The 72089-nt window shown below is 47.1% G+C and overlaps 2 protein-coding genes and 1 pseudogene across 2 annotated transcripts; 2 read left to right on the forward strand and 1 right to left on the reverse strand.

The window, feature by feature from the left end:
- Positions 1-921: 921 nt before the first annotated feature.
- On the reverse strand, positions 922-31209 carry LOC146187387 (uncharacterized; annotated as a pseudogene).
- Positions 31210-38632: 7423 nt separating this feature from the next.
- On the forward strand, positions 38633-51871 carry LOC146187388 (uncharacterized). The gene is made up of 2 exons (XM_084608199.1): positions 38633-38651; positions 51222-51871. Exons 1-2 carry the CDS (start codon positions 38633-38635, stop codon positions 51869-51871), a joined length of 669 nt encoding a protein of 222 aa, XP_084464325.1.
- Positions 51872-51958: 87 nt separating this feature from the next.
- LOC146187389 (uncharacterized) lies at positions 51959-55315 on the forward strand. The gene is made up of 2 exons (XM_084608200.1): positions 51959-52579; positions 53671-55315. Exons 1-2 carry the CDS (start codon positions 51959-51961, stop codon positions 55129-55131), a joined length of 2082 nt encoding a protein of 693 aa, XP_084464326.1. The 3' UTR covers positions 55132-55315.
- Positions 55316-72089: the final 16774 nt, after the last annotated feature.

Raw genomic sequence — 72089 nt, forward strand, 5'->3', positions numbered from 1 at the left:
TAATGTCTCTATTAATCCAAGGATGCTTCCTTTTTGTTATTTTCGTGATTTTAGCAATGAACATTTCAATTGCTTTCGCTGTCATGTTTGCAAAAAAATCCCACAACTTATCCTTGCCAAGTCCATCTTGATATAAACACATGAATTCATCAAATGAGATTTCAAGGTAGTCCAGTAATCCGACATCATCAGCAGCCGCAAAATTCAAAACAGTCTTTCTGCAAGATTTGTGACATATTTCATGAGTCATATTGAGCGACATAATCACCATTTTATGGTCAGACAATCCTTCTTCAACATCACAAATCAGCAAAAACTCTAGTAGACCAGATGACAAAAAGACAAGGTCTAGTGTCGAGGATGTTGTCATACATACTCTCGTACTCTTTTCAACAATCTGAGTCAAACCATAGCAGTAGGCGAGTTCGATCAGATGTTCACTGCTAGCTGTATCAACTCTGCCTGGAGAAAGCGACATCCAATCAATTCCTGGCAAATTAAAATCATCTGTCAGAATAATATTGTCACCAAAGTGTACATTTAGGTCCAGTAACCTTTTTAGGTTATCAAGCCCGTCTATGGTTGAATTGGGAGCTCTGTAGAAAGCACCCACTAAGACAGTACGACCATTCAGTCTGGTTTTAATCCATGCAGTTTCTAAAACATCAAACCCTTCTATAACTGAGAATACTATATTACTCTTAACAAGTATTGCAACACCGCCACCCCTCCTTTCACGGTCTTTTCGTACTATGGAGTAGTTTGGGGGAGCAACTTCACAGTCTCTAATATCTTTATGTAGCCATGTCTCTATGATTACCATAATATCGGGTTCATGTTCAAGGCATATACTTTCTATGGCGTCAACCTTGTTAAGCGTGCTCCCAGCGTTCACATTTATAATTTTAAGGCAGACCGTCTTATGATTGTTTAGTCACTCATTGCTAGTGCTAGTGGCAACCTGGCATTTGAACCGCTGCTTGGTCTCCTCGTTCCATGCGTATAAGGTATTCTTGACTTTTAACTTATCAAAAATTAACTTAGCTTTCACGCCGTTGTTTCGTTCATCGGCACAGGAGTTCCAAAGGTTTTTTTCGTATTTCCACAAGCCTTTTAGAAAAATCTTCATTTACACTAAATTGAGTGCCTTTTAGGTTGAAACAGCTACTCATATTTTTCATCTTATCCCTAAAGTCAGTAAGTTTAATAATAATCGGACGGTCTCTACCTGGTTCCCTCCTTCCAAGTCGGTGAATTCTTTCAATAGTGTCCACCCTTTGTTTCAGAATTTTATCAAAGATGTCATTGTTTACTTTCTGTAGTAGGTCCTCTTCACTCTCTGATTCCTCCTCCTTAACTCCGCGTACAATCAAGTTATTGCGCCGCGAGCGGTTTTCCAACTCATGAAGTTTTCTCGAAACTGTAGTCATTTCTATTTCACATCTTTCAGCAAAAGTTTCTAGTTTCGAAAGCCTATCCCGAGACTCGTCAAAGGTTTGTAGCTTTTGTTCTATAGCAGACAGCCTGGATTGCATGTCCAGAATTCTTGCTTCAGACGATGTTTGGTTTTCCTGTATTTCGCTTAATTTGCTGAGGATTTCAGTTTGAGAAGCAATTACTTGTTGAATCATTTCCATTGTATCCGGGCCAGGATTTTCCTCAACATCACCGGATAACTTCAGCAACAGGTCTACAATTGAGATACAGTCACTAAAGCAAACCAGCAATGTGCGTGGACACGGCAACACGATCAAAAAAAGGCAGTTGCTACGGCAGCAATATTTTCGTCCACCAACCTGCACAAATAGTGGCACATCAGTTGACAATGTCACGACGGGGTTGCCGTGTCCACTGCTGATGGAAGGCGCAGGCGTCCCTTTTATAGGCAAAATCCGGGCTGGAAGTGTGGATGACGTCGCTGTGCTCGAAGAGGGTGAGCAGAAGGCAGTATCCACGTACCACGACAGCAGCTCGCAGTGTGAAAAATGTACGCCCCCCGCGCACGGCAGTCGATAGGCATCGGTAGAAGCTGGGTGACGATTGAAGCCGCTGTCTGCGCTTACTGCACAGCCCAAGGCGATGGATAAGAATCCGGTAAGTACCTGCACAAATAGTGGCACATCAGTTGACATTGTCACGACGGGGTTGCCGTGTACACGTCCGCTGACGTACAGGAGAAGAAAGGAGCATGAGGATTGCGGCCATTAGAGGATTTCCCGTGAATGCTGGAAAGAGTTGCAATTGCCGGAAAGGGACAATGCTGGGAGCAGTATTCGTGGCGCGCACGTACACTTGGGTTTCTGAGAAGGAAATCCACTTGCTGGAACCAACATAGCGGATCTTTGCAGAAGAATCGAAATTTACCTCCTCGCCGTTCCCAAGCTCTACCCGACAACAAGTGATCACGCCCTACGAAACAATACTGGACCAGTCAGTGCATCAGACCATCAGTGCAGTGATGTGTTCGATTGGTTGCCGATATCTGAGGGGTGTGCACTGGAACTGATTGGTCAGCATCTTCAGAGAGGGGCTGGACATAGGGGATTTAAGGACGTTGCAGAGCACGAAATGACGCTCTGAGCCCTGGGTAAACGGCTCATCGAGATGCTTCTCGCTATGAACTCGTAACGCTTGCCATTTTGCTGGTATACCCTTTTTTCATGTAAATACGTTTTCTCAAAGTGCCATTAAATCTGCTTGTATATATTTTACCAACTTCGAAGATTCAATCCTTCATCAACCCGGAGTCTCTGCACACTACCAAGTGAAGGCCGGGTCGACTTAGTCCCAGCGTCACGACACAGCAGTGTTCATCATGATGTACATATGCCAAGGTAGAAAAAAAATCTTAATTTTCTAGTGCGTGGTTTTGTTGCCAGAGGCGTATTGTAGTACCACGCAGGCATCATCATGCAGTCACGTTATCTGCCCGAGAAACGTGCAACGTTCGCGGCCGCGAATCGCACATTGCTTGCCACATAGCGCTAAACAGACAGGGACCCAGCGAGACACACAGGACGGGCGCTAACTTACGCCCGTCCCGTGTGTCTCGCTGTGTCCCTGTCTGCTTTGTGCTATGTGGCAAGAAAACCGTTACCAACTCGCCCTCCTCGCACATTGCGTTTTGTGTGCAGCAACACTTACTTCAGTGGTTGGCAGAAACAACGTCGGCAGGGCTGTCGGCTTCAACCACAGCTTCATCAAGGCCGCACCTGACCCCCGCACGAACTTGGGGTTGTAGTTATAATCTTGCGGCGAGAAATGCCGGCCACAGACGCGGGGGCTCCGTCGCTTGCTGGACTTGGGCAGTCCGATGCTTTGGCGCCACGCAGCTCGCACACCTTATTTGTTCGACAGCGAATGGCGAAGGGTAATACCTTGCCGGTCCCTGGCTTTACAGCCGACGACACAACACGGTGTATTCATTGCAAATCACTTCAAGGGTAGCTCCGCTCCTAAAGCTCCGTATTTGATGGCGGGAAGCTACGGATTCAACGGCGGCGCCGGCAGAGTAACACGTGAGGTACGCGCAGACGACAGGACAGAAAATCGGAAGTGCTGCACTCATTTTTGATACCGCACGCCCCATGCACAGTAAACCTACACGCAAATGACTTAATTTCTATCTGAAATAAGAAATTATTCCGAAAAAGTAAAAATGTATTCTATCTAGCGCATTTATTTTTGTAAATGCAGGCTGGGGTGACGTTGGCATGGAGAACCAATGATAGCCCTCGAGCAGGTGACGCAATATGCCAAATGTGACGTAATATGCAAGAATTCGCGCCAAAGACCGGCGCTGCTGGTCGCCGCGAAGCGTAGAGGTGGTAATTTTAAAATATATTGTAATTTATCGGCTCGCTTTTGAGGTTTTGTATGCGGCATGAATGCCCATGTGGCCTGTACTCTACATAACGCAACCATTATCTAACTAACCTCAGAACCCCCGTTCTGGAATCATTTAAACGCGTACAGGCGCTGTAAAACATATTGGAATGATCGGGTATTGGATGTACAGCGCTGTGCTCAGCCTTAAGTTCCGCATGTTCTATTATCATTGGGCAAAGCTAGGACATGTAACTTGTGCTTTAGAAACACGTCACCCATCATGACCTTCTTTCTTCTCTCCTTCCCCTTCCCCAGTGCAGAGTAGCAGGCCAGATTTGAATTATTCCGGCCAACCTCTCTGCCTTTTGCTTTCAATAAATCCATCTATCTATCTAGAAACACGAATATATTGTTTTTCAGATCATTCACTGCGCCAGGGACTTATATTCAGCGCTCTCATAGAGTTTTGTAACTTTTGTTTGGGGCTCTTCCGTGGTATCCGACCTGTCAGCGCCGCAGGGCTAGGTTCAGCCTATCTTTATGTGCATCAGATTGTTGGCAGCATTATGTTTTTTGTCGCGATATGTCCCACTCAATACTTCTAGTTATCCTGCTGAAAAATTTAGTTAATTCTTTACCCATATTGCTTTCTTCTGCTAGTATTGCTGATCGTCCTTCTTTGAGGGTGCTTATGTATGAGGTATATATTGCTGTGCGTTTTCTGACAGTTCGTTTTTTAACAGAGTTATTTTTTTTAGTATCGCGAAAACGCTTGTGCAAGACTTGGTTTCGATGGCTTTCCCTCCTTCTCCTTATCGCTCGATGTATAGCGGATTGCCAGGATATGACGCCCTTACGCGGGTACGAGAAAAGTTAAGTTCACCTTGCACTAAGACTTCCTTTTACAAGTTACACGCGGAAACATTGCCTGTGAAGACTTGGCTTCAGAAAAAGGGTATTTTTGTGTCATCTGTAAACTTCCGCCTTGTTGTATTTCTGAAACAATAGCACATTACTTCATCACTTGTAATGGCGCTGTTCTGTTCTTGGATGTCCTGAAAATGAATTTTGAAACAACAATTTCTAAGGCGTCATCCATGGAGTGCTCTGAAGCAAAACGTTTTCAGCCCATAAATCGCTCACCAGCCCTACACTTGATTTGCGTCATTCGTTTATGGCTCTGATGAACGCTGTCCTAAGGATACAAATTATGACCTGTAAAGGTTGTGTAACTGCCGCATGCCTTGCCTCCAGACACGCATCACGCGCATGTATCCAATTAGGGCGCCGTCACTGTCTTCTTAATTTTACGCCGTGTGCATATATCGCTGCAATAAGCCTCGTTCTAGTTTTTAGTTTTTTCATTTGCCTAGTATTATCCCGTTGGAGTCACCTTTTGCACGCAGTGCAAGCATCACATGCCTGTCATTATTTATTAGCGCCAAGGCGAAGCCGACTTCTCTGCAAAACGAAAAAAAAAAATGCAACATTCCAAATGTAACAAAATATGTGCTAGTTCACTAGCTGCGTTTCCAGGTCCGCAGACTTAAACACGGCATGTTGTGATGCATAGAGGCGTTTTGTATAGGAAAAAGGTAAACAGTGCAGAGAAACTGAGACCCTTTTTATCATTTTCCTCGCGCGCGTAGCATACCTCATTTCCCACGCACTCTATGCTGAACTTGTCAACAAGACTCTCCGGCATTTTTTCTAGACAGGAAGGCGATAGAATCGATCCTGCGGGACTACAGCTCCACCACTCCGCGGCGATAGCAAAGTTTTGCTAGCATGATTGTCAAGCGCAGGCCGCATTTGGTGGAGGCGGCGGGCGACGTGGGCAGAATGCCGAGTAGAGCGGTACGCAGGCCGCGCACGTCCTTCGCGCCAGCTGACGCATGCCGGCACAGCGGCGTGGCTCCTCGCGAGGACTGAGTTTGCGGCGGTCACATGGCGCCGACCGGATCCAATTATACTCTGCGACTGCTCACCCACGTCTTCGTTCGGTCTGGCCCCAAAGTGTATGAGTGATAACGAGAGGAGGAGGAAGCATTCAGCCTTCTTCTGGTGCAAAGGTCGCCCACCTCGTAAGAGTGCAACGATCGAGGCTCAAAGTTGATTAACTTTGCGTACACTCCCTTCAGACTCAAAACCGCACATGCTCTGAGACTAAGTTCGCTTCAGGCGTTTGTAGAATTTATTTATTTGTTTTTTTTTGCCCTCGTGAATGCACATATTGAGACATATCGGAATAAAAATTTCATCAGTTGCCGATAGCTGTTCGGGTTGTCGCTTTCTCTGTTCGTGTGTCCGCTTTGGCGCTGTTGTTTTCCAAAGATTGTCGTGAGAGTGCTTCTTGGAGACCCATCGTTGCGTGGCTGAATCAGGCTGGTCTGTAGATTTATTTCGCTCATGACATACCACACAGCAAGGAAGCCTGCTGAACGAAGTTCTTAATCGAAAGCTGGTTAAAGAGGTGCAGTGTAATCAGAGTCGATGCACACTGAGTGACTGTCGGTCGGTGAAATTTGCCTGTCGGACAAACCCCACGCTGCCAGCACGACTGCGGATATCTGGTGGGACTTGCTTTTCCAACACCAGTGAAAAGGTGGCAAATGGGGCCAAGGAATTGGGGAAACAGAGGAGATAACACTGTTCACTATTACAACCAAACGATTCATGGCATCCCACTAATAGAAGCAATACGCTTATTGCAGTAGTTGTACAGTAGTTGTACAGGAGTAGTGGTGGTGGTAATACTAGTAGTAATAGTAGCAGCAGTATGTTAGTAGGAGGCGAAGGGGGGTAGCACAGAACACAGTCAATTTCAGAGCAGAAATCAAGTTTTCAAAGTGCCTTCCCCTGCCCCACCAGACAGGGTAGATCTTCTTTACAAGAACATGCGAGGAAAGGACTACGCATCAGGTGCAGGAGGGGGGGGGGGGAGAAGGGGATGAAGGGCAGCAGGGCAACACAGGACATAGTGTGGACGATAGGCATAGAGTTCAGGGTAGTTGAGACAAGATGGATAAGAGGGGCAGCAGTATAAAAAAAAGGAAGTCTTGTTGGTGCAACCAGAGAGTTTAACTGAATTTCATGACATGTTTCTGCGCCTGGAACTGGGGATACCGGTATGGCATGCAAAGAGTGTGGCGATCTTCTCTTGAACTGGAGCTAGGACTGATAGACGTTTTCGTTAAAGGACGGCAGACATGGCACTGATAAAATACAGTAATCAAATTACTGTAATTTATTTATTTCCCCAAACATTTGTAATCTAAATATTTGCTTTTAAGCCGTGCTAATTTAGTAATGTAATTCAAAATAACAGCTTGAGGGGCATTTTCGGCCCTAAAGCTGTTATTCTTGGACACCTCTAGTGTATTGTGGCCATGTTTGGTTATTGATCCTTCTTTCCTTCAAGTACATGCACTTCTCATTCTCATGTACTTCATTGCTTCGTACAAATGCTGGGCAGGTTACAGTTTTTTCTTTACATAGGGACTTCACAAGTGAAATGTTTTGGATGGACATGTCTTACTGCACATACGTGGTGGTTGTTTGCCAGTGTGTGACTATGTGGTAGACTTTGGGACTGTCCTGCTTGGATGGTGATGCGTTACACTGGGACGATTGTGGTATTAGCTGCTGGCAAAGAAGAGGTGTGTGGAGATGTACTTGAGCCGTAGAATTGGTGACTGTCATGCTTGGACGATGTTTATGTTTTGCGGGGAAGAAAGTGCTACTATCTCCTTGGCAAAGAAGAGGTGTGTGAAGAAGTTGTCCTTGGGTCTAGAAGAGGATGAGTGGTGAAGAGGAAGTGTGTGTTCAGATCAATATTACAGTTGGTAGTGTGCGCCTGTGTTGTGTTTCTTCTCATGTGATTGTGTTTGTTGCGCCACATTTCTGAGTAACGTGATTATTTATCAAAGGCAGTAATTTTGCAGCAAATATACTATTAATTCTTTTCGCAATTACTTTTACTAAAGAGCACCGCTGCTCTTTCAATGGACAAATTTTATACACGGCGCTTCCAAAACAGGAACGACGGACGGCAATTCTGAACCAGAGTAACGGATCGACAAAAAGATGCAAATTCAGTAAAACTGTGCGTCTGAGACATGCGAGGTGTGTGTACCGGAGCCATTCCTCAAGTAAAAACTGGCAAGGTGTCAAAGGGCCTCCAAAGGGACAGTTGCCGCAAGATGGCCGTGCGTTAATAACTTGACGAGAGTGCGCGGTGGCACTGCCTGTAGCGTCGGCTGCCACACTTGCACTACACACCACGAGGCGAGGGAAGGAGAGAGAGGCGGAAAGCTCCATCACGTGAATATTACTGAGCATCATGGGCCGAAGTCCGTTCATGGAACCACAGGGGAAATAAGTAGCGTACTTCGGGTGCTTCAAATGATGGAGACAGGTCCAGGTCAGCGAGTGGCTAGGGTTCTCCATTCGTCTCTGTCCTGAGTACCATGATGAGCGTTCGACTATGCTTCAGATTTCTGTTTGTTGGAAGGGTGGAGGAAATACTTGCCTGAAACGAAAATTGGCGGGAAGATAAAGGAATGTGTTCGTGTAGTGTGCAGAGAGGCTGTTGTTTCGTTTAATATATTTACTTAGTTTTTGTGTGGTTGAAAACTAGAAAGTAATTCAATAGTACTTACATTACTTTGCACTGACAATTGTAATTTAATGTTATTACTTTTCAGGAGCAGTAATTAGTAATGCAATTTAGCTAATACATCTTTGCGATGTGCTGCAAAGTAACTTTAAAATGTAATTTAATTTCTTTTTAAAAGTAATTTTACCATGTATTTCAGAAGGCCGTCGACACACAAATATCGGCAGAGCCGTTCAGTTCGTCGCAGGAGCCTGTTTTACTGTCTCGCGGGCAAACTGGTTACTCAGCTCATTTCCAGCAATATATCAATGCACAGAGGTGGCTGTACCAGGTTTCGCCTTAACATGACTATACAAGTTTTCATGCCCAAAAACGTCATACCTTGCGTGGCTTGAGATTCAGTGTATGCGATAGTTACAGGTTTGGGGGAAAATGAATGCGTTTGTAGACAACCCGCACAATCGAGTGCATCTCTTGTGGGTCGAGCTAAGGACCACATGGTATGCGATGAAACGTCAAAATCGAGTATGTAGGGAGTTTATACTGAGCTACAGTAACGACAGATTCCCCAAGAAGGCGCCCCTGCATGATTTAGACCGACCGTTGGAGTGTCCTGGCGGCGATTTCAACGGACGCGTACAGCCCAGCGCGTTTCCCACGGAGTTACAGTAAACAACCTCTTGAGCGGTGGATTTTCTTCAGCCTGTGCATCCTTGGTTTATAGCTGTCAGAGGGATACTCACATGAAATGGGAACAACGCAGTCCGTGCTGGTCGCAGAAAAAATGTGCTTATATGCTATGCATTCCGTCTATTCTGTTCTAACATGATAATGGTAAGAAGTTTGTCAGACCGAAAACACGGCGTAGTCGATCGACAATGGCATCGATGGGAAATAAATGTTTTAGAATTTGAAAATAAATTCAACAAATCAGGGGAGGCTACAAATGAAGTCAAACTTGATGAGGAGGTTTCTGCATATGGGGCATTTCTGAAATATATTTCTGTAAAATAATGCACCATGTGGGGAATCAAACAAGTCCTTCTGTTTGCCAAAAGGGCTCGCTACAATAGGCACCAAAGTCTTTTTTTGTAATCAAAACACGTTTATTTTGTAAAGAAGACAAAGAACAGAAAACGCTGCGGCATCGCCATCACCATCGCTTGTCTCCGGCGCCCATCTCGCTCGCGCTGAAGCTGTGCCTTGCGGCTGGTAATTCGGTCCTGCTGTGCCCAAAGTACTGTCAGCGCTAGACGTTCCAACTAACCATTAAATCCACATTTCACTTGGTGGAGGTCAATCTGAGGTTCCCTGTACCCATCTCGCCCTGGAACTTCGCAGCAGAACATTGACTACCCCAATGACGGAGCCGACTTCATTGCACCTGCCTCCGCCCGTCACCTGCACAGGTGCGCTTCGGCAACGGGACCCGGCTACCTTCAGTGGAAACAGCGATCACGACGTCGACGATTGGCTGACCACTTACGAACGGGTCAGCCGTCACAATAACTGGGACGACAACCGTAAGCCCACCAATGTCATCTTTTACTTGAGCGACGTCGCTAATCTGTGGTTTCGAAACCACGAGTCGGACTTTGCCAACTGGGCGAATTTCAAGACGAAATTTTCTGATGTCTTTGGCCGCCCCGCCGTCCGAAAACTCCGCGCGGAACAGCGTTTTCGATCGCGACTACAGCTGCCCGGTGAAACGTTCACCAGTTATATTGAGGACATTGTTGATTTGTGTCGCCGCGTTGACCCGACCATGACCGAGGCCGTTAAGATACGTCATGTCCTCACAGGAATTGATGCCGGCGGTTTCAACATGCTTTTCGTCAAAGGCCCCAATACGGTCAAGGAAATCTACGACCTCTGTCAAAGCTACGACGAACTCCGCAAGGAGCGTGCTTTGATTCGCTAGCCTCATGCATCACTCGCTGGATTAGCCGCGGAGAGGGAGTCATCTAGCCTCTCTGAAGACATCAAGGCTTTCGTACGTCAGGAGGTCGCGCGACAACTGTTCCTACAGCCATATGTTAAGGAGTCGTCAACAACTGGCCTTGTTCCGGAGCTTCGCCATGCAATCCAGCAGCATGTATCTGAAGTCCTCCCTAATCCTGTTCCTCAATCAGCTCCGGTCGCACCCTCAATGCCGTTACCCACGCCCACAGTTTCATCGTCCGGCGTTGCGCCACTGAGCTACGCTCCAGCATTCGCGCCGGCTCCTCCTCAAGTATTGCGTCGCACGTATGCCGAAGTCACTTCAAGTCCACCGCCTGAGCCAGCATATGCCTATGCTTCGCCCCCCATGCGGTCCGCACCAACAGCTTTTGCTCCCCCCTTGCGTCAGACACCATCTCCATGGCGCACTGCAGACAATAGGCCTATTTGCTACCACTGCGGCATCCCTGGACACACTACACGCTACTGCCGGCGCCGAATAAATATGGTCTTTGCTGCACGGCCTGCGTCACCTTACTTGGCCCCCCATTTCCCAGTCCCATCGGGTCCTCCAACAGCACCCCCTGATCCTCCGGACTTCCTCCCTCGTCGTTCGCCATCACCATGTCGCCGCTCCATTTCGCCAATGCGCCGACGACCCGTTACCCAGCCGGAAAACTAAACGCCGCAGTTCGCGAAGCACGAACTGCGTATTCGACAGAAATTCAAAGTCCTCGTCTTAATCCCGCGAATGTTATTCCTGTCATCGTTGAAGGTGTTCATACTCTTGCGCTCGTCGACAACGGTGCCGCTGTATCAGTTATCAGCCAAAAACTCTGCCGCTTCATCCGAAAGGTGACTACGCCTCTCGAGGGACTATCGCTTCGTACCGCATCCGCTCACAGTATACAGCCGACAGCTATCTGCACTGCTCGCGTCGTCATTGCTGCAGCCTTGTACATCATCGAATTCGTCGTTCTCCCCACATGTTCTCATGACGTCATTCTCGGCTGGGATTTCCTGTCCCAGCATCATGCTATCATTGACTGCGCCAGTCCTCAAGTAGAGCTCATTGAATCGAGTTATGCACCGTCTGATGCCCTGCTCCACGAGCCGTGTCCTCGTTTTGCGACCAAACTCCTCGTAGCTCATGAAACAACCATCCCACCCGTTAGCGCTGTTCTGGTTCCTATGACTGCCTCTTTTACCACCGCCGCGACAGTCCTCTTTGTGCCCTCTAACGTTGTCTGCCGCCGCCGCCACTTACCGCTGCCGTTTGCCGTCCTTGACATGAACAACGGCGCTAGCACACTTCTGGTAGCCAATCCTCTTGCATCTCCCGCTATGTTGATCGAAGGGGAGTGCCTCGGCCGCATCGAGCCCGTGGACCTTCTGTTCGCCTTTGATGATTTGTCATTCCCTGTTTGCCAAGTTGACGCCTTGACTCCAACTCGTGTGGCTTCAGATTCGCTACAGCGGGATCTTTTTGACCATTCTGTGGACAGCGCTCTAGAGCCGCGCCACCGAGAACAACTTCTTGACCTTCTACACCAATTCCGCTCCTCCTTCGACATCCCGCAATCTTCTTTGGGCCGCACGACGACCGTTACTCACCTCATTGACACTGGCGCTCACCCACCTCTCCATCAGCGGCCGTATCGGGTGTCCCGGACTCAGCGCCGTGTTATTGCCCAACAAGTCGATGACATGCTGCATCGCGGAGTAATTAGAGAATCCTGTAGCCCATGGTCGTCTCCTGTGGTCCTAGTTAAAAAGAAGGATGGCTCCATACGATTTTGTGTTGATTATCGCCGCCTCAACAAAATCACTCGTCGTGTTGTGTACCCCCTCCCACGAATCGACGATGCCCAAGACTGTTTGCAAGGCGCAGAATTCTTTTCCTCACTCGATTTACGCTCAGGGTATTGGCAGGTGCCCATGGCAGAGGCGGATCATCCGAAGACCGCCTTTATTACTCCAGACGGACTATACGAATTTAATGTTATGCCATTCGGACTCTGTAACGCCCCAGCCACATTTGAAAGAATGATGGACACTGTACTGCGCGGCCTGAAATGGAACATCTGTTTATGCTACCTCGATGATATCGTCGTCTTTTCAACCGACTTCCCGACCCACCTGACTCGACTTCGCCAGGTCTTCACCTGCCTAACCCGCGCCGGTCTTCAATTGAACCTCAAAAAGTGCCGCTTTGGGGCCCGCCAGCTCACAATACTCGGACATGTTGTGTGTAAAGATGGAGTTCTGCCTGAACCTGAGAAGCTGCGCGCCGTCGCTGACTTTCCGAAACCGACCACTTTGAAACAACTGCGAAGCTTCGTGGGCCTCTGCTCGTACTTTCGTCGTTTTGTTCGGAATTTCGCAACCATCATAGTCCCCCTTACACAGCTCTTGAAAGGCACCCCTAACCTCTCCTCTTGGTCACCAGCCTGCGATGATGCATTCGCGACACTGCGCAATGTTCTGACGTCACCACCAATCCTTCGCCATTACGACCCTACTGCACCTACAGAACTTCACACCGATGCCAGTGGTGTCGGCCTCGGCGCCGTCCTCGCCCAGCGCAAGCCTGGCTTCTCCGAATACGTTGTCGCCTACGCAAGCCGTGCTCTCACCAAAGCCGAGTCCTACTACTCCGTTACCGAAAAGGAGTGCTTAGCAATCGTGTGAGCTGTAACGAAGTTCCGCCCTTACTTATACGGCCACTCCTTCGAGGTAGTTACAGATCATCACGCTCTCTGCTGGCTCGCGTCTCTCAAGGATCCGTCTGGCCGTCTCGGGCGCTGGGCTCTCAGGCTTCAGGAGTACGACATCCGTGTAGTGTACCGCTCTGGCCGCAAGCACTCTGACGCCGACGCTCTTTCTCGGTCACCGGTGCTCTCGCCTAACTCATCGTCCCCTCCTCAAGCATTCTTGTCAGCACTCACCATTGAGGATATGCCTGTCGAGCAACGACAAGATCCTTGGGTTTCTAACCTGCTAGATATCCTTGGCACTACTTCCGCGGCTACGCATCCTCGGGCACTCCGCCGACAGGCCTCCCATTTCGCCATTCGGGACGGCCTTCTCTACCGCAGGAACTACAACTCAGACGGCAGAACGTGGCTTCTTGTCATTCCGCGCCACCTCCGCTCCGAGGTTTGTGCCCACCATCACATTGACCCGCAAAGCGCTCATGCCGGCGTCCTCAAAACCTATGATCGAATTCGTCAGAGGTACTACTGGCGGGGAATGTACAATTTCGTACGTCGCTACATTCACTCTTGTACCGCCTGTCAACAACGCAAGATTTCTTGCCACCCTGCTGGCCCTCTCCAGCCTTTACCGTGTCCAGCTCGCCCGTTTGATCGCGTGGGAATTGATCTTTATGGTCCGCTACCTTGCAGTGCCGCTGGAATCGATGGGTCATCGTCACCGTCGACCACCTGACCCGTTACGCCGAGACTGCTGCACTTCCCGCGGCGACAGCCCGAGAGGTAGCCCATTTTCTTCTGCACCACTTCATTCTTCGACACGGCGCCCCTCGCGAGCTACTGAGTGATAGAGGTCGTGTCTTTCTTTCCGAAGTAGTCCAAGAGCTCCTGTCGTCTTGTAAATCGATACATCGGGCTACAAGTGCGTACCACCCACAAGCAAACGGCCTCACGAAGCGCTTCAACCGTACGCTTGGGGACATGCTCGCAATGTATGTTACATCTGAATCGGGAAGCTCCAACTGGGACCAGGTACTGCCATTCGTAACGTTCGCGTACAACACTGCCACCCAAGCAACAACTGGGTTTTCGCCCTTCTTTCTCTTATATGGCCGTGAACCATCTTGTACTCTGGACACAATTTTGTCATACCATCCAGATGCCTCTGAGTACAGTGCTTTGTCAGATATTGCACAGAAGGCCGAGGAATGCCGTCAGCTAGCTCGCACGTTCCTCAGCATGATACCGATACCCCTGCTCCCACGTTCCTGGCCGACAGCTTCGTTTGGCTATGCGTTCCTGCCACCAACAAACTAGACACCAAATACCACGGACTTTATCGCGTCTTAGAACGCACATCCCCTGTGAACTACGTCATCGAGCCAGTCACCCCTTCTTCCGACCACCGCCGTCGCGGCCGTGAGGTTGTCCACGTTAGCCGCCTCAAGCCATATTACAACCCTCTGGTCGTTGTTCTCCCTGAGTCGCCAGGATGGCGACTTCTTCACGCGGGGGAAATGTAAAGAAGAGAAAGAACAGAAAACGCTGCGGCATCGCCATCACCATCGCTTGTCTCCGGCGCCCATCTCGCTCGCGCTGAAGCTGTGCCCTGCGGCTGGTAATTCGATCCTGCTGTGCCCAAAGTACTGTCAGCGCTAGACGTTCCAACTAACCATTAAATCCACATTTCAATTTCCAGTATTATTGATACGTGGCAAGACGGTTAGCTCAAGAAACACAACGGCTTATGACTTGTGTGAATCTTCTGGCAAGCGCCAACCTTCTCTTAGCACTAACTACCGTTGCTACAGCTTCGTCTTCCTTCGGTCTCACTGTTGTTGATCGTCGGGTTGTTAAACGTTCAGCGACGCAGGGAATATATGTAACGTTAACTCTCTCCCCCTCCCCCGCCTTCACGAAAAGCACAGTCCCGGTGCGCACTAGGTTGGTGAACTATACTGCAGGTGTCGTACGGCTTCATTCGGGTGATACGAACGGTCTCGGTATGTGGCATAGCAGACTGTTGTGGCGGATGCACAGCGATGATCTCGTATGTCACGGAAGTGACTGGCCGCGAAACACGGTAGGGCCTTGCGTAGCGTGGCAAGAGCTTCTCACACAGCCCACCTCTACTAGCGGCCCCATCGGTAGCGTTGGCCTGCCGCTTCGTGGCTCGGCGGAAGGCAACAGCGGTCCCGGTAAAGACGAGGCGCCGACAAACAAAAACAACGTTTAATACAGCATCATGTAGGAATGGGCAGAGAAGCAGGCCTGGAGATAAAACTGACACGCTCACAAAGTAGGTGTCTGGCGTCGTCTCTGCGACGTCTTTGAAGTCTCTGTGAAGTCTCTCTCGCAGCGGAACCAACCGCTGCTTTTATTGCGATAGCAATACTGCGCCAGGTTTCGAGCCGTCGCATGGTCCCGGCAGAGCCACGCTTGACCTTGAATAGCCGAGAAGGAGGAGGAGGAGGAGCAGAAGAAAAAAAAAAGACTGGTAACTTAATTTCTCGCGTCATACTCTTAGAGGTTGAGCTTGAGTGTTCCCAATAATGTAGCACCTTACACTGATAGGGTGTGATAGGGGAGTAATGTAGCAGGCAAAAGATGTTTCGGCCGTTGCTATCACAATTCAGCTAGGGTTAACCAGGGTTAAACCACAACTAATTTTTATACGCTTGGTAGTTCAGGTGGAAAGGGAGAAGAATTTATGTCCGAGCAAGCTCTGATGACTCAGTCTCGGTTGCGCGACGGAAACTCTCCACCTCCTGTTAACGGGAGAGGGCGATGCTCTCTCCCTCGAGCGCCGGGCTCGGCCAGCGTTTGCACAGACACGCACGCACACACATTACGGCACGTGTACACTCAACACGTCTGATCACGTTCGCGGGTGAAAGCGTTGGGCGGCCGATTGCACGGCGCTGAAATGGCCGAAATGCTCGCTGCTAATTGACTAATGCTACGTTGCGGCCGCGTCGGTTGTCGCACATGTCGGTGGCGAATCGTAACAGTCTTCCTCGCCGGGGGAGGGAGATTCCGAAGGGCACGGGACTGCATCCACTGTCCAGAGGGATTGTTGCGATGGCTGCTACTCGGCTTCTCTTGAGTCCAGACAGCCAGAAGGCTTCTTTCACACCTACTGGCTCCCAAAGCACTCTGCAAACTGGCTTCCGCAGAGTTTTTTTGTCGTACCCATAAGCGTCACAACTACGCTGAAAACTCAGCCGGTCAGCCAACAAGCACGGCATAAACTTCACTAAGTTATACCAGACTGTTTCCCTCTTATACACTCATCTAAATAAATGGGTAGCTCAGCAGCACCTGGAATGCGTCCACAAGTTTGAAAATTGCATCTTAAAAGGGCATCACTTTCAAACAAACATAACACAATACAATATTCAAAATCTTGTGTCAGGAAGAAAAACACCAAGAAGTGAGAACTTTGAGGCTTACATTCTCACGTTAGGGGCTCCGACTTAAGCCACCGGCGTTACCGTTGAGACTCCCCTTTTCATTGAAGTTCCAGCTGTGCGTTTCCCGGAACAACCTTATCCTCCTGTTTCTGTGCGAAGAAACACACGAGCCCAAGTCATTCTCTTTGCTTAACGACGGCTCCCTCTCCTTACCTTTTGCGCACCAGTCGCGCTTTTTCTCAGCTCGGGCACATTTCTTCCGTTGGGATCGTCGTTTGTTCTTCCTCGATAGCTTCAACTTCCTCACCTTACGATGGCAGCTTTCTTTCTGGCGCCTGCCTTTCCGCTTTTTCCGGAGGCAGCACTTGAATACTTGCTTTCTGCTTTCTTTCGGCTCTAGCTCTGGCAAGCTAGCGGTAACCGGAGCGAGTATGGCACCGACGTCGTCAAAGTAGGCAAAGTGCGGCGCCGCGTCTGCACCGCAGCCAGCAGCGCATGCCTCACTTTCAGTCAAGTCGGAACAACAAATGCTCACGCCAGCCCCCATGCTAAGCATTTCCTCCGCCGGCTCGCCACTCAGTTTACCTTGGTCCTCCGGTGTCCCGCATCGCTCAGCGCTAACCGGCGCACAATCAAGCTCCTTGGACGGGTGGATTGCTTCAGATTGCGTGAGGACCATGTGTGGCACCTCTGCGGTCGCGCTTGGTCCCAGCAAAATGGAACGCCATTCTTCAGAAGAATGGTGAGTGGATGAATCGTCTCCGCAAAAATCGGGACAAACGACCGAAAAAAGGAGCAAAGGCCAAGAAAACTACACACGTCACTGGCACAGCGGTTTGTAGGAAATGCACTTATAACACGTATTTTGTCTGGGTCGGATTGAACACCATTGGGGTCGACCACGTGATCGAGCTTTATGAGTTCACGTCGGCCGAAGCTGCACTTCGAGTTCAGCTGAAGGCCAGCTCTTTGAAAGACTCCAAGAATGGCATCAAGATGGAGATGGCTCTCGAAGGTCCATGAAAATACAATAACGTCATCGAGATAACATAAGCAGGTCGTCCATTTGAAATCGCGTAAAAGAGAGTCCAACATGCGCTCGAATGTTGCGGGCGCATTACACAGTCCAAAAGGCATCACCTTGAATTGGTACAGGCCATCGGGAGTGACGAAGGCGGTCTTCTCTTGGCCCCGATCGTCAACAACGATCTGCCAATAACCGGAACGAAGATCAATCGAAGAAAAATGGCTGGCACCGTGCAAGCAGTCGAGGACATCATCTATCCTGGGGAGCGGGTAAACGTCCTTGTTTGTAATTTTGCTGAGGTGCCAGTAATGAATGCAGAACCTCCAGGTATTGTCCTTCTTTTCAAGATGCACGACAGGTGACGCCCAGGGGCTGCTAAAAGGCTCTATAATATTTCTTGCCAAACATCTTGTCAACTTCATTGTGTATGACGCGACGCTCACAAATGGCGACTCGGTAAGGCCGTCTGTGAATCAGGCTCGTCTCCGGCATCGATGTGATGAGTAACGAGTGACGTTTAATCCAAGGGTCGGTCAACAAAATAAAAAATATCACTGCACGAAATCAGAACGCTCGTAAGTACTTTAGCATGATCAGGGTGCAAGTCAGGAGCAACCATTCCTGATATGCGGATCTCCGGACGTGGGGATGGTGCAAGTCGCGTCCACACTGCAGCAATAGGGTCAGGTAAAAGAGCAGCCACGTTAAACTCAGACAGTTGGGTCAGCTCGGCAACAGAAATGCCGCCAGGAAGTACTTTCACAAAAGAGCGGAAGTTCAGGACTGGAATAGTGTTGTTTTAGATGCTACGCCAAAGAATTACGTCGGTTATGGGGAAAGCAACGTAGTCGTCATTCTGAACCGAGGAAAAAGGCGACATCAGTAGATACACTGTGACTTCTATGGGGAGACGAGTAAATGTAGCAGAGCGGACACGGAGCGTTGAAGTTGGAGGATCTCGTTCAACGGGACCTAGCGGCAGGTGTAGATGAAGCAGTCCAGAAGAACAGTCAATGAGAGCGGAGTGTGCAGTTGAAACGTCTAGTCCTAATATACCGTCTTGAGGGCAATTGGTGAGAACTGTAAATAACACAAGGATGTGGCGGTCGGCAATGGTAATTCTTGCAGTACACATACCAATCTCAGTAGCTGTGTTTCCATCAGCAAAACGAACGGTATATGAGGTAGCGGGTGTGAGGAGTTTCTTGAGACATCGGCGGAGCGAGGAGCTGAGAACAGAAATGTGGGAAACAGTGTCAATAAGGGCAGAAACTCGGACTCCGTCCTCAAGAATATCAATCAGGTTACGTCTGGGTGCGGAGTTAGTACCGAGGTGATAGTCCGGATCGGTAATGCAGTGTCACTCCTGGGCGCTGCACTCGCTAGTTTCTCGAGTAGGTGCCGGCGTATGATGGGGAGAAGCTGCGACGAGGTACAGGTGAACGGGATCGACGAGCCTGTGGGGATGGAGATTGGCTGGAGTGACGGGCAGGAGAGACGGTTTCGTTGCGAGCCTCATCTGGTCGAGGAAGAAAGTGTCCAGATCCAACGGTTTCGTTGCGAGCTTTTCTGGTTGAGGAAGAAAATGTCCAGATCTATCATAGGTGGGGCGGGGCTTCTGTGGTTGAGCAGGGAAGCGTGGAGGTTCATAGCGGCATCGATGGTCGGCGTTGCATTAGGAGCGAGGGGTGAGGAAGGTACGACTACGGTAGTAACGCGAGATGTGGCTGATGTGCGCCACTCTGCAGGATTCTGACTAAGGTAGCGACTTGGGAAGCCTGGCTGGCGGGCAGCATCAGCGACTAGAGGAACAGGGTGCGATGGCGGCGTGGGCGGCAGGGGGTTGAAGGAGAGGCCGATGTTGGCAAGTCCCTGGCGAACTACGGCCTGTATCATGGCCACGGTGTCGAACAGCGGAGACGTAAGATGAGTAGGAGTTAAAGCCTCGAGTTCTCTCCGGACGATCCGAGTTATGTTCGCGGGATGAGAAGCCTGTTGCAAAGGGACCAGATCAATGCAGGATGATGTAGCTGCCATGTTCAGAAGACTCTCAAAGCGATGTACGAGGCGTCGTTGTTTAGCCTCTTTGAATTTTCGACATACTTGAAGTACTGTGTCGACGGTAGAGCAATCAGTGCAGAACAGGATGTTAAACGCATCATCCGCGATACCCTTGAGGATATGCCCTACCTTGTCACTTTCCGCCATAGAACTGTTGAGCTTGCGATACAACGCAAGCATGTCTTGAATGTAGGCAAGGTAGGACTCCGTGGGGGATTAGGCACGAGAAGAAAGTTCTGTTTTCTCCGACAGCCCGCCCAATGCGCTTCCCGAACAAGTACTGAAGCTCTTGCTTACACATTGCCGACGTCACCAGCTCTTGCTCGTGATTTTGGAACCACGTGCGAGCTGTTCCCGGCAAATAGAAAATGATGTTTGCGAGCATAATGGTGGCACACCAGGGATTGTTCCTGCTGCCGCGCTCGTACTCATCCAGCCAATCGTCAATGCCTGTCTTGTCGCCATTAAAGATGGGAGAGGAGGCGTTTTTAGCACGACTGGCTGAGCCGAAGTTGCCGCGGTGGTAGGGGCTGCCTCGGAGGTCATAGTGGCCGTTGTTGACGTCGTTATGAGCCCAGGTAGGTGGCGGCCACTGCAGAAATCCAGCCTTTGGCAGCGCAAGGGTAATCTGTGCGCTCGGGGATCTTTGGTCATCTCCACCAAGATGATTCAACGACAGCGACGGCCGTTGTCCGGAACTTTTTCGACGTCCGCACTGGCTATCCAAAAGACCATCGACATCATCAGATCCTTCGGGAACCGCCCCTGAGGTTTTCTTTGCCAGTGGGCAAGCAGCACCCGTGGGATGCAGTCGCAGCTAAACCCTTTCGTCTTTTTTTTATGCAGGTCAGTAGATATCGCTACTCCTATGAATTTAAAAGTGATTCTCTTTGTTTGGTCGTGCTGCCTTGCCCAGGCGTTTTGCTTGAAACATTTGCAGAGTGTTTTGACTCATTTTGTTTGCTTGCACTTTTGCTTAGCGGTGACGTTGAGCTCAATCCAGGCGCAGAGGTAGCAAAAAAGCTCGATGAAATTATCGAGAATCAAAAGGTTTCTTCATGCGAACTACAATCTCTAGGAGCAAAACTTGATCTACATATATCAGAGACAAATCAGAGACTTGCTTCAATTGAAAGCAAACTGGAAGTACTATCACAAACAGCTCAAAGGGTTGAAGCCTGTGAGCACTCGTTGGCAGAATTGAACAGGGACATAGTTTCGCTAAGAACAAAGGTGGACTATCTTGAGAACTACTCTCGTCGGAACAGCCTACTCGTTTATGGCATTGAAGAGTAAGAAACAGAAACAGTAGATGACCTTAGGAAGCATGTTCTAACCGAAATCTTTGAAGGTAAACTTGAAATCAAAGTAAGCAGTTTGGAGAGGATACACCGCTTGGGAAAGAAAGCTGAAGATAAAAAACGTCCCGTGATTATGAGGTTCTTTGATTTCGCTGAAAAAGAAGAGGTTCTCCGGAATGCTTCAAAACTGAAGGGTTCCCAAACGTCCATTTCAGAGGACTTCTCGCCTAGGCTACGGAAAACGAGAAAGCTACTATGGGCTACTGTTAAGGATGTTAAGAAGCCTGAGGATAAAGTGTACCTCAAGTATGACAAATTAGTTGTCAATCAAGTGGTGTATGCTTGGGATGAAAAGAAAAACCGAAGGTATAAAGTAAGTCGTGCCGGTTCACATGATATTGGTCATAGCTCTCAGAGTGATGCAGCAGCAACCTCTGAATCGATGAAAAGTGCCGGGCGTTCGCGAAGGAAATGTGCTCATGCTTCTACTTGACAAGCTGCCAGTTCAGCTCGGTCGTCTTTCAACGCCCTTAGTACTCATCATCAAACTAAAAAGATACCGTCATGTATAGAGAATACCGTTAGAAATTCCCTTGGCAGTCAGGCGAAACGTCCACCTGAACATAGCCAATTACGTGTCATATCTTTGAACGCCAGGAGCATTGTGAATAAAATAGATAGGCTTGAGGTACTGCTCTTTTCATATGATCCCCATCTACTGGTTATAACCAAGACGTGGTTGCACAGTGGTATTTTTGACGAAGAAATTGTTCCTCCGGGCTACGTCATATACAGACGTGATCGCGGTTCACGTGGTGGAGGGGTTGCTGTGATTGCCAAGCGTGAAGTGAACGTAACGCTCCTTGATCAAATTGATGAGCATGAAAGCTTGTTTTTGCGCCTGATAACACATGGCTTCCCCTTTTACCTTTGTGCTGTGTATCGCCCACCTGATGCTACGGATGATTTTATGTCTAGTCTTTTCGATCGTTTAATGCATTACCAGAGTCGGAATTTAATGCTTACCGGTGATTTCAACCTCCCTGCCATCGACTGGGACAAACCGTCGTATGGCATATGTGCCTCATGTGATGTTATTTTAGATATTATGTTTTCGTTAAACCTTAAGCAAGCTGTTCGTGAATACACCAGAGAGTCATCTGTTCTTGCCCTATTCTTTGTTAGCGAAACCTTTTTTGATGGAGTGCTTGACGTTGAATCTCAGATCATCGTCTATTACAGTTTTCTTGTACTTCGCCTGCTGCTTCCGGGATGCGTTCAGTTAAATTGATAAAGGACTACGCTCGTGCTGATGATAATGCAGTTATCGACGCCTTACAATCACTGTTAAACAGCTGTGGCGGGAATGACGTTCATAGCTTATGGCTGCATTTCAAGAATGCAGTGCAGTACTGTACTGAACATTTCGTTCCGCTTAGAAAGGTTCGCACCCACCGTCACAATCCTTGGGTAACTCGTGAAATTGTTCAAATCAAGCGCAAAGTGAAGCGATGTAGGAAGAAAAAAACAGCTTCCTTGCAGCACTTCCAAGTTCTGAAACAGAAACTTGCCTCAAAATTAAAACTAGCGAGGTCTCATTATTTCAATACGACGCTCCCAGAATTCATCAAAGTGACCCCCAGAAATTTTGGAATTTTCTAGATCGAAAGGTTGAGCAGTTGAGTAAGGTTCGCATTGATAATGACATTGTCACAGACTGCAAGAAAATAGCACAAGGTTTTAACCAGTACTTTCAAAGCGTGTTTCTGACGGTGACGGCAACCACAGCTAGAGTTCGAGTTGAAGACCAAGGTAACATACCAAATATTTCTGTAAATGGTGTTCTGTCTATGCTGCGTAAACTCGGCGATAAAAAATCTGCGGGCCCTGATGGGCTCTCAAATGTGTTTCTTAAACGTTTTGCGGCGCAATTATCCGAGTTTTGAGCAAAAACCTTTCAAGTTTCTTTACTTTCTGGTGAAGTGCCGGAAGACTGGAGAATGGCCCGTGTTGTTCCAATTCATAAGAAAGGCGATAATCTAACCATTTCTAATTACCGTCCAATTTCTATCACTTCTTCTTGTTGCAAGTTATTAGAACACATAGTCTCTGGTTATCATAACTCCTTTCTAGCTGAAAATAACATTTTATCCTCCTTGCAACACGGCTTCAGAAAGGGTATGTCCACTGTCACGCAGTTGATAACTACAGTTAATGAAGTTCTCGATAAATCTGGGCAGATTGATGTCCTCATTTTAGACTTCTGCAAGGCCTTTGACACAGTTTCCCATAGTAAACTAATTTATAAATTAGTAAGTATCGGCGTCCCTAACTACCTTGTTAATTGGATTAATGCTTATCTTACATACAGGAAACAATACGTAGAGATTAATGGTTTCAAATCAAACGAGCTTCCAGTCACATCAGGTGTACCCCAAGGGAGCGTGTTAGGACCGCTGCTTTTCATAATTTATATTAATAATCTGTCTGTTTCTCTTCCTGATAATGTCTCTTTAAGGCTTTTTGCAGATGACTGCATACTTTTTAAGACCATAAATGAGCCCAACGATCACTACACCTTGAAAAATTCGCTATTAGCTGTTCACCAATGGTGTCTTAAATGGGACATGAAATTAAACCTCAACGAAACAGTCCTATTGCGAATTTCACGTAAAAAACATATCAGTCATTTCTCTTACAGCCTGCTTAATAATTTAATTGAGGAGACTACACATTATAAATATTTAGGGGTAACCTTAACTCATGATTTAACTTGGTCTTCTCATATTTCCGACATTTGTTCCTCCGCATTTTCCAAGCTGTGCTACTTGAGGCGGAAACTTAATGATGCTCCAAGTAAACTCAAACTCCTTGCATACACATCATTTATTAGGTCTAAATTAGAGTATGCTTCAGTTTTATGGGATCCTTATTTAAAGAAGACATACATAAAATAGAGATGGTGCAAAGGAAAGCGGTTAGGTTCGTTTACAGTAAATACAAGAGGTCAGACTCACCTACTACACTAATGAAAGCTAACCATATTCCACTACTGGAACTACGCAGAAAAATGTCGCGTTTATTGTTTATGCACAACCTTTTAACACAGAAATGAAACATACCTCGCCCTGAAATTCTTAAACAAATGTCGCGCAGGACACATCATTCAAGAAGTAACCTGCTCGAACCCATTTTTGCAAGGACTAACTCTTTCAAGCACAGTTATTTTCCACGGACCATTTCCGACTGGAACTGTCTTCCTGAGGCCATTCTCCAGTCTTCCAATTTCATTAAAGCTCTAGAGTTGCATTTTTTTGAATGATACAGTGTTGTATTTTGTTGACTTGTTCATTTACGCTAATCCCGTGTTTTTATTTTTATTTGTTGTTTTATTGCCTTGTATATCCACTCCTGCCTGGGCCAAAATATTGGCCTGCAGTATTTTGAAACAAATAAATAAAATCAATCAATAAATAAATACGTGGCAAGAAGGTTAGCTCAAGAAACGCAATGGCTGATGACTTGTGTGAATGTTCTGGCAAGCGCCAACCTTCTTTGGATTCGATTGCATTGGTACTGAGGCTTCCCTTTTTTACCAGGTTGACCAGAAAGGTCCTAGCCAAATCAATTCCCTACTGTGACGGAGTCTGTCCTGCCCTGGCGCAACGCCACTAACACCATTTTTCTAGTATGGCTTATCCAGTTCTCAAGGCGTTGTTTGGTTTTCTCCACAGCCACAGCTCTCTTATCCCGCTGTGGCGCATCACTGTCCACCGCAACGCCTTCTTGCGGCTGTCCAGACGTGAACCCCAGCACCTGCAGCAAAGTTGACCCGCTAGGCTGACATGGCATGATCACTTGGCAAGTAAACACATGTTCGATCGCCTCTGTCTCCCACTCGCACACCGCCCACGAGACATCCGCGTTGTCCTTGCCCTCGATCCGCGCCTGCCATTTCTTCGTGCGCAGTACCCCCGCAAGGGCCTCAAAAAGCAGGGCGCTCCCCAGGGAGCTGTCATAGAACAGCTCCTCAGTGATGTCCCTCTTGTGCGTGGAGTACATACCAAGAGCCGGCTTGGCCGTTGCACCAGTTCGCCACCGCCTGGTCTCCGCCGCTGCCACGTGTTCCGCACCTTCGAAGTAGTACAGCAGGTGTCTTTAGTGTTTGTTACAGTTGGCAGTGGTACCTCATACTTTGCACTCAGTTCACGTACCCTCCGCTTCCAGCGTGTGCATACTCCGCAGTACCAAAGGCAGCGTTGTACTCGATGAACCCAGCGGTCCTCCCCCAGAGTCCACGAACGCATTTCAACACTAACTTTGGCTACTGCCGCCTGGGCCTCGAAGGAGGACCAGCCAACATCACCCTGCACCGCCTCGTTGAGGGATGAACGATAGGCTCACAGTGTCTGTCTTCCCACCTCTCTCTGTGTTCGTTCCATACACTCCCACGTCGAGGACGTGGTACACAGCACTGCATTTGCATATGTCAGACCTGGCAACCTCACCGCCTTCCATATGGTGCGAAGGACCTCCATTCAATTGAACGACCACAACGCCTTGGCTCTGAGGACATTCTGGCTGCGCACCGCCTTCGCACGGAGGCTGCTCTCATAGTCTACCAGGTAGGCACGCTGTGTCATGAGGTCTATCCCGAGGTACCTGTAGGTTGAAGCCCACGGGATTTCGCGCCCTTGTAGCAGCAGTCTCAGTTCCACAGCCGTCCTGACAAGAGACCAGCACAGTACTCCACTCTTTCTCGTGCTGAATTGTAGACCCAACTGCTCCGCGTGCGCTGTGCAGATATCTAGCAAATTTTGCAGTCCTCCCTCTGAGCCCGCCATAAGCATAATGTCGTCTGCGTACAGCAAGCCCGGTAGGACCTGTTGCTCTACCCGGCCACTGTCCATGTGACAAGTCGAAACCCTCGCCACACCTTTCCAATTCACCATCACAATCGCTTAGCAGCAGCATGAACAATAGCGGGGAGAGAGGGCATCCCTGTCGTAGACCCCGCTGCACATCGACCGGACGAGACTGGAGACCTTGCCACTCCACAACTACCTTGGTGTCTGTACAGAAGGCGCATAGTCGGGCGATGACCTGGCGACAGCGGGAGCTTCCGAAGCGTCAAATAGATGAGTTCTTTCTTTTATTAACCTTATTTCGTTTTCAGCCAGTTAGGTTAGGTGCAGCCTAAAGAACAGATTTTAGGTCTTTGTCGTAGCGGCTTGGTTTTTAGTGCCGGCAGCTAGATTTTCTCGGCGTTCATTCTTTAACTATTTTGTTTAGATAAATACTTTTTTCTAGGCTATTAGCATTCGCAGAATTGATTTTAACGCGTGTTTGCTAATCGTTTCTTGTGTCTTCTTTTGACAGTTTGTATATTCTGAGAATTCGCAATAGATATAGTTTCGTCGACACATGCTTAAGATGTGCAATCCAAAAAAAAAGGCAAAGTGTACTCAGTGTGAGGCGCAGGTTAATCTCAAGGAAACGCGCTTTGACTCTGTAGGTGAAGCGGAAGGCAGCGACGTTTTGTGTCGGTGTTGCGTGCTGAGTGCGCGCCTAGATAGATTTGATCAAGAAAGGGGCAGTTTAGTGTCTCGTGTGGATGATTTAGAAAATGAAGTACGTTTGTTAAGGGCAGAAAATCAGAAACTGTTTCGACAGCTTCCTCAAATGGAAACAAAATGGCCGACTTTATCCTTGGAACCAACGAGGACGAACATTCCAGTGCGGGCCACGTGGCTGGGACCAGCACTGGCATGGAAGGCGTGAGCAAAGTAGGTCAGGCGGATTTTGTCCTTGGAAACAACGAGGACGAACATTCCAGTGCGGGCAACGTGGCTGGGACCAGCACTGGCATGGAAGGCATAAGCAAAGTAGGTCAGGCGGATCAAAACCGACAGATTTATTTAGAAGCAGCTACTATGAAGCCGGAAAAAAAGGAAGAAGTAAGGAAGAATGAAAATCCCAGAGAGAAGGAAACAGATAACCGAAAGCAGGAGCCAACAGTTGGAGAGGGAGAGGGAAGGCCCAGGTGCTTATCGCCGGAGATTCTAACATGAGCAGGTGCAAGCGGGTCCGCGAGGACTCCGCGCACAGAGGTAGTTAGAAGTGAAGCAGAAGAAAGTGTAATAATGGAGGATGAGCCCCAAAAAATGGCAAAAACGAGGTCGAGAAAGAAAAGTACAAAAAAGAAATTTAACACTAGGATCAGCTACATAAACATGCAAGGAGGTAGAAAAAGAGCGAAATGGCTAGAGATAGAACAGCAGTTGAAGGATGACAAAATAGGTGTGTACACTCTTTGCGAGACTCTTCTCAGCGATCTAGAAGATCCGCCGTTTATAGAAGGCTACGTCTGGGAAGGGTGCAACAGAACGAGAACGGAAAAAAAGGGTGGAGGGGTAGGTATGTTGATACACCAGGGAACAAATTGGCAAAGAATTAAATCATCTTGTAAAGAGCATATCTGGGTTTCAGGAACAATTGCCGGCATAAGGACATGGCTAGGGGTAGTTTATTTAGGAACAGGACATCAATGCAGGCAAGAAAACAAGGATCTTGTTGAATGGCTCAGTGACGATATAAGCTAGTTTGGAAACGGGGCCAATATTATTCTACTGGGGGACATGAACGGCCACATCGACGATCTGGATGGATACACGGATTGTAACGAGAAGCTAATGCTAGATTTCTGTGAGCGACATGATTTAGTTATAGTAAATAGAGGAACAAAATGTGAATGCCAAATCACGTGGGAATTCCGCAACAGGCAGACGACCATTGACTATTGTCTAATGTCGCAGGACATTTATAGCAAGGTCAGAAAAATGGAAATAGACGAAGGGGAGTGTAGTCGGGGAAGTGATCATAAACGTATTAGTCTGCAGATGGGGCCCTTGATGAAAAGAGAAATGGAACTTAGACAAAACGTAAACGCAAAATTAAACGACGATCAAATAGCGCAGATAGCAGCAGACATAGAGGAAGGAATAGAGAAAAGCCCCATGGAAGACTGGGATTATGAACAGGTTGAACTACTCACAAGGAGAAAATTAAGGAGTTTAGAGTAGCAAACCGCTGGAATGGAAAGAGGAAGCCACGGAGCTGGTGGAATAAGGAAATCAGGGAAGCTATTGAACAACGACGGGCTGCTTCAAGGGAACGCTGAGTGGCAAAGGAAGCACAGGTATCTCAGGAGGAAATCGACCAAAAATGGGTAACATTCGACAAAAGAAACTTGAGGTACAGGCCCTCGTCCAAAGTAAAATAAGGCAGTCCACCGATCGCTGGATAGCTGACATACACGATGCCTCTAGAGGTGGGGCAAGAAAATTCTGGAACTATATAAGCTGTCTAGGGGAGAAGAATCAAAGAAAGCAGGATCGGATTCAAGATAACGAGGGAAATTGTTTAAAGGGAGACAACGCAGTGAATCACATTACATCAGCTATAGCCGAGTCATTTAAGAGCGACGATAGGGTAATCTCCGCAAATCAGGAAGCAACACAAGGTAGCAGAATACAAAGCAGCTTAGAACTGACCAATCTAAACTGTTAAAAGGCAGAAAAAAATATTCATATAAACACATCTACAGGAATAGATGGAATTCCGATCAAGCTGATTAATGAACTTTGTCCAAAAAGTAAGGGAACGTTGTTAAAAGCTCTGGAAACAGTCATAACGAGTAAGCAAATTCCGGACAGCTGGCGGCAGAGTAAAATGAGTTTGATTTATAAAAGGAAAGGAGAAAGGATGCACATAAAATCCTACAGGCCGATTACCATAACATCTGTTATGTACAGGTTGACCATGCAGGCGGTGAAATTAAAGTTGCAAACATGGGTAGAAAGTAACAAGATACTCGAAGAACTTCAGAACGCTGTAGAAATGGTAGGCGTTGAGATGATAGCTTGTTCGTGCTTACCCAATGCATCGAAATATCTAGAGTGGAAAATAGACCTTTGTATTTGGCCTTCCTGGACATAAATGGGCGTACGACAACGTAAAAAGGGAACTCCTGTGGAACATATTAAAAGAAGAAGGTATTGGTTATGAGACAATAGAGTTTCTACAGGAAATATACCGGGATAACGAAGTAGAAATTACATGGGAAGGGATAAGAAGTAGGGAAGATGTCAAAGTTTGCAAAGGATTAAGACAAGGCTGTCCTCTATCACCGCTGCTGTTCATGCTTTATATGATAAACCTGGAACGGAGAATACAAGACAGTAACCAAGGTTTTAACCTGTCATATAGATTAGGTGGAAAGGCAGTAGAGCAGCTCCTCCCCAGTTTGATGTATGCAGACGATATTGTGCTGGTAGCTGAGCGTTTGGAAGAATTGCAAACTCTAGTTAAGTAATGCGGAGACGAAGGGGATGCTCGAGGCTTCAGTTTTAGCGCAGTTAAGTCGGGTGTGATTATTTTCAACGGCTCAACTGATCAGGGTCTTAAAATACAAGGCCATGAAAGACCCAGAGTAGCAGAATATAAATATCTGGGGCTATGGGTTGTGGGGCGCCGCAGCCCCTTTAGGTGTTTTAAGCCCCGCGCGCGTCTTTCTATTTGCATTGTGTTTGCACGGGCAGCGCGAGTGCGCATGAGCGAGCAGATAATCTTGGGGGGCGTGATTTTAGCGGCGATAGACGAGGGTAGATAAGCGAGGCGCGGGGCTTTTTGCCCCGGCGAAGAGGCCGGCGCGGGGTAACCGGCGAGCGTCATGGGCTAGCAGGGTGTGCACGGACGACTGAAAGAAGATCACCGACACGAAGATGAAAGCAGTGCCTGCAGAAACAACCTAGGCGTATTTCTCTGAGTTGCTGTCCCGCGAGGAGCAATCTTTCTTGTGTCGCCGTTAGTGCTTTGGCCCCTATGCTGTTTTATTCACTCCGCAGTGTGTTTTGTTTCGCCGCGGTAAGGCCCTGACATTCTTCCCGCTTTCCGTTGGTATTCTATTGTCGCGCGCATGAACAGCCTGTTCTCAGCGCAGTAGCGCCTTATGTTTCTTTGTTTTGCTTTGTTGTTTGTCCGGAATAAACCGGTGTTTTTAAGAGTCTGGATTTGTCACTCGTCGGGCGAGACCACGGCTCGCGGACACGTTTTTTGAAGGCGAGGCCTTCAGGGTAAACGAAGGATTGGCATACATTGGAAAGCATGAGCAATCACTTAAGGCCAAAGGTCGAAGGAATGCCGGGATAATGAAGCATAAGGAATTGTGGGGATACAACAGGTATGATGTTTTGAGGGGTATTTGGAAAGGAATTATGGTGCCCAGACTTACTTTAGGAAATGCGGTTTTGTGCCTAAAATCAGAGGTACAGTCGACATTAGAAATAAACCAGAGAGCCGTTGGACGATTAGCACTAGGTGCCCACGGGAAAACCACAAATGAGGCCGTACAGGGAGATATGGGCTGGGCATCTTTCGAAGTACGGGAAGCTCAGAGTAAAATATTATATGAGGAACGCCTGAGGACATTGGACCGTAACAGATGGGCAGCTAAAGTATTTAAATACCTGTACTTAAAAAGCGTTGACTCACAATGGAGGAAAAGAACTAGGAACCTACCAAGTATGCTAGTCACAAGGACGGAGAAATAAAGAGCATTAAGCAACAGGTGAAAACACAGAAGGTAAAAATTGGATAATTTCAATAGAACAGTAACAGAGTGTGGAATTATACCGAAAGTGGAAAATTCAGATCAGGAAGGAAGCTTTCTTTGATAACTCAAGAGGCGGGGCCCTAATTTGTGAAGCTAGATCAGAGTGCTTTAGAACACGCAGCTACAAAAAGAAATTTAACCATGAAGATGACGCATGTGCGGTATGTGGTAACTCCAGTGAAACAATTGACCATATTATACTGGAATGTAATGGTATCCATCAGGAAGTTGATGCAGGCGCAGGCACTGTTCCTGAAGCTCTGGGGTTTAGAGATACCAGTGGCCGGGTGAATAAACCGGCGGTGGAAACTAGAAAAAACGACTGGAAGATTGGTGGCTTAAACGCAGAGAAGTGACATAATGTTACTAATGTAGAAATAAAAATTTAATAAGCAGAATGATGGTTTAGTTAACCAATCTAAATAATAATTAAGATATAGGGAGAAAAATGAGCATGATAGCTTCTACTACCACCCCGTTTCATAGGGGACGCTCCTATATTCCATACATCCATCCCACCTCTTCAGGAAGACCATTGAGGCGCAGCATCCTCCACTGGCAATAATGTTCCTCGCTGTCGTATGCCTTCTTCACGTCCAGGAAGGCAGCCCAGAGCTCTCTACCCTGTCCCATCGCGAGTTCGATACACCGCGTCAGAATGAATAAATTGTCCTCCAATCTCCGGCCCTGACGAAAACCCTGCTGCAGCTCGCCAAGCACTTTCTCTCGCTCCGCCCATGCCTGGATTCGTCTGCGTAGGACTTGAGCAAACACCCTGTATATAATCGAGTTCACCGTGATTGGGATTTACGCCGCAGGGTTGCTACGATTGCCGGAGGAGGAACAGCATTTTGACCAATTTCAGTTCATCAAGAATTTCCCCCGACTCCAAGTAGTAGCATAAAACTGCTCGCAATTCATGTCTCTGTGTAGCCCCCATCTTCGTCAGGAGCGATGCCGGGACATCAGCTATGCCCGGTGATGTACCGCCCGAAAGTTGCCACTTTCGCAGCGGCAGTGGCCTCGGAAGCATGGAAGCACTAAACTATCTGTCATATACTTACAACGTGTCGCTGCACATGGGTGAACAGCGATAGCAAGTTTCTTCAAGGGCTACCTGCTGCGGCCGACTGTGCCATAATCAATTTCTGGGCCAGCCACGTGACCTGGCGCGTGACCACCTGTCACTGATTGTGGGCTTCATAAAGGGACACCCAAGTCTACCAGAGATCACTTTGGCAGCGGCAGTGCCTTCGGAAGCACGGAAGCACTAAACTATCTGTCATATACTTACAGGTTGGTGTTGCATTTTTAGAACAAAACTGTTTTAACCCTCATTGCTGTATTATTGCTGCTGCTGCTGCTGCCAGAGGTGTTGCTATGTCTGATTGCCCGGTATGCGAAGATGATGTAGTTGATACCGATGAGAGTGTATCGTGTACGGCATGCACGAGTACTTTTCACACGGGCAAATGTGCCGGAGCAGCTGCAGCAACTCTAAAATCCAAGGGGGACGTTTATCGGAAAAGCTGGGGGTGCACAAAATGTAGGGCGACTAAGGGCCGTTCACAGAGTGAAAAAGTGCAAGAAGAGCCTAATTTGCGTGACATGTGGACCATGCTTCAGGCTATCAACCAGAAGCTTGAAGTTTTGATGCCACTAAAAGAAACTGTTGACCTTATTGAAAATGCTGTGCAATTCATGTCAAACCAAGTTTCAGACCTGATTGCCCGTACGTGTGCAAACGAACGTGAAATCAAGGATCTCAGAGAGAAAGTTCTAAATACGGAAGGACTAGACAAAAAGGTTGAAACATTACCTTTCCAAATGGATGAGCTTGAATGGCGCAGCCGCCGTTTTTACCTCGAATTTCACGGGGGCAACAAAGTGAAAATGAAAATCTTCTTGCTGAGATCAATGCGATTGCCGTCCAGAGCAGGCTTCCAGAATTGTCTGATGGTGATGTGGCAGCGGTGCACCGTTTGCCGTCCAAGCAAGATAAAGTGCCTGGTATCATTTGCCGTTTTGCAAAGCAGAGTGTAAAAGACCTATGGTGGTCAAAGAGACGGAACATTTCTGGGAAAAGTAAAGATGTGCATATACTTGAGAACCTGATAAAACGAACATGGGCGCTGTTGAAACAGGTGAAAGACTGGGCCAAAGCAAACAACTATAAATTTGTTTGGCACAGCAATGGCAAAATTCTGATGAGGCAAATGGAAGGCGCATCAGCAATAGTGATCTCAGGTGCGAGTGACCTAGACAGGTTGGTCCGAGGTTGAAAAACGGCAGCATTTTCTTTTTTATTGGATAATGATCAATATGGCGAACATCCAGAATACACTTTCTTATGTGTTTCCTAACAAGTTTTTAAGTGAACTTGGCACAGACTTCAGAAAATCTTTTAAATGCCTTCATCTCAACGCACAGTCCGTTAGAAACAAACAACTGGATTTAACAGTACTTTTACAGGAACTAAATACACAGTTTGAAGTGAAAATGATTACAGAAACCTGGTGTACAAATGACTCAGAACTTTTTCGTCTTGGAAACTATCAGACGTTCTTTTTAAACCGCAGCGAAAGCCGTGGAGGCGGTGTCTGTATGCTTTTCCAGGAAGGCTGGGAACTAGATCCTTTACCGCAATTTACTTTTTCTGGGCCTGATTACGAAGTATTATCTTTGGTTTCACAAAACACAGTGTTTGTTGTATGTCACCGCCCACCACGGGGCTCTGTACGCAGCTTTTTTTTTTCGTTTTTTGATTCCCTGTTTTTTTTTTATGTTCGGGACACAGACGCGAAGCTTGTGTGAAGTGGTGATATCAACATCAACATGTTAAGTGATCATAGATACAAAAAAGATATGAATAACTCAAGGTACCGACATTCTAGTGGAAATTAAGAAGAAGAAATGGACATGGGCAGGACATGTAGTGCGAAGAGAGGATAACCGATGGTCGCTGAGGGTAACAAACTGGATTCCAAGGGAAGGAAAGTGTAGCAGGGGGCGGTAGAAAGTTAGGTGGGCGGATGAGATTAAGAGGTTCGCAGGGGTCAAGTGGATGCAGCTAGCACAGAACCGGGTTAAGTGGCGAAATATGGGAGGGGCCTTCATCCTGCAGTGGGTATAATCAGGCTGATGATGATGATGATGTTGATGATGATGAAGTATGTTATCTTTTCGATTAGCGTTGTCTAATCCTTGATTATGGGGGGTAAGTTAAGTGTTGTAGCACTCGTTGGTGTCCCCGAGTGTGACTTTTTGGTTCTCGAACTTTGGTCCGGCAGAGTAGTATATTGCCTCAGAGGGGATGTTATCTCGTGAAAATTTATGGAATTTAATGAATTGGAGACGTGGTCTTCCTGAAAGAAGCCCTAAAGCCGCGGCAAATGTGGAAGCTGGGAATAATCGAAAGGGCATTCACGGGAAGAGACAACCGAACAAGAGCTTTTGAATTCCGACTGCCAGGGGGGACCAGACTTCGCCGTCTAATTCAGTTGCTCTACCCTCTGGAACTCTCCGACTTCGTCATTTCGGGGGGGGGGGGGGGGGGAATGTGTCGGGGACAAAAACGTGCAAAGACCAGATCAGGGTAACAAAACAGCCGTCTACTGACACGTCCCTATGATCTGGTTTTTGTCCGTTTTTGTCCCCGACATAATGGCCCAGATCTCAGCAAACTTTTTAGATTCGAAGATTTTAAGTTCCTCGGCCTCAGACGCGGAAAGTGTTATACCCTCACGAGCACACTTCTCCTCGTGTTTCAGCGATGCCAGCGTTTCTTCACAGTGTCTAACAGTTATTTGGAGCAGTTTTAATGATGCGTTATGCAGCTCTGCGTTCCATGCTTGCCTATGTGTATTCGAGAGATCAAGCATGGAAGGGGTATGAGAAATGGAGAGTCCCTTAGGGACAACATTTGCTTTGAGATAAATTTTGAGGGATTGTATGTGGAGCTCATGTCTAATTCGTTTATCAATTATTTTTCTTAGAGTTAAAAATGTTTTGTGACAGTACGTGGCCTCTGCTGAAGGGTAGGCAGAAGGTGGGGACGTATGGCCGGCCTGTAAATCCTGTTTCACCATCTGGGCAGAGCCGCAGCGTCGTATGAGATCATACCTGGGTGTCGGTGTCGTGCAGGTGATGGTGGGGGTATCCGAGTGGCCATCCTCAGCTGAAGTTGCCCGCCGATGCATTTCAGTCGGTAGGCTCTCGGGGCTCTTGGTGCGTTTCGAGATAGCGTCTCGTGTTGCGTTTCCAGGCGATTTCGTGGTGATGGGAGCTGCGTTAAGGTCCTTAATGGAAAGACCCCGCGCTGGTGTTGGTAGTAGAACACGGCGTGAGGTTGCGGGAAACCTGTCGATTTCTCTCTCGTTTGAAGCCGCTGTGTATTCTTTACTACGGCAACCCTGGAGGTCATTTATTCGAGCCCGCTCCGTTGGGCGGTGCGATTCTGCGATTGTGAGGAATGATGGGGTGCCGAGTAGCGAAGCCTCTTCATGGTTGCTATGTAAAACCTCCGAGTAGCTGGAAGCTACTCGGGTGTGGTGCTCATCGGAGGACCGGGTGAAACTATCCTGCGAGCACAGGTGGTCTTGATATTGTATCAGCTCGTGTTGCAGGCAGTTGAAGATGAGGCCATAAATGTGCCAAGCAATGATTGACACGACCCTGAAACTTGAGTGGACTCCATCCGCCGCGAGAACATTCCAAAAAGGAAATACCTCCAGGGCATGGTGTAGAAAGCTAACTTGGACCAAGTTTTTAAAAATTACGGTTTGGCCTAGCCCAGTGAAATAAATTCAGAGATCCTATGCTAACCTCCTGTATCTTTTCGTTCACTACGATTAATTAGTAAAGAATAATTAGCCGTTTCTTTAGCTATTAGCCTGAGAGAAAGAGTGTCAAGGCAAGAGTTGATCTCGAGAAACGGAATGCTATGTTGTTTCCATCAAACTAGCGTTACGTAAAGTGATATTTTTACCAACCGAAAACGGGATCTGGCGCAATGAAGAAAAGCAAACTTCCTTGCACTGCGGCGTCACTTTAAAAAATTGAAACATGTCCGAAATTACAAAACGTGCTTTTCTGGGCCGTGCTCTCAACGATAAAGCTGGTTGTACGCACTTGGCGAATGATTTAAAATAACAGCTGGCCACGTGATAGCATTTGTGAAGGTATAAATAGGGCGGCTTGATGGAAACGTCAGTTCAGTCGTTCAGTCTTGTCCGATTCTTCGTGACCCTATGGACCATGTCACGCCACGCTTTCCGGTCTCTCACTATCTTCCTAATATCACATAACTTCATCTGCAGTGCCTCGAGGATGCCATCTAACCATCGCGTTCGCTGCCTACCCCTTCTCCGGCGACCCTCAACCTTCCCCAACATCAAATCTTTCTCCAGCGACTCCTCTCTTCTCATCAGATGTCCAAAGTAGCTGAGCTTTAACTTTAGAATTTGACCCTCCAATGAGCAGTCAGGGTTTATGAACGACAATATCGACTGATTTGATCTTCTGGCAGTCCAAGGAACTCTCAAGAGTCTTCGCCAGCACCACAATGCAAACGCGTCAATTCTTCGGCGGTCAGCCTTTTTCACAGTCCAACTCTCGCATCCATACATCACAACTGGAAAGACCATAGCACGCGTTATACGGACCTTGGTTGGCAGACTAATGTCTCTGCTCTTTACTAGGCGGTCAAGGCTAACCATTGCTCTCTTTCCCAGAAGCAGGCGTCTCCTAATTTCATGGCTGCAGTCTCCTTCCGAGGTAATCTTGGAGCCCAAGAAGAGAAAATCTGTCACAGCTTCCACTTCTTGTTCCTTGATGCTCCAGGACTTGATAGGGCAAGACGCCATGATATTTGTCTTTTTAATGTTCAGTTTAAGCCCGAACTTCTCACTCTCTACTTGTACGCGCATCAGAAGTCTCTTGAGTTCCACTTCACTTTCTGCCATTAAAGTGGTATCATCCGCATATCTAAGGTTGTTGATACATTTTCCAGCAATCTTCACTCCAGCTGAAGTCTCGTCCAGACCGGCCTTCCTCATGCACTCTGCATATAGATTAAATAGGCAGGGCGACAGTATGCAGCCTTGCCTCACACCTTTCTCAATCGGAAACCAACAAGTAAGACAATGCCTAGTTCTAAATGTGGCCTCTTGCCCTTCATACAGGTTCCTGAGGAGACAGATGAGGTGAATTGGAACTCCCATCTCTTCGAGAGCTTGCCACAATCTGCTGTGAACTACGCAGTCAAACGCTTTCGCATAATCAATAAAGTAGAAGTAGATGGGTTTCTGGAACTCTCTTGCTTTTTCCATGATCCAGCGAAGGTTGGCAATTTAGTCTCTAGTGCCTCTGCCCTTGCGAAACCCAGCTTGCACGTCCGGAAGCTCCCGATCCACATACTGCTGCAGCCTACCTTGGAGGATTTTTAACATCGCCTTGCTAACATGCGAAATAAGCGCGATCGTGCGGTAGTTGGAACAATCTTTGGCATTGCCTTTCTTTGGAATGGGGATGTAAACTGATCTCCTCCAATCCTGTGGCCACTGTAGGGTTGTCCAAATCTTCTTCCAAATGCAGAATGCGTCATGGTTGAGGTTCTGAAGCAACTCAGCTGGAATGCGATCAATTCCGCTAGCTTTGTTCTTAGCAAGGCTAGCTAAGGCCCATTCAACTTCACTCTTGAGGATGCCCGGCTCGAGATAAGTAATCACAACCATCTTATGTTGGGTTTGCACATTGGGGTTCTTCTTGTACAGTTTTTCTGTGTATTCCTTCCACCTCTTCTTTATCTCTGAGGCTTCAGTGAGGTCCTTGCCTCGTTTGTCCTTTATCACGCCCAGCTTAGCACAGAAGCTTTCTTTGATATCTTTGTTTGTCTTAGACAGAGCTCTTGTGTTCCTCAATTGGCGGTTGTCCTCAACTGCTTGGCAGTGTATGTTCAGGAAGGCATTCTTTTTTTTCCTTGCTTTTTTCTGAAAATCACCATTGAGAACCTTGTATCTTTCTCTTTTCCCCATAACTTTTGCCATCCTCCTTTCCTCAGCTATTTCCAAAGCCTCTCCAGATAACCAGTTTGCTTTCTTGCATTTCTTTTGATTTGGAACTACCTTAGTAGCAACTTCTTGCATTATATCACGAACATCAGTCCACATCTCTTCGGGCTCTGTGTCTTCTAAATCTAACTCTTGAAATCGATTCCTCACTTCCACAGCATATTCTAATGGAATTTGATCCAGATCATACCTGAAAGGCCTTCTAGTTTTCTGTGTTTTCCTCAATCGAAGCTTAATTTTGGCAACAAGAAGCTGATTATCAGTGCCACAATCGGCCCCAGGCCTTGTTTTTACTGCTTTTATAGCGCTTCTCCATCTCTGCCGGCAAAGAATATAATCGATCTGATTTCTGTACAGACCGTCCGGTTAAGTCCATGTGTACAGGCGCCTCTTGTGCTGTTGAAAATTAGTATTCGCTATGGTCAGGTTGTTTTCTTGACAAAACTCTACTAGCCTCTGCCCAGCTTCATTTGGTTCACCAAGACCGAAATTGCCTGTAATTCCGGATATTTCTTGACTCCCGACCTTAGCATTCCAGTCTCCTATGAGAAAAACGATGTCTTGATGATGGGGTGCGGTCTAAAAGGCATTGTAGGTCCGCATAAAATCTCTCGACGTCGGCTAACTGTTATGTTGAAAGCGTGACCTTGGATCCGAAGTGAAATCATTCGGTCGTTTATGGGGTTTGTGCTGATAGCGCCTGTGCCGCGGCTGAAACATTGTCTGTCCGTGACGTCACTGGTCACATGTGTGCTTGCTATATAAGATGCTGTTCGCGTGAAATAAAGGGTTGTTGTTATCGTGCCGGGATCGGGGCAAGTCTCAGCTCCTTCCTGCCCGCTGCCCGGCCGCGCTCGGCGTCCGGCAAGGGACCAAACGCTACACGGCCGCGCTCGGCGTCCGGCCAGGGACTGAACGCGACATGGTGTCAGAAGTGGGATCCTCTGGCGTTTGATAGGCGTTGCCTTAACTTCTCAACGGGCGCCATGTCAGAGGACAACACAGGCAAGCTCTCCCACAGAATGTTCGCGGTTCCAGCTCCGCCAAGGTTTGACTTCGACCGGACGTCCGAATGGCCTTCTTGGATCCAACTCTTTGATGACTACCGCTTCGCCTCTGGCCTAAATTAGCGGAATGAAGAAGCGCAGGTCCGGACGCTACTTTATACGATGGGCAGGCAAGCAAGAGAAATCTTCTCTACTTTTTCATTACCCGAATAAGAACAGAAGCAATACGAAGTCGTCAAAAAGAAGTTCGACGAGCACTTCGTCGCCGCAAGGAACCTTGTTTATGAGAGCGCGTGCTTTCACCGTCGCACTCACAAACCTGGAGAGTCCGTCGACCAATTCGTTACCGCGTTGCACACGATGGCGAACCGGTGCGTCTACAAGGAAAAGGAACGCATGATTCGCGACAGGTTCGTGGTCGGCATCAGGGACGCTAAGCTCTCTGAGTCGCTTCAAATGGATGCGAATTTGACTCTCCCCAGTGCTTCGGCAAAAGCGCGTTTAAAGGAGACCGTCCAACGACAGCAGCTGCAACTGCGAGAAACCGGCGACGAACCCTTGGTAACGGCGACCGGCAATCTTGACGCGGTCCGCAACCAAGGACAGCCCAGAAAGTATTCTTCAGGACAGCACTCGGACAGCTCGTCAAAGAACTATTCATCTGGAATACAAGGTCCTCGTCCCAGAGTCCAGTCCTACCGACCAGGCACCCCCGGGTCATGCCCCAACTGCGGTCAAGGAACGCACCCCAGAGCCTCGTGCCCGGCAAAAGCAGCCAAATGCAACTACTGCGGTTGTTCCGGACACTTCGCAGCTGTATGTCGAAAAAAAGGTGCACGTGATGGAAAGAAGGTACAGCTTTCGTCTCTCCATATGGACAAGGCGGCGTTCTTCGTTGGCGTAGTGAACGGGGAGTACTCTAATTCTCGGTATGTACAGGTCGTCATTAACGGCACTCCGGCGTTCGCTAAAGTTGATTCCGGTGCCGAAGTTTCTGTTGTGCCCTCGAAGTTTCCCGGTTTACCTACCAGGCTAGAAAAGTGCGACCTAATCCTAACAGGCCCGTCGAGTGAACCACTGAATGTTTTGGGAAAGTTTCATGCCACTATCCAGTGGAAACAAAACGCTGTACAGCAAATTGTGTACGTGGTCTCACCATTACGCTCCGTACTTTTGGGTCTCCCAGCGCTTGAAGCTCTGGAAGTTATTAAATTTGCGGACTCGGTCAGTAGCGCAACAGCCGTCGAAGCTTCCTACCCGCAGCTTTTCAGTGGTATAGGAGCGATAAAAGGAGAATACAAAATTACACTAAAGCCGAACTCGACACCTTTTGCAATTCATGTTGCGCGTCGCATAGCCTTACCCTTGCGTGAGCGAGTTAAGCAAGAGCTCGAGCGTATGGAGCGAGATGGCGTGATCCGCAAAGTAGAAGAACCAACAGAATGGTGTGCAGGAATTGTGCCAGTACTCAAACCATCTGGAGCGGTTCGTATTTGCGTTGACTTGACTCAATTAAACAAAAGTGTACTTCGCGAACGCTATGTCATGCCGACTGTGGATGATAGCCTCGGTCTTTTAGGTGGTGCGTCTGTGTTTTCGAAGTTGGACGCCAACTCTGGCTTCTTTCAGATTAAGTTGTCGCCCGAATGCCAGTTGTTAACTACGTTCATAACGCCAGTTGGGCGATACTGTTTTCAAAGACTGCCGTTTGAAATAACGTCGGCACCCCAGATTTTTCAGAGGAAAATGTCGCAGATACTTGAAGGAATCCCAGGCGTGGTAAACCTAATGGATGATGTGCTCATTTTTGGTAACGACAAGGCTCAACATGACGAACGCCTGCGTCTAACTTTAGATCGTCTCGCCAGTGCTGGTGTTACGCTAAACAAAAAAGAGTGTGCCTTTGGGGTAACTGAGATAAAATTTCTTGGCTGTGTGCTTAGTAAAGATGGCATCAAGCCGAATCCTGAAAAAGTTCGTGCTATCAAAGAACTGGCGACGCCAGCTAACGTGTCTGACGTTCGACGGATGCTCGGTATGGCTAATCATCTGGCAAGATTCATACCAGATTTGGCTTCGAAAACGGCGCCTTTACGTCACTTGCTTTTGAAGGGTTCCGAATGGACGTGGGGACCAGCCCAAGAGCAAGCGCTGTCGTACGTCAAAGACGTTATCTCTTCGAAGCGCGTCATGGCTAACTATGATGTAAAGTACCCTACGATTCTTTCCGCTGACGCGTCATCATTCGGTTTGGGGGCGTATTGATACAAGTTCAACCAAACAATGAAAAAAGACCTGTTGCATTTGCGTCACGCTCGTTGACGCCTGCCGAAACCAGATACTCTCAGATTGAGAAGGAAGCGTTGGCAATGACTTGGGCGGCAGAACGATTCGAAGGGTACATCAAAGGTCTTGAAAGTTTGTTTGAAACCGACCACAAACCACTTGTAACGTTGTTAGGAAATTCACCTTTAGATGTTTTGCCTCCTCGTATTCAGCGCTTTCGCATGAGACTTATGCGGTTCAGCTTTACGGTTGTGCATGTCCCGGGTAAGAGCCTCGGTACTGCATATGTATTGTCTAGAGCCCCGATTCAGGGAAACCAAATTGATGCTCATGCGCTGAGTGTTGGCGAAGTCGCAAAATTCGTTTCGGGCTGTTTGACAAATGCCGTCGAGGCTAACCTTTTTGAACGAGTCAAAGCTGAACAAGCAGCGGATGAAGTCTGTCAAGCTCTCACAAAATTCAGCCTGGAAGGCTGGCCCAAGTTCTCATCGCTGTCGATGGTCTTGCGTCCATACTGGCAGGAAAGAGCAACGCTGACAGTCGCTGAAGGCGTGCTACTCAAAGGTGTGCGGCTGGTGATTCCACAAAAATTACGCGCAGAGGTCTTGAGGCGCTTGCACGAGAGTCACCAAGGAATCGAGAAATGCAGAGCTCGAGCCAAAGAGTCCGTATGGTGGCCTGGATTGAGTTGCCAGCTGAGAGCGTTGGTAACTGATTGCCCAGTGTGCGCGGAACACAGGCAACAAAAGTCGGAACCAATGATTCCGACAACCACTCCACAGCGTCCTTGGCAAAAGCTAGGTGCTGATCTCTGCCATATTGAGGGAAAATGGTATTTGGTGGTAGTAGATTATTTTTCTAGATACCCAGAGGTAGCCTTGCTATCTTCGACAAAAAGTGTCACTGTCATTATGCACCTCAAAAGTTTCTTTGCAAGACATAGCATACCAGAGGTTGTCATCTCGGATAATGGAACACAATTTGTATATCAGGAATTCCAGTTTTTTGCTCGCGACTATGGCTTCCGCACTGTGAAGCACTGGCTTCCCCAGATCAGTTCAGTTCAGTTCAGGCGTTCAGTCGTGTCCGACTCTTCGTGACCCTATGGACCATGTCACGCCACGCTTTCCGGTCTCTCACTATCTTCTTAACATCACATAGCTTCATCTGCAATGCCTCGAGAATGCCATCTAACCATCGCGTTCGCTGCCTACCCCTTCTCCGGCGACCCTCAACCTTTCCCAACATCAAATCTTTCTCCAGCGACTCCTCTCTTCTCATCAGATGACCAAAGTAGCTGAGCTTTAACTTTAGAATTTGACCCTCCAATGAGCAGTCAGGGTTTATGGTCGACAATATCGACTGATTTGATCTTCTGGCAGTCCAAGGAACTCTTAAGAGTCTTCGCCAGCACCACAATTCAAACGCTTCAATTCTTCGGCGGTCAGCCTTTTTCACAGTCCAACTCTCGCATCCATACATCACAACTGGAAAGACCATAGCACGGGTGATACGGATCTTGGTTGACAGACTAATGTCTCTGCTCTTTACTAGGCGGTCAAGGCTAACCATTGCTCTCTTTCCCAGAAGCAGGCGTCTCCTAATTTCATGGCTGCAGTCTCCTTCCGAGGTAATCTTGGCGCCCAAGAACAGAAAATCTGTCACAGCTTCCACTTCTTGTCCATTGATGCTCCAGGACTTGATAGGGCAAGACGCCATGATCTTCGTCTTTTTAATGTTCAGTTTAAGCCCAAACTTCTCACTCTCTTCTTGTACGCGCATCAGAAGTCTCTTGAGTTCCACTTCACTTTCTGCCATTAAAGTGGTATCATCCGCATATCTAAGGTTGTTGATACGTTTTCCAGCAATCTTCACTCCAGCTGAAGACTCGTCCAGACCGGCCTTCCTCATGATGCACTCTGCATATAGGTTAAATAGGCAGGGCGACAGTATGCAGCCTTGCCTCACCCCTTTCTCAATCGGAAACCAATCAGTAAGACCATGACCAGTTCTGACTGTGGCCTCTTGCCCTTCATAAAGGTTCCTGAGGAGACAGATGAGGTGAATTGGAACTCCCATCTCTTGGAGAGCTTGCCACAATCTGCTGTGATCTACGCAGTCAAACGCTTTCGCATAATCAATAAAGCAGAAGTAAATAGGTTTCTGGAACTCTCTTGCTTTTTCCATGATCCAGCGAAGGTTGGCAATTTGGTCTCTAGTTCCTCTGCCCTTGCGAAACCCAGCTTGCACGTCCGGAAGCTCCCGATCCACATACTGCTGCAGCCTACCTTGCAGGATTTTTAACATCACCTTGCTAGCATGCGAAATAAGCGCGATCGTGCGGTAGTTGGAACAATCTTTGGCACTGCCTTTCTTTGGAATGGGGATGTAAACTGACCTCCTCCAATCCTGTGGCCACTGCAGGGTTGTCCAAATCTTTTGACATAATGTATGCAGTGTGTTAACAGCGTCGTGGTTGAGGTTTTGAAGCAACTCAGCTGGAATACCATCAATTCCGCTAGCTTTGTTCTTAGCAAGGCTGGCTAAGGCCCATTCAACTTCACTCTTCAGGATGCCCGGCTCGAGATCAGTAATCACAACCGTCCTATGTTGGGCTTGCACATCCGGGTCCTTCTTGTACAGTTCTTCTGTGTATTCCTGCCACCTCTTCTTTATCTCTGAGGCTTCAGTGAGGTCCTTGCCTCGTTTGTCCTTTATCACGCCCAGCTTAGCACAGAAGCTTCCTTTGATATCTTTGATTGTCTTATACAGAGCTCTTGTGTTCCTTAATTGGCTGTTGTCCTCAACTGCTTGACACTGTATGTTCAGGAAGGCATTCTTATCTCTCCTTGCTATTTTCTGAAAATCCGCATTGAGAACCTTGTATCTTTCTCTTTCCCCCATACCTTTTGCCATTCTCCTTTCCTCAGCTATTTGCAAAGCCTCTTCAGATAACCAGTTTGCTTTTTTGCATTTCTTTTGCTTTGGAACTACCTTAGTAGCAACTTCTTGTATTATATCACGAACATCAGTCCACATCTCTTCGGGCTCTTTGTCTTCTAGATCTAATTCTTGAAATCGATTCCTCACTTCCACAGCATATTCTAATGGAATCTGATCCAGATCATACCTGAAAGGCCTTCTAGTTTTCTGCGTTTTCCTCAATCGAAGCTTAATTTTGGCAACAAGAAGCTGATGATCGGTGCCACAATCGGCCCCAGGCCTTGTTTTTACTGCTTGTATAGCACTTCTCCATCTCTGCCGGCAAATAATATAATCGATATGATTCCTGTACAGACCGTCCGGTTAAATTCATGTGTACAGGCGCCTCTTGTGCTGTTGAAAATGAGTATTCGCTATGGTCAGGTTGTTTTCTTGACAGAACTCTACTAGCCTCTGCCCAGCTTCATTTGGCTCACCAAGACCGAACTTGCCTGTAATTCCGGATATTTCTTCACTCCCGACCTTAGCATTCCAGTCTCCTATGAGAAAAACGACGTCTGATGATGGGGTGCGGTCTAAAAGGCATTGTAGGTCCACATAAAATCTCTCAACGTCAGCTTCTTCAGCAGCAGTGGTCGGTGCATAGACTTGGATAACTGTTATGTTGAAAGGGTGACCTTGGATCCGAAGTGAAATCATTCGGTCGTTTTTGGGGTTGTACCCTAGCACTGCTTTGCCCATTCTTCTGTTTACTATGAGAGCGACCCCATTCCTTCTCTTGGATTCGTGGCCACAATAAAAGACATAATGGTCGCCGGAGTTAAATTCTCCCATTCCGGTCCACTTGAGCTCGCTGATACCCAAGATATCAATGTTCAATCTGTCCATTTCTCGCTTGACGATATCCAGTTTACCTTGCGTCATAGATCTTACATTCCATGTTGCTATGTGATATATCTCCTTGCAACATCGGACTTTCCGGTCGCTTCCCGACACATCCACAACTGAGCGTCCTTTTGGCTTTAGCCCAGCCGCTTCATTCGTCCTGGAGCTACTAGGAATCGCCCTTTGTTCATCCCCAGTAACATGTGGGACGCCTTCCAACCTGGGGGGCTCATCTTCCGGCGCCATATCGATAATGGTATTGTGACTGGCCATAGGGTTTTCTTGGCAGGAAATACTGGAGTGGGTTGCCATTACCTTCTCCAGTGAATCACATTTTGTCAGAACTCTCTGCCGTGACCTGTCTATCTTGGGTGGCCCTACACAGCAGAGCTCACGACTTCATTGAGTTTCGCAAGCCCCTCCGCCACGACAAGGCAGTGATCCATGAAGGGGACCAGATACCCTCAGGCAAATGGGGAAGTAGAAAGGATGGTCCATAAAATTAAACGGCTGATTATAAAAGCTAAGGACCCCTATCTTTCGCTGCTAGCGTACAGGGACACCCCGGGGCCACTGGGAAAAAGCCCTGCAGAGCTTCTGATGGGCAGGCGGCTACGCACAACAGTCCCTGTCCCTCCCTAAAGAGCCTTCTGCCCCAGAAGGTGAGCCTGAAAAATTTCAGAGATCGCGATGTAACCATCCGACAGCGGCAGCGTAGGTACTTCAATAGTCGTCATAGGGCTCTTCCACTGCCAGTCCTCAAACCAGGAGCGGAAGTATGGGTGACAGACTGCAAAGTGAAAGCGCGAGTCTTACGTCCTGCACAACGTCCGAGGTCGTATGTAGTTAGAACTTCTACGGGTGTAGTTCTAGAAAGAAACAGGAAATTCCTGGTTCGCTTTGTTTCCCAGCAGAATGACTGCGAGGAAGAAGGAGGTAGCTATGAGTTTCCGCGGGCATATGATAGTCGGGTAGAAATGGAACAGGAAACTAATCCATCTAAACCGAAGGCACCTGCCGATCAATCTAATACCCCCTTACCACAAACTAGCCCTCCTAGATATAGAACACGATTTGGCCGTCATGTCCGACCGCCAGACCGATATGGGTTCAATGACTGACTGTTATTTTGTTTTGAGCATTGGCTGCATCCATTAAAAAGTGTTCATCCTTTGTTGGTGGCACTGCTAATTTTGTTGCAAATGCCAGTGTATCTTTTCAGAGAAAAGGGGGGATGGGCTGATATCGCCTGTGCCGCGTCTGAAACATTGTCTGTCCGTGACGTCACTGGTCACATGTGTGCTTGCTATATAAGATGCTGTTCGCGTGAAATAAAGGGTTGTTGTTATCGTGCCGGGATCGGGGCAAGTCTCAGTTCCTTCCTGCCCGCTGCCCGGCCGCGCTCGGCGTCCGGCCAGGGACCGAACGCGACAGGGTTGTACCCTAGCACTGCTTTGCCCATTCTTCTGTTTACGGTGAGAGCGACCCCATTCCTTCTCTTGGACTCGTGCCCACAGAAAAATACATAATGGTCGCCGGAGTTAAATTCTCCCATTCCGGTTCACTTGAGCTCGCTGGTACCTAAGATATCAATGTTCAATCTGTTCATTTCTCGCTTGACGACATCCAGTTTTCCTTGCGTCATAGATCTTACATTCCATGTTGCTATGTGATATATCTCCTTGCAACATCGGACTTTCCCGTCGCTTCCCGACACATCCACAACTGAGCGTCCTTTTGGCTTTAGCCCAGCCGCTTCATTCGTCCAGGAGCTACTAGGAATCGCCCTTTGTTCATCCCCAGTAACATGTGGGACGCCTTCCAACCTGGGGGGCTCAACGTCCGGCACCATATCATTAATGGTACTGGCCATATGGTTTTCTTGGCCGAAAATACTGGAGTGGGTTTCCATTTCCTTCTCCAGTGAATCACATTTTGTCAGAACTCTCTGCGGTGACCTGTCTATCTTGGGAGGCCCTACACAGCAGAGCTCACGACTTCATTGAGTTTCGCAAGCCTCTCCGCCACGACAAGGCAGTGATCCATGAAGGAGGGAAACAACGTAGCTGTCTGTTTTTCGACTTCTATAACTTCTGCAGTGACACTTTTTCTCTCAGGCCAATATTTAAAAAATAAATAAATAATTTGTATTTACTAATCAATCAACTAGTGAACGATAAACATACTGGAGGTTAGCATAGGCGATCCTGAACATCTAAGACAAACCGTATGTGTTATTCAGAGAGCAGTTTATTTTTATTTATGATGCGTTCCCTTCTGCATTTGAGGACGTGCCTTCTTCACGCGTGTTTCTGTCCGCGCTGACACGCGCATACAGGGACCGAGGGACTGCAGGCCTCATTGCGGCCCAGGCAGTAGGGTCATACAAAGTAAAGAGTAATTACATTAGCCGACGTAAGAAAAAAAGGACCAAATTAATAGTGTACACAATACCAATGCAGGATACCAGCTGCGAGAACAAAATGGGTAAAAGGAACACTCGCTCAGTAACAAAACAATTCCCGCAACAAAAAAGCGAATAATAAATGTATAAAGCGACCATGAGTATAGTTTAGGCAATGAGAAGGAATATAACACAAATATCAATTTGAGTAATTACTAATTCACAAGAAAATGAAATCAGTAATTTATACGGCCAATGGGATCAGTACTGTTTAGTAGCGACTGAGGTAAATTATTTCAATCAGTTATAGTGCGTGGGAAAAAATAATACTTAAGAATTTTAGTTCTGGCATTATAGGGAGTCAGAGAGTCAGAATGACGATGACGTGCTCGGCGTGCTGCTATTGGCGTTACAGAAAGCTTAGGAGTGATGGCGAGATTATTTTTAAGAAGAAAAAAGAAATTTCAGCCGTTGTATTTTTCTTCTTATTTCCAATGCTTGTATGCCATGTTGCCTCATTATTGCTGTCGGGAAATCAGTCATACGGTACTTCGAAAAAATAAATCTGATTGCTTTACGCTGTATTCTTTGTTGTGCAGCAATGTTCATTTTTGTGTAAGGATCCCACACTACGCAGGCATACTCCAGTTTGGGTCTTATTATTGATGTGTATAGGCTAAAAGTTTAGTTTCAGCGGCAGCTTGTTTTAGTTTATGACGTAGACGACAGAGTTTATGAAAGGCTGGGTCACATACGTTAGAAATGTGAATGTTCCAGTCCAGGTTATGAGTTATTGTGACGCCAAGATATTTGTATTTCGGTTAGTGGTTCAGATAGAAGGGTGTAAGGAAAAGTTAGGCTATTTATGTTTTTAGTTATCTTGATGCAAACTGTTTCGTTAGCATTTACCTCCATGTTCCAATGATTACACCAAGAAAGAAGGTTTTGAAGTTTATTGTTTAGGGTTATCTTATCACTGCAACTCTTTACCTCAGTGAACAATACACAATCATCAACCAGCAGTTTTATTTGAACTGGTTCTGTGACAACGCTGGCAATGTCATTAATATAAATTAAGAATAATAAAGGCCCTAAAACACTACCCCGAGGGACACATGAGGTAAGTGGAAGTTCATTGGAATGGTAAGTATCGATACTAACAAACCGTTTTGGGTTAGTGAGGTATGCTGAAACCCAATTAACAATGAAACAAGGAAGGTTAATTAATCGAAGCTTTTCAGTCAATTTGGAGTGTGAAAAAAGGACAAATGCTTTCCTGAAATCTAAAAATATTACATCTACCTGGCTGGCCAAGATACTTTGTTGGGCGAGTTGGTAAACATCCATTGTTAATTTAAACAGCGCGAACAAGAAGACACAGGACAAGATAAAAGGAAGCCACAATAAAAGCGCTGACTCACAACTATGCCTAAGCCTTTACTTCAAGGCCCAGATAAAAACAAATATAACGAAAACGAAACAATCACGTGAAACAACCCCTGGGGTCACCTGCTGCACAAAAAGTCACTCAAAAAAGACATCTCTTTGCTTTAAAGAGCAAGAGGAATCTTGCTGACACACTTATTGTCCGTTGGAATAAAATGTGACTCAACTATCTCTCTCGTCATCTTTTCTTTGTGGCGATACAAAGTCCTAACCTGGTCTAACATAGGAGTACACTTCTTCTCCTTCTTCATTGTTTCCCATGAATGGCAATGCGAGACCAAATATGTTTTGTCATTGCCTCTTTCCAAGTTGTTCCGGTGTTCCAGTAGTCTCTTGTTAATACTGTGTCCTGTTTGTCCTATATAACAGGCTCCACAAGAGAGTGGAAGCATGTACATAACAACAGTCTTGCATCCAACAAATGGGTCTGTATGTTCCCCCCCCCCCCCCCCATTCGTGCTTCTTCGATTCTCTTTCTCTTTGAATAGCCGGGCAAATCCTCTTCATCTTGAGCGGGGCGGTCAATGCGACGTCAACACCATACCTCTTGCCTACATTTTTGAGGCCATGTGAAATTCTGTGCACATACGGTACCATCGCAACCTTCCTCTTCTTCTCACCCATGCTGAGCAGGGATTTCTGTCTGAGCGTTCCTTCAGGGCTCTTCAGTACCCGCAACTGGCCTCATTAATAATCGACTCCCGATAACCGGTTTTTGCAATTCTTGTCCCTTGTCTTTCAAAACTCTTGCCCATGCCATGGTAGCAAGATTTCTTCAACGCATTTAACAAGCATGTGTTGATCATCCCATTCTTCATTAATTTGGAATGTCCGAATTGGAGCTTAGCAAGGGCATCACCGATCCCGAGTTGTATTCCCAACAAACATGATCCTTACCGAACTGAATCAATAAATCTAAAAACTGTAACCGATAGTCAACTGCTTCGGGAATACAACCCGCGATCGGTGAAGCCCTTGCTAAGCTGGGACAATTAACAAATCACCTTTTACTTGAGCGATGTAGTTAATCTGTGGTTTAGAAACCACGAGTCGGACGTTACCACATGGGGTAACTTCAAAACCAAATTTTCTGAGGTCTTCGGACTCCCCGCCATCCGCAAACTTCGCGCGTAACAGCGTCTTCGATCGCGAGCGCAGCTGACCGGTGAAACGTTCACCAGGTACAGTGAGGACATTGTTGATTTGTGTCGCCGCGTTAGCCCGACCATGACTGAGGCCGATAAAACACGTCATTTCCTCACGGGAATCTATGACGGCGCTTTCAATATGCTCATCGCCAAGGGCCCCACTACATCAAAAAAAGTCTACGACCTTCGCCAAAGCTATGACAAGCTCTGCAAGGAACCTGCTTTATTCGCCCCCCGCCTGATGCTTCTCTCGCTGGACTAGCCGCGGAGAGGGAGTCATCTAGCCTATCCGAAGACATCAAGGCTTATATACGTGAGGAGGTCGCGCGACAACTGTCTCTGCAGCCGTCTGTTAAGGAGTCACCATGTGACCTTGCTCTGGAGCTTCGTCGTGCAATCCAGCAACATGTCTCAGAAGTCGTCCCTAATTCCGGTCCTCAACCAGCTCCGGTCGCAACACCACTTCCGTTCTCTGCGCCTACAATTCCATCTTCTAGCGTTGCTCCGCTAAGTTAGTTACGCTCCAGTATTCGTGCCGACTCCTGCTCAGGTACTGAGTAGCACGTATGCCGAAGTTGCTTCAAGTTCACCTCCTGCGCCAGCATATGCCTATGATTCGCCCCATGTGCGCTCGGCAGCAACAGCTTTTGCTCCCCTTTCCCTCAGACATCATCTCCATGGAGCACTTCAGATAACAGACCTATTTGGTATCACCGCGGCATCCCTGGTCACACTGCACGCTACTGCCGGCGCCGCTTATCTATGGCCTTTCCTGCAGAGCCTACGCCAACCTATTTGGCCCCCAGTTCCCAGTCCCATCGTGTCTTTGGATCCTCCGGACTTCCTCCCTCGTTGTTCGCCTTCACCACGTCGTCGCTCCATTTCGCCAATGCGCCGTCGACCCGCTACCCAGCCGGAAAGCTAACCACCGCATTTCCCGAGGCACGAACTGTGTATTCAGCAGAATTTCAAAGAGCTCGTCTTCCTCCCGCTAATGGTATTGCTGCCATCGTTGAAGGTGTTCGTAGTCTTGCGCTCGTTGACACTGGTGCCACTGTATCTGTCTATGCCGTTTCCTCCGCAAGTGTGCACGTGGGAGTATCGCTTCGTACTGCATCCGCTCACAGTATACAGCCGACAGCAGTCTGCACTACTCGTGTCGTCATTACTGGTGCCTTGGACATAATCGAATTCGCCGTTCTCCCCACATGTTCTCATGAGCTATAAGGTGTATCGGGCATGCGCTGTCTGCCTTATCGTGTCAGCGCAGTCTTATCAGTGCTACCGCAAACTGTACGCTTAGTACTGCTACTGCCCCGCCTCCCTCCATCGCCTATAAAAGGGCGTGCTAATAAACCCTTCTTGTTCTTCTTGTTCCTGCAACCATGTAGTTGCCTCTATCCTTAGTGCGACGCACATTTCGATACATGGTGTCAGAAGTGGGATCCTGCGACAGCTGTGGAACTTCTAAAGGCCACGCCACCTTTGCAACTGACCGGCCAGCTCTCTGAGAATTGGAAGCACTTCAAGCAGAAATTCGACCTGTTCCTGCAGGCGACCGCAACGAAGGAGCAACCTCGCAGCGATTCTGCAAAAGCCGCACTCCTGCTGAGCATAGCCGGCGATGAAGCGCTCGACGTCTTCAACACTTTCAAGTTCGAGGCAGCCGAAAGCAAGGACGATTACGCAACGCTGGTTGGAAAATTTGAGACCTACTGTGCCGAGGTGAGCAACGAAGTTCACGAACGTTATGTGTTTCGCTCCAGGAAGCAGGCAGATGGAGAACCTTTTGAGAAGTTTGTCCGGGACCTCAAAAAGCAAGCCGCGCAATGTAATTTCGGAGATCAGCGTGATTCGCTAATCAGGGATCAGATCGTGTTTGGCACGAATAACTCAGAGCTGCGCGGGAAAATGCTTCGAGAGAAGTCTTTAACGTTGCTGAAAGCTGAAGAATTCTGCAAGGTAGCAGAGTCTCTCGCACAACGAAACGAGGTCTGGAAAGCCACGGACGACCTGGTCGATGCTGTGTCAAGGCACGCGCCACCATCGCGAAGCAAAAGTGATGATGACTGCAGGAAGCAGTACCGTTACAAAAAGTGCAACTGACGGCACAGACCCAGACAGTGCCCAGCCTACGGGAAAAAGTGCCATGAGTGTCGAAAACTTCACCACTTCGCGGTTTGCTGTGAAGGAATGTCTAAAGTTGAACAAGTTAGTAAAGACAGCAGCGATGACAACTTTGACATTCTAGAAGTAGGAACTGAAAGAGGAAGCAGCAAAGACTGGGTAGTGGAAGCACAAGTTGCCGGAAGAAATATTTGCTTCAAAGTAGACACCGGGTCCCAGGCCAGTCTGTTACCATTCTCTACGTACCGCAAGACTAGGGAGTCGCAGCAGTTAACGCCCACAAGTGCGGTGCTGAGAGCTTACACGGGGGGTGTCATAACTCACTTCGGAACAACGACACAGGAAGTAACTATCGGTAACGCTTCCGCCACTGTGAAGTTCTTTGTTGTAAAGAACGGCCGTCAAGCCATTCTGGGACTAGATGCAAGCGAAGCTCTGGGACTTGTCCATCGCACGGTGGCTACTGTAAATGCTTCGGAGTACCAAGCGCTCAAGGATTTCAAAAATGTCTTTCAGGGGCTAGGCTGCCTGAAGCAACCGTACAGCATGGTCATACAACCATCTGCGATTCCAGTTGTTCAACCAGCCCGACGGGTTCCCCTGTCGCTGCGACAACCACTTCGGGAGGAGCTGCATAGAATGGAGCGTGCAGGCGTCATCGTCAAACAGGATGGCCCGACAGACTGGGTAAGCCCATTGGTTTTGGTTAAGAAAAGGGATGGCAAACTTAGGGTTTGCATGGACCCAAGGAAAATAAACGAGCACGTAAAACGGCAGCACTACCAGCTCACAAAGCGTGAGGACATGAAAGGGGAATTGGCCGGCGCAGCCTATTTCAGCTGTTTGGACGCAAATTCGGGTTTTCACCAGATACCACTCGACGAAAAGACGTCCAAAATATGCACGTTTTCTACACCCTTTGGAAGATACCGTTATCTCCGGCTGCCTTTCGGTATCTCATCTGCTCCCGAAGTTTTTCAAAAGCGGATGAGTGAAGTCTTCGATGGCCTTCCCGGTGTACACGTTTACATCGATGATATTTTGGTGTGGGGCGAAACCAAACAAGAGCATGACCAGAGACTAGTTGCAGTAATGAAAGCAGCTGAAAAAGCCGGCCTAACGTTCAACGCAGAAAAATGCAAGTTTTGCGCCACCCAAGTGCAGTTCCTAGGCGATATCATCACACGCAATGGCATCTCGCCAAACCCAAAGCTTGTGCAAAGTTTGCTGCAAACGCCAGGGCCCAAGAACAAATCCGATGTTCAGCGCATGCTCGGTGTGTTGAATTATTTTGGCAAATACGTTCCGCGCCTGTCTGAGCGAACCGCGCTGCTGCGAGCACTTATCAAGTCGCACTCAGAGTTCGAGTGGACTGAAAACCACATGAGGGAGTGGAAAAGTGTCGTACAGATTTTGAGCACGACTCCCGTTTTAGCCATCTTTGATCCCCGAAAAGAATCTAAGATAACTTGCGACGCATCCAAAGATGGCGTTGGCTCAGCCCTTTTGCAGTGCCATAACGGCCAATGGCGGCCAGTGGCTTATGCATCTCGTGTGCTCACGCAAGCTGAGCAGCGTTATGCTCAGATTGAAAAAGAGGCGCTTAGCATTTCTTTTGGCTGCGACAAGTTTTACCAGTTCATTTACGGACAGAAGATTTTCATTGAGACAGATCATAAACCTCTACTATCTATAGCTGCAAAAGGAATTTGTGACATGCCCCCCCCGCCTCCAAAGGTTTTTTTTTAAAACTTCTGAAATACGACTTTGTATTGCAGTATGTCCCAGGAAAGCACCTCGTTTTGGCAGACATGCTGTCACGATCATCTCCGGCCGCTCAAGACGACACCACTGGCGCCACTGACGACGTGGAGGTACATGCAGTTGCCGCCTTGGGCTACATGGTGACGGATGCAACACGTGAACAGCTGGCAAATGAAACTGCCCGCGATGACTACCTCCAGGCAGTCATTTCTTGCCTGGCAACTGGCAACAATGTCGACGGGGAACTTAAACCATTTTCGTCTGAGCTTTCCGTCGTAAATGGTATATTGCTAAAAGGCAAGAAAGTTGTGATACCAAAATGCATGCGGCGAGGCATTTTAGCAAGAATTCATGCCGGGCATTTGGGACTACAGAAATGCAAAGAAAGAGCCCGTCGTCTTGTTTTTTGGCCTGGTCTCAGCAGTGAAATCAGTGTATTGATCAAGGGTTGCCCGACTTGTCGCGAATTCGCTTACAAGCAAGCGCAAGAACCACTACTGATGCGACCAGTCCCTCGATGCGCGTGGTATCGCGTTGGTGTTGATATTTTTTCTTTTGGGGGAAGCTCGTACATCCTGGCGTTTGACGCGTTTTCTAACTTTCCAGAAGTCGAGAAACTTGTGGACACTACTGCGAGGACGGCAATCGCTGCACTCAGTGCCATGTTCGCGAGGTATGGCGTACCGCTTGAAGTGTGCACCGATAACGGGCCACAATTTGCCAGTCACGAGTTCGTAGCCTTTGCAAGAGCATACGATTTCGCTCACGTCACATCGAGCCCCCGCTACCCGCAATCCAATGAACTTGCAGAGAAAGGTGTTCAGGTGGTAAAGCGGATCATGAAGAAATGTGAACATTCACAGGAAGACTTCTGGCTAGGTCTGCTGGCCTACCGCTGTACGCCACTAGAGGACGGCCGATCACCTGGAGAACTTCTTCAGGGCAGGTGCTTGAGAGCTAATCTTCCAGATTTTGGCGCTGTGCAGACAACTGTGGTCAAGAAGCACCATCAGAAGAGTGGCGGAAAGCCTCTGCCACCTTTAGCTGAAGGTTCTGTCGTGAGGATCCGGGACAAGACATGGTCAAAGAAAGGTACTGTCGTTGGCACTGCGGCTCCCAGGTCCTACAAAGTGCAAACAGAGGATCATCGGGTGTTTAGGCGCAACAGGAGGCATCTTCTGCAAACCCGTGAGAGGTGTGCAGCAGACACTAGTGACGACGACAGCGGTTCGTCCGAGCGTGAACCAGATAACCCCGGACAATCTGCTCGAAATATCTCGCCTGGTGCCACAATACGAACATCTGCTGACTCTCCTCAGCAACAGTCCGCCACCGACAGCCCGGTGCTCGGAGGCTCTGGAAACCATATTCCACTAGCTTTGCCTGGACCGACACCAGTTCCAAGGAGGTCGGCACGTACAGTGAAGCCACCGCAACGTCTTCAGTACGACGCTGCTTTTAATCAAATAGCTTGAACATTTGTTGTTTTCATTACCCCTCGGAGGATGTATCGGGCATGCGCTGTATGCCTTATCGTGTCAGCGCAGTCTTATCAGTGCTACCGCAAACTGTACGCTTAGCACTGCTACTGCCCCGCCTCCCTCCATCGCCTATAAAAGGGCGTGCTAATAAACCCTTCTTGTTCTTCTTGTTCCTGCAACCATGTAGTTGCCTCTATCCTTAGTGCGACACACATTTCGATACATAAGGCATCTTGCCCAAGATAAACAAGTCACCTTATAGACATCTGAAGTGGCACCCAAGACAGCTGATAGCCATTTAAAAGATGCTTTGACAAGATATGAAAGACGTTTTTATTCATCTTGGTACATCTTGTAGCTGCCTTCTAGCTCAGCTAATGCACCCACTTTTTTAAGCTGCAAGACGTTTTGCAAGTCATCATCTAGAAATCAAAATAGATTCTGAATGTCTAAAATGAGCTCTAGAATCTCCTGCAATGCTCTAAATTATTTACTCCCTGCCATTTCTCGCAAAGCTGTCTGAAATGCTTATGTAGTTGCAGAGGTTTTCAACACCACTGCCAGACATAAAATATAGTCTCATCAGATGCTACTACAACTAAAGCTGAATTGCCGTCACACACCCACAGTGCTCTTTCACACATTCAGTTATGATGCAAGCTAAACTGATGTACAATTGTAAATCATTAATTCTCACACACTACAACTGCTGTCTAGTAATGAGAACTGTATGTTTTTTATTACAAAGCGTGCCACATTTCACTGTTAATGGCCATCAGGTGCTCTTTGGAAAGTTTGGTAGTAACTGCACCCAATGCTACAAAATGACATGAGTAAACTACAGAACTCTTTAATTTCCTCAACATTATACATTGCAAATAGGCGACTTAAATAATCTCACGCATGTTAAAAGCAAGGAAAGCCACAAGCAACAGTATTCAAATGAAAAAATGTGGTTCTCTGAAGCCTAATATTGTACCAAGGAAGAAAACACCAGAAAGAGCCAACTCATGAACACATGACATGTAAAGAATGATGCACATTGTCATTCATTCTCACAGACATTAAAACTGCGAACACTAAGTGAGATCTGTACACATTCTTTGTTACAAAACATGCCACACTGCACGGTGGACAGCCATGGTTGGGTGCTCTTTGAGAGATTCGGCAATAACTGCAAAAGGTGCTAGGAAACAAAATGTGGAAATCATATGTTTGCTTTTTTTCAACAATGCACTACGAAGTTAAAAGCACAGAAACTAGACACTACAAGTGGTATGAAAATGACAAAATAATAATGCAGTTCTCTCCAAGCTTAAAATGATCTGTTTACAAAAACAATGAAAACATCCATACTCCAAACAAGAACAGGAAATGACTAGAAATAAACAGGGATAGGTATGCAAAAGTGTACAAAACTGGTTGAGTGGTTGAACGAACTATCTGCATAATGTTTGTACAAAATAAAACAAAGCAACAAATTCGAATGAAAAAGCTTCAGTATACAGAAAAAGGTGCTTTCACAAAGTACCATCATCACCAGTGTTGCATTTCATAATACTATATGTGCATGCATGTCACCAACTGAATGCTGGTCATACATACATCTTGTAGAAACTGCATAAACACTTGAGCATTAGGCATGACATCAAATCGATTAAAAAATCTACACTGCAAAAAAAAAAGAAGCCAAGACTGCTTCACTGCTGCTGTTCCTGTTAGCATGACTGGAATGCACTGAAAAAAAATGTGATGGCTGCATGCCTGTCATAGTTACATTCTACTATCAGAACTAAAAAGCACTAAGGAAAAGGTAGCAGGTAAGGGTCATACATCACTCTACAAGAAACACTAGAAGGCACCATAAGGAAAAAAAGGAAGGAGCAAAAGGTTTGCATCCCTGTCATTGTACATACCAACCACTATATTCCATATGAAAAGCTGTTTGCAGCACTACAAAAGATAAGGGCAGCATGAATCAGCCATGATGGCACAAACTGCCCTTACCTTTTGTAATGCTCAAACAGCTTGCGAGGAGTACAGAAGGCACAGCAAAAAAAAAAAGAGAGAATAAAATTCAGTGTTGCACACGGTGCTGCTCTTCACATTCTGCTGGTATAAAAAGAAGGAAGTTAACTGCTGAGATAGTTGGTTTTCAGAAATAAAAAAGAAATAAAAGCCTGTTATTATGCATGGAGAAAAGGGATTGAAAAAAAAAAAAACCAAACAAGGTCTGAATACCACTGCCAACGTTCTGGCATGAAAGCATTGTAAAATGAGGGAGCTGGCATGGGTTGTGCATCTGTTATTCTGTACAACCCCTAGAGGGCGGAGAAAATTGATGAAAAAAAAGAAAGAAAACTTCCGGAGCTATCAGATCCACTGCAGTAAGTTACAAATTAAGAATGAAGGGGCGAATATCCCTCAAAGGAGGCTTTTCTGCCAATCAGATCGTTCTCAACACTGGTACCACTCCAGCCCTTGTCCACAGCTAACTAGGCTGGGCAGCTTTTTCTTTATCGGTACTGAACACCAGCTGCACTGCCTCTTTTTTGTCACCTACTGCCATGAAAGGGGGAATTCCTTTGTGGCTCAATTGATTGGGAGGCTCCTCTCTGTCAATTGTTGGAGGCCTACCTTTGCAAAATTGCAAAGCTTCAAACTTGAGTTGTAAATGAGCACAGAAGGTGCCTTGATCCCAGCTGCTTGCTATTGTGGCACTGTTCATGGTGGCTGTGCAGCGCCTTTATCACAAGGCAAACACCAACCACTCTTTTGTGACGTCGGCAAAACAAATTTTCATTGGTGTTGAAGGCTTTCCATGTCAAACCTGCCAAGATTAAAATCAAAAGCACGGTTTAGATATATGAGCTCCCAAACAGAAGGAAAAAATCCCACTGTTGGCAACTCTAAGTTTTTGGCCCAGTCAAACCATACCTGTGTATTCAGTGAGTAGCCCGCGACTGCCCAGTGACATGTCAGTCCTGTGGCCCTCATCGCTAAGTTGTGTTTGCAGCACAGACAGGAAAAGGATAGTTGCTAGGCAGCCGTGGAGGTGGTGGCAACCTGCAAGGTGTTCCAAAGCTTTAACGATTTCTTGTGAAGTTTAATAAAGCAAATCACCGACTACAAAACACTGGCACAAATTCCACTAGAGGATAAGAATTTAACCTCAAAATATGTCACATAAGATTGCGAGTACTAAGTACACAATAGAAATATTTTTAACCAAGGTACGCACTAGCAGCACAAAATAGTGCTGAGTATATTATATGTATATTAATAACTCCTTGATGATCTCGAAGGCTAAAACAAAAGCTTCGATTGAGGAAAACACAGAAAACTAGAAGGCCTTTCAGGTATGATCTGGATCAAATTCCATTAGAATATGCTGTGGAAGTGAGGAATCAATTTCAAGAATTAGATCTAGAAGACAAAGAGCCCGAAGAGATGTGGACTGATGTTCGTGATATAATACAAGAAGTTGCTACTAAGGTAGTTCCAAATCAAAAGAAATGCAAGAAAGCAAACTGGTTATCTGAAGAGGCTTTGCAAATAGCTGAGGAAAGGAGGATGGCAAAAGTTATGGGGGAAAGAGAAAGATACAAGGTTCTCAATGCTGATTTTCAGAAAATAGCAAGGAGAGATAAGAATGCCTTCCTGAACATACAGTGCCAAGCAGTTGAGGACAACCGCCAATTGAGGAACCCAAGAGCTCTGTCTCAGACAAACAAAGATATCAAAGAAAGCGTCTGTGCTAAGCTGGGCGTGATAAAGGACAAACGAGGCAAGGACCTCACTGAAGCCTCAGAGATAAAGAAGAGGTGGCAGGAATACACAGAAAAACTGTACAAGAAGGACCCCAATGTGCAAACCCAACATAAGATGGTTGTGATTACTGATCTCGAGCCGGGCATCCTGAAGAGTGAAGTTGAATGGGCCTTAGCCAGCCTTGCTAAGAACAAAGCTAGCGGAATTGATGGCATTCCAGCTGAGTCGCTTCAGAACCTCAACCATGACGCTGTTAACATTCTGCATTTGGAAGAAGATTTGGACAACCCTACAGTGGCAACAGGATTGGAGGAGATCAGTTTACATCCCCATTCCAAATACCTTGGCATCACAATTTCTAACACACTTAATTGGTCTGCACATGTAACGAACATTGCTAACGAAGCCAATCGCACTCTTGGTTACCTCCGTCGAAATTTGCGCCTCGCCCCTGCCTCGATTAAAGCACTAACTTACCTCACGTTCGTTCGATCTAAGCTAGAATATGCATGCTCAATCTGGGACCCTCATCAAGCTAACCTTTGCAACATCCTCGAATCAGTTCAAAATCGCGCAGCAAGATTTATCTTTTCAGATTATTCTTATCACTCCAGCGTAACTGCTCTTAAATCTAAGGCTCACCTTACTAATCTCAATTTGAGACGTTGCATCTTTAGGCTTTGAATTTTTCATAAATTTTATCACACACCACTTGATGTTTCAGTGATATTACCAGCTCATCGCTTCTCAAACCGCACCAGCCATCCCAAAGTTGCCTACCCTCCACCAGCGCAGACTACAGCTCATCTTCGCTCGTTCTTCGTAAAAACTGCTCGGGACTGGAACAATCTGCCAGTCGACTTCGTGCACCACTCTAATCCATCTCAATTCAAGGCAGCCATCGAATCTATTTTCATATGAAATAGCAGCCCATCCCTCATGTAATACCCCATTCCTGGGGCATTTGAGGTATTGATAATAAATAAATAAAGGCAATGCCAAAGATTGTTCCAACTACCGCACGATCGCGCTTATTTCGCATGTTAGCAAGGTGATGTTGAAAATCCTCCAAGGTAGGCTGCATCAGTATGTGGATCGGGAGCTTTCGGACGTGCAAGCTGGGTTTCGCAAGGGCAGAGGAACTAGAGACTAAATTGCCAACCTTCGCTGGATCATGGAAAAAGCAAGAGAGTTCCAGAAACCCATCTACTTCTACTTTATTGATTATGCGAAAGCGTTTGACTGCGTAGATCACAGCAGACTGTGGCAAGCTCTCGAAGAGATGGGAGTTCCAATTCACCTCATCTGTCTCCTCAGGAACCTGTATGAAGGGCAAAAGGCCACATTTAGAACTAGGCATTGTCTTACTGGTTGGTTTCCGATTGAGAAAGGAGTGAGGCAAGGCTGCATACTGTCGCCCTGCCTATTTAACCTATATGCAGAGTGCATCATGAGGAAGGCCGGTCTGGACGAGTCTTCAGCTGAAGTGAAGATTGCTGGAAAACGTATCAACAACCTTAGATATGCTGATGATACCACTTTAATGGCAGAAAGTGAAGTGGAACTCAAGAGACTTCTGATGCGCGTACAAGAAGAGGGTGAGAAGTTCGGGCTTAAACTGAACATTAAAAAGACAAATATCATGGCGTCTTGCCCTATCAAGTCCTGGAGCATCAAGGGACAAGAAGTGGAAGCTGTGACATATTTTCTCTTCTTGGGCTCCAAAATTACCTCGGAAGGAGACTGCAGCCATGAAATAAGGAGACGCCTGCTTCTGGGAAAGAGAGCAATGGTTAGCCTTGACCGCCTAGTAAAGAGCAGAGACATTAGTCTGCCAACCAAGATCCGTATAACGCTTGCTATGGTCTTTCCAGTTGTGATGTATGGATGCGAGAGTTGGACTGTGAAAAAGGCTGACCGCCGAAGAATTGACGCATTTGCATTGTGGTGCTGGCGAAGACTCTTGAGAGTTCCTTGGACTGCCAGAAGATCAAATCAGTCGATATTGTCGACCATAAACTCTGACTGGTCATTGGAGGGTCAAATTCTAAAGTTAAAGCTCAGCTACTTTGGACATCTGATGAGAAGAGGGGAGTCGCTGGAGAAAGATTTGATGTTGGGAAAGGTTGAGGGTTGCCGGAAAAGGGGTAGGCAGCGAACGCGATGGTTAGATGGCATCCTCGAGGCACTGCAGATGAAGTTATGTGATATTAGGAAGATAGTGAGAGACCGGAAAGCGTGGCGTGACATGGTCCATAGGGTCACGAAGAATCGGACAAGACTGAACGACTGAACTGACGTTTCCATCAAGCTGCGACTTACGCCGCCCTATTTATACCTTCACAAATGCTATCACGTGGACAGCTGTTATTTTAAATCATTCGCCAAGTGCGTACAACCAGCTTTATCGTTGAGAGCACGGCCCAGAAAAGCACGTTTTGTAATTTCGGACATGTTTCAAGGTTTTAAAGTGACGCCGCAGTGCAAGGAAGTTTGCTTTTCTTCATTGCGCCAGATGCCGTTTTCGGTTGGTAAAAATATAACTTTACGTAACGCTAGTTTGATGGAAACAACATAGCATTCCGTTTCTGGAGATCAACTCTTGCCTTGACACTCTTTCTCTCAGGCTAATAGCTAACGAAACGGCTAATTAGTCTTTACTAATTAATCGTAGTGAACGAAAAGATACAGGAGGTTAGCATAGGATCTCTGAATTTATTTCACTGGGCTAGGGCAAACCGTAATTTTTAAAAACTTGGTCCAAGTTAGCTTTCTACACCATGCCCTGGAGGTATTTCCTTTCTGGAATGTTCTCGCGGCGGATGGAGTCCACTCAAGTTTCAGGGGCGTGTCAATCATTGCTTGGCACATTTATGGCCTCATCTTCAACTGCCTGCGACACGAGCTGATACAATATCAAGACCACCTGTGCTCGCAGGATAGTTTCACCCGGTCCTCCGAGGTGCACCACACCCAAGTAGCTTCCAGCTACTCGGAGGTTTTACATAGCAACCATGAAGAGGCTTCGCTACTCGGCACCCCATCATTCCCCACAATCGCAGAATCGCACCGCCCAACGGAGCAGGCTCGAATAAATGACCTCCAGGGTTGCCGTAGTAAAAAATACACAGCGGCTTCAAACGAGAGAGAAATCGACAGGTTTCCCGCAACCACACGCCGTGTTCTACTACCAACACCAGCGCGGGGTCTTTCCATTAAGGACCTTAACGCAGCTCCCATCACCACGAAATCGCCTGGAAACGCAACACGAGACGCTATCTCGAAACGCACCAAGAGCCCCGAGAGCCTACCGACTGAAATGCATCGGCGGGCAACTTCAGCTGAGGATGGCCACTTGGATACCCCCACCATCACCTGCACGACACCGACACCCAGGAATGATCTCATACGACGCTGCGGCTCTGCCCAGATGGTGAAACAGGATTTACAGGCCGGCCATACGTCCCCACCTTATGCCTACCCTTCAGCAGAGGCCACGTACTGTCACAAAACATTTTTAACTCTAAGAAAAATAATTGATAAACGAATTAGACATGAGCTCCACATACAATCCCTCCAAATCTTTCTCAAAGCAAATGTTGTCCCTAAGGGACTATCCATATCTCATACCCCTTCCATGCATTATCTCTCGAATACACATAGGCAAGCATTGAACGCAGAGCTTCATAGCGCGTCATTAAAACTGCTCAAAATAACTATTAGACACTGTGAAGAAACGCTGCCATCGCAGAAACACGAGGAGAAGTATGCGCGTGAGGGTATAACACTTTCCGCGTCTGAGGCCGAGGAACTTAAAATCTTCGAATCTAAAAAATTAGCTGAGATCTTGGCCATTATGTCGGGGACAAAACAGACAAAAACCAGATCAGAGGGACGTGTCAGTAGACGGCTGCTTTGTTCCCCTAATCTGTTTTTTGTCCGTGTTTGTCCCCGACACATCCCCCCCCCCCCCCGAAATGACGAAGTCATTTGTTAGTCGGAGAGTTTGAGAGGGTAGAGCAGCTGAATTAGACGGCCAAGTCTGGTCCCCCCTGGCTGTCGGAATTCAAATGCTCTTGTTCGGTTGTCTTTTCCCGTGAATGCCCTTTCGATTATTCCCAGCTTCCACATTTGCCGCGGCATTAAGGCTTCTTTCAGGAGTACCACGTCTCCAATTCATTAAATTCCGCATATTTTCACGAGATAACATCCCCTCTGAGGCAATAAACTACTCTGCCGGACCAAAGTTCAAGAACCAAAAAGTCACACTCGGGGACACCAAAGAGTGCTACAACACTTAACTTACCCCCCATAATTAAGGATTAGACAACGCTGATCGAAAAGATAACATAGTTTATCATAATAAACATCATCATCATCATCAGCCTGATTATACCCACTGCAGGATGAAGGCCTCTCCCATATTTCGCCACTTAACCCGGTTCTGTGCTAGCTGCATCCACTTGACCCCTGCGAACCTCTTAATCTCATCCGCCCACCTAACTTTCTGCCGCCCCCAGCTACACTTTCCTTCCCTTGGAATCCAGTTTGTTACCTTCAGCGACCATCGGTTATCCTCTCTTCGCACTACATGTCCTGCCCATGTCCATTTCTTCTTCTTATTTTCCACTAGAATGTCGGTACCTTGAGTTATTTCTCTGACCCACTCTGCAGGCTTTCTATCTCTTAATGTTACCCGTACCATTTTTCGTTCCATAGCCCTCCGGGTTGTCCTCAACTTAAGTAAAACTCTCTTGGTTAGCCTCCACGTTTCAGCCCCATAGGTGAGTACAGGTAAGATGGAACTGTTGTATACTTTCCTCTTGAGCTATACCGGTAAGCTGCTAGTCATAATCTGCGAGTGCTTGCCAAATGCGCTCCATCCCAATCTTATTCTTCTTGTTATTTCCTTTTCATGGTCCGGATCTGCGGTTACTACCTGTCCTAAGTAGACATATTCGCCTACTACTTCCAGTATTTCGCTACCTAATGTAAACTGCTGTTCCTTCCCGAGGCTGTTGAACATTACCTTAGTCTTCTGCATATTGATTTTCAAGCCTACCTTTCTACTTTTCCTGTCTAGGTCATCAATCATTATTTGCAGTTCATCCCCCGAGTTGCTTAGCAAGGCAATGTCATCAGCAAATCGCAGATTACTGAGGTATTCTCCATCTATCCTTATCCCTAACTGCTCTCATTCCAAGTCTCTGAATACTTAACCTCTCTAAAGCATCACTGACAAAGGACGAGGTATCGGTTCTTTCCCGAGGTCTAAACTTTTGCCCAAGCAGAGGCCGCCACAACGAATACGAACTAATAAAAGACCTGGATAACTTCTCTCGTAAACTCCAATTACAAGAATATTTCTTTGGTAAACAAAGGTCCGCTAGCTGCCTTCCACCAGCTCAAGATCAATGGACACCCTCACGCGGAAGAGATAAACATCTTGACATATTTATAGATATATTTCACGCTTTCGCAAAACAACCGGCCGGATCACCAAACCTCTCAAAAAACAAACGTGATGCTTTCGATGCTTTGAAAAAACAAAACGATTTCACTATCAAGCCCGCAGACAAAGCAGGGGGAATAGTAATTTTGGATACAGAAAAATTCATACAGGAAGGAAACCGCCAACTTAATAATACCAAATTTTACAAATCCCTTCTTGCAGACCCCACCGCCGAACATTAAAATACTATAACGAATACTCTGAACCAAATAACCCAGGAAGGAGAAATAGCACCTTGAACAAACAAGGTATGCACTTACAGTAGCCAACCCGTCTCCAGACCGGTTCTACATGCTCCCAAATGTCCATAAAGAAAACAACCCAGGTAGACCAATAATTTCCGGCATCGGCACGCTCACGGAACCAATCTCCGCTTACACAGACTCACTAATCAAACATATACCCCTCACTCACCCGTCCTACGTATATGATACTAGCAACTTTCTCGAAGAGTTAACGAAAGTAAAAGTTCCGGAAGGCGCGCTACTTGTAACCTTAGGTGTGCTTTCCCTCTACACCAAAATTCCACACGCTGGTGGCATGTAGGCCCTAGTCACAGCCTACTTAAAACTCAGCAGCAAAGATTCCCCTACCCCTACAGCAATTACGACACTCACCAAGTTAGTATTGGAACTAAACTCATTCGAATTTAATTATAGCTATTACCTCCAAATGAACGGCACGGCCATGGGACCTAAAATGGCACCAAATTACGCCAATAAATAGCCGCGTGGCTCTCTAAAATAAGGACAAAGAAGAACAGAGGACAAAGAGGACGAAACTGAGTGTAGCGCGTGGGACTGTTCCGATCAGTAATCGCTGCCTTGTACTCGTTACATTTTCTGGTGGAGGAGCCGGGTACGATTTCCCTTTTTGCTGAGTTCAACCCCTCAAGGGCAACCGACAGCCACCACGGATTTGACACCGGTCCATCGCAGTTGCAGCCGCCGTCTTTGAGGTCAGTCGCCAGAGTTCGGGCCTCTTTCCTGCACGCCTGTGGCCAACACGCATAGATACAACACGAACATTGCGGCTAATGGAGAGTCTTCACCCCAGTTCGTCGTCCTCCAGTCTCGAACGCCACCGTCCTTCCATGGCGACCTTTATGAGGACGCTGAAAACTGGCTGGACCAATTCGAACGGGTCGCCAATTACAACGGCTGGGATGAGCAAAGGAAGCTCTATAATGTCTACTTTGTTCTCAAAGATTCAGCGCGGACGTGGTTCATGAACCACGAAACGACACTATCAACCTGGGACCTTTTTCAACGACAGCTGTTGGCAACCTACACCGCCAACGACCGAAGAGAGCGTGCGGAGTCGGCGCTGAAATCTTGTATCCAAGCCCCAAACGAGAGCATTGCAATGTACTACGAGGACACGATCCGCCTTTTTAGGCGTTCTGATCCAAATATGTCAGAGGAGAACAAAGTGCGCTACCTAATGCGCGGGGTGAAGCAAGAACTATTTGCTGGGCTTGTGCGCAATCCACCTGGCACGGCACCAGATTTTCTAACGGAGGCTACCACGATAGAACAAACACTTCGACACAGGGCTCAGCACTATAACCTTAACGTGTCCGCCATGTCACCGGTCGTCTATGGTTCCGGCTTCAACGGTTCAAATGATGCCTCCAGGGAGCTTATTCGATCTGTGGTCAGAGAAGAGCTGAGACACATTCAGCTACAGGGTCTAACGTCGTCGTCGAGGCTTCCATCACTCGCAGAGGTTGTTCGCGAAGAAGTGAGGCAAACCGTCCCGGAATCATCTGTGCCTGGTGTGCAGCCACCGCCACCGAATGTGCCAACGTACGCGGCCGTGCTTCAGCAGCATCACCTCTGTGATCCTCCAAGAGGGAACCCCACTGTGCCGCATCCAAACCAGCACCATAGTAGGTACGACTCTCCCAGAGCCATAGTGAACCCCCCTACTCTTGATTCAAGCCCACGCCATCCTCTTCTTCTAGCCGAGGCACGATTTCGAAGGACTGACGTCTGGCGTGCCCCCAACAATAGGCCCCTTTGTTACCACTGTGGTGAGGCCGGTCACATGTTAAGGTTCTGTCCGTAGCGCCGCGCCGGACTTCATGGCTTCCATCCGCGTGCACGATGTCCCTTGATGTGTGAACGACCACCCGAAATCGAGGAGTACCTGTCGACGCATACGAATCCTCCGGACGTCCCACAATACGGGTCCCGCGTCATTACCTCTTCCCGTTATCGTTCTCCAAGTCCACGGCCTTCTACACACCGCACTAGCCGCTCGACGAGCCCCCGCTCCCCGAGGTTTCGGGAAAACTAGGAACAGCGACCTGCGGAGGTGAGGCCGCTGACGAGCGAAGTGCTGAGCATCCTCCATCAAGTTTAGTACAAGATAACGGTTATCAGACGGCGTCATGTAACGATGAACCTGAGTGCGCAGTTTCGGACATACCGGTTTCTATCGACGGTTTTCTCATTACAGCTTTAGTTGATACGGGGGCGGACTATTCAGTTACGAGCAGTGGGTTAGCCAGGAAATTGAATAAAGTTTTAACCAAGTGGACTGGGCCTCAGATCCGCACTGCAGGGGGACGCCTTATTACCCCGGCCGGAAGATGCGTTGCGAGAGTTGCAATTGACGGATTTGTTTATGTTTGCGACTTCGTTGTACTTACCCACTGTTCGCGAGACGTCATACTCGGCTTGGACTTCGTACAGGCTAATGGTGCGATAATTAATTTGCAAGAATCACGAGTGACATTTTTGCCGAGCCAAGCCATTGCGAAATCTAGCGTCGACGGCTCATCAATGCCCGCCTAACATATTATAGCTGCTGAGGTTATGGTGGCATATACTGATGCACTGTACTATATATAAATGAGGCATATACTGTACTGAAGGATGGGCATGTACTGTGTTATCGAGGTTTACCGGAGAGGCGAGAACTAGGAGTAGGTTTCCTTGTCAATAAGTATATCGCGGGTAATATCGATGAATTCTATAGTATTAATGAGAGGGTGGCAGGCATCGTAATTAGGCTTAATAAGCGGTATAAACTGAAGGTTGTACAGGCCTATGCACCTACATGTAGTTATGATGACCAGGCATTTGAAAGCTTCTACGAAGATGTAGAATCGGCAATGCGAAAAGTAAAGACGCAGTATACTGTGCTAATGGGCGACTTCAATGCCAAGGTATGGAAAAAGCAGGCAAGAGACAAGGCAGTAGATGACTATGACATTGGTTCTACGAATAGCAGGGGGGAGTTACTAGTTGAGTTTGCAGAGCGCAATAACTTACAAATCATGAATACTTTCTTCAGCAAACGGCAGAACCGGAAATGGACATGGAAAAGTCCGAACGGGGAGACTAAAAATGAAATCGACTTCATAATGTGTTCAACCCCCGCCATTATGCAAGATGTAGATGTAATCGGGAAAGTGCGATGCAGTGACCACAGGATGGTGAGGTCCCGAAGTAGCCTAAATCTGAAGAAGGAAGGCAACAGATTAGTAAGAAAGAAACCCATCAACGAATTAGCGGTGAGGGGGAGGGCCGTAGAATTCAGGATCTCGCTACAGGATAGGTATTCAGCTCTAACCGAGGATGGCGACATTACCCTTGAAGCAAGGAACAATAATTTCAGAGATATCATTCCTGAGTGCGCGGTGGAAGTAGGCGGTAGGACAGTTAGAGAGGATACCGGCTATGCTGTCTAAGGAGACGAAAGATTTGATTAAGAAACGCCAGAGAATGAAAGCTTCCAATCCAACAGACCGGATCGAATTGGCCGAGATATCAAAGTTAATCAATAAGCGCAAGGTGGCCGATATAAGGAAGTATAACGTGGAGAAAATTGAGCATGCTGTAAAGAACGGGGGAAGCCCTAAAGCGGTAAAGAAGAAATTGGGCATAGGCAAAAATCAGATGTATGCGATAAGGGACAAGGCGGGCAACGTCATCACGATTATGGATAAGATAGTCAAAGTAGCCGAGGAGTTCTATACAAATCTCTACAGTAGCCAAAGTAGTCAGGACCGTAATGAGATTGGCGATAGGGAAGAACATTCAGACGTTCCACCAGTGACTAAGGACGAGGTCAAGAAAGCGTTAGAAACTATGAAAAGGGGGAAATCAGCTGGAGAGGATCAGATAACTACGGATTTGCTGAAGGACGGGGGGGATATCGTGTTAGAAAAACTGGCCACCTTGTATACGCAGTGCCTGGTGTCATCGACGGTACCGGAACCATGGAAGAATGCAAACATTATCCTCATTCATAAGAAAGGGGACTCTAAGGACCTTAAAAATTACAGACCAGTCAGCTTACTGTCTGTTACGTATAAGGTATTTACTCAGGTAATCGCTAATAGAATCAGGACAACCTTAGACTTCAATCAAGCAAAGGATCAAGCAGGGTTTCGGAAACGGTACTCTACTATCGATCATATCGATACCATCAATCAGGTGAAAGAAAAATGCTCGGAATATAACCAGCCCTTATACATTGCATTCATTGATTACGAAAAAAGCATTTGACTCAGTTGAAACCTCGGCGGTGATGCAGGCATTGCGAAATCAGGGGGTAGACGAGCCGTGTGGGAAAGTGCTGGAAAATATATACAGTGGCTGCACAGCAACCATAGTTCTGCATAAAGAAAGTAACAAAATTCCCATAAAGAAAGGTGTTAGGCAAGGAGACACAATCTCCCCAGTACTATTCACAGCTTGCTTAGAGGAAGTATTCAGAGACTTGGAATGGGAGCAGTTAGGGATAAGGGTAGATGGAGAATACCTCAGTAATCAGCGATTTGCTGATGACATTGCCTTGCTAAGCAACTCGGGAGATGAACTACAAATAATGATTGATGACCTAGACAGGAAAAGTAGAAAGGTAGGCTTGAAAATCAATATGCAGAAGACTAAGGTAATGTTCAACAGCCTCGGGAAGGAACAGCAGTTTACATTAGGTAGCGAAATACTGGAAGTAGTAGGCGAATATGTCTACTTAGGACAGGTAGTAACCGCAGATCCGGACCATGAAAAGGAAATAACGAGAAGAATAAGATTGAGATGGAGCGCATTTGGCAAGCACTCGCAGATTATGTCTAGCAGCTTACCGGTATCGCTAAAGAGGAAAGTATATAACAGTTGCATCTTACCTGCACTCATCTATGGCGCTGAAACGTGGAGGCTAACCAAGAGAGTTCCACTTAGGTTGAGGACAACCCAGAGGGCTATGGAACGAAAAATTGTAGGGGTAACATTAAGAGATAGGAAGCGTGCAGAGTGGGTCAGAGAAATAATTCAAGTTAGCGACATTCTAGTGGAAATTAAGAAGAAGAAATGGACATGGGCAGGATAAGAGAGGATAACCGATGGTCGCTTAGGGTAACAAACTGGATTCCAAGGGAAGGAAAGCGTAGCAGGGGACGGCAGAAAGTTAGGTGGGCGGATGAGATTAAGAAGTTCGCAGGGGTCAATTGGATGCAGCTAGCACAGAACCGGGTTAAGTGAAATATGGGAGAGGCCTTCGCCCTGCAGTGGGTATAGTCAGGCTGATGATGATGATGATGTTTGGCCTATGTAGGTCTTCCCGCATGCGAAATGCACTTCATTGACCACTCCCTCTGCACAACAGACAAACCTCAAGTCGTGCTTTATCTGGCACTCTGTTTTCGTTTTTCTTCGTTTTCATTTTCCCGTGTTTTTGCCTGAACCATGGCGCATATTTTTCCCACCTTTTTGGGTACAGAAAAAAGAACATCCATATCTGCTACCTACTTGCTTCAAACGGTGAGACATTTGGTGAATACATGGCAGGATTGCAGTTTTATTTTTCTGTTTTTCGGAATGCTGTGGTGACTGTTGTGTACCGCACGATTTTATCCTTATCAGTATCCTGCTCCATGCAAGAACTATGATATCATCCGGAAACCCCGCTGTTCTTAGTCTTTCAACCTGTCGATTAAAACTGTCACTGATAGTATGTACACATGACTTATAAATGGCGGCACCTAAACAAAAAACAGCTATACCACATTTTACAATCTTGGAATGCGCGGAATAGTAACTAAGTAAATCATGAAAAAGCAAGAGAGTTCCAGAAACCCATCTACTTCTGCTTTATTGATTATGCGAAAGCGTTTGACTGCGTAGATCACAGCAGATTGTGGCAAGCTCTCCAAGAGATGGGAGTTCCAATTCACCTCATCTGTCTCCTCAGGAACCTTTATGAAGGGCAAGAGGCCACAGTCAGAACTGGGCATGGTCTTACTGATTGGTTTCCGATTGAGAAAGGGGTGAGGCAAGGCTGCATACTGTCGCCCTGCCTATTTAACCTATATGCAGAGTGCATCATGAGGAAGGCCGGTCTGGACGAGTCTTCAGCTGGAGTGAAGATTGCTGGAAAACGTATCAACAACCTTAGATATGCGGATGATACCACTTTAATGGCAGAAAGTGAAGTGGAACTCAAGAGACTTCTGATGCGCGTACAAGAAGAGAGTGAGAAGTTTGGGCTTAAACTGAACATTAAAAAGGCGAAGATCATGGCGTCTTGCGCTATCAAGTCCTGGAGCATCAATGGACAAGAAGTGGAAGCTGTGACAGATTTTCTATTCTTGGGCGCCAAGATTACCTCGGAAGGAGACTGCAGCCATGAAATTAGGAGACGCCTGCTTCTGGGAAAGAGAGCCATGGTTAGCCTTGACCGCCTAGTAAAGAGCAGAGACATTAGTCTACCAACCAAGATCCGTATAACCCGTGCTATGGTCTTTCCAGTTGTGATGTATGGATGCGAGAGTTGGACTGTGAAAAAGGCTGACCGCCGAAGAATTGACGCGTTTGAATTGTGGTGCTGGCGAAGACTCTTAAGAGTTCCTTGGACTGCCAGACGATCAAATCAGTCGATATTATCGACCATAAACCCTGACTGCTCATTGGAGGGTCAAATTCTAAAGTTAAAGCTCAGCTACTTTGGTCATCTGATGAGAAGAGAGGAGTCGCTGGAGAAAGATTTGATGTTGGGAAAGGTTGAGGGTCGCCGGAGAAGGGGTAGGAAGCGAACGCGATGGTTAAATGGCATTCTCGAGGCATAGCAGATGAAGCTATGTGATGTTAAGAAGATAGTGAGAGACCGGAAAGCGTGGCGTGACATGGTCCATAGGGTCACGAAGAGTCGGACACGACTGAACGCCTGAACTTAACTGAACTGAAAGGCTTTTCTGCAGAGAAGACCAGACCACATGATCCGGCTTAATTTCCAGTCTAATATCCAAAAATTGCAGCTCATTCCTATTAGATTTCTCAAAGGTGAATGTAAGGACGTGTCCGCTAACCTCAAAAAAATTTGTTTGAGGACCAACTATGTACCAACTAGCTCAACTCTCCGTTTTATTCCACATGACTGGTGCCTTGCCAAGGTTGTGCCCATTTTCAAGTCCGGTGATCGTTCTTTAGCACTAAATTATCGACCAACTTCATCAATTAGCACAATTTGGAAACTCACTGAACACGCGATTCATTCGCAGGTATTTAATTTTTTTAGAACAACACAACATCATCTTTAAATATCAACACGGCTTTCACAAAGCGTACTTGTGTGAAACGCTTCTTGGTGGTTTCATCCATGATCTTCATTCATCTGTTGATGCTGGTATTCAAGTTCACTCAACATATCTTGATTT

Source organism: Amblyomma maculatum, chromosome 6 (assembly GCF_055883805.1).
Source record: "Amblyomma maculatum isolate TAMU_Amacu chromosome 6, ASM5588380v1, whole genome shotgun sequence".
NCBI lineage: Eukaryota > Metazoa > Arthropoda > Arachnida > Ixodida > Ixodidae > Amblyomma > Amblyomma maculatum.

Coding starts and splice junctions, on each gene's coding strand:
- LOC146187389 (XM_084608200.1), top strand. CDS start 51,959: ATGTCTAAAGTTGAACAAGTTAGTAAAGACAGCAGCGATGACAACTTT. Junction 52,580..53,670: donor AGGATGGCCCGACAGACTGG/GTAAGCCCATTG, acceptor TTTGTATTGCAG/TATGTCCCAGGAAAGCACCT.